The sequence below is a fragment of the Lissotriton vulgaris genome, chromosome 8 (genome assembly GCF_964263255.1).
Source record: "Lissotriton vulgaris chromosome 8, aLisVul1.2, whole genome shotgun sequence".
Taxonomy (NCBI): Eukaryota; Metazoa; Chordata; class Amphibia; order Caudata; family Salamandridae; genus Lissotriton; species Lissotriton vulgaris.
Window position 1 is genome coordinate 1,377,675,038 of NC_141696.1, and position 72,089 is coordinate 1,377,747,126.

Genomic DNA, 72,089 nt, shown 5'->3' on the forward strand with positions numbered 1-72,089 from the left:
TCTGTACCACATGCCTTGCTCAGAATCCCATGACTAAAGCTTTGCACATGTTGTATTTACACCTCCATAACCACTGACAATATCCTCATGTGATTGAAGCACAGCCAGTCTCAAAGCTTCTTTTTTGACACACTTAAATGAAATCTAGATGTTAAAAAAACATTTCTACATACATAGAATTCCAATCCTGATTCACACTACCAGTACCTTTACAGGGTGCACATAGAAATGCACACTTTGAGCTGACTTACTGGAATTGACACATTGGCATTTTATGATTTTTATGTTTTGAGAGGTTGTGTCTTGATTAGGTTACCACCTGCAACCCACCTACAAACATGGAATTGTGGGTATTTACATTGTAAATACTTATTCACAAATGTGCTCATGTGAAAAGCATCAGAAATTTTTTTGCATCTTGGAAATGGGGGGAGAATGGCCCCATAGTTCGTGGAAATGTAGGGCTTTTACCATTGTAAAAAAAAAATCCATTTGGAGAAAAAAGTAATGTGGTGATAATTCAGTATTCATAAATGTTACATGTTTACAAACTTTTGAAATCTGTCAGTCTATCAATGACATAGGTTTCTTTGCCTGAACCGCAGTAATTTACTGAACCTCAATATTTTGATTTCCCCAAAATTTACCACTGGCAATTCAGCACCAGCACTCTTGTTCTAATGATGAGTCCCCACCTGTCCTGACATCAGACTAAACAAATTAGCAGAGTAAATCAAAATACTAACTTGGGCCATTTAAGAAATGTGTTTTGATCCATAAAGGTTGAAGAGTTTTATTACAAAATATTTAGAATAAGCAATATAGAGTAATTCAGGCCCATAATGAACACCCAACAGCATTTCTTTTTCATTTTTTATACACAACTTTATTGTTTTTCTTAGCAACAAAGTTATCCACCCCTCTCCCAGCTGTTGCTGGTCATCATCAAAAGAAATTATAGCATCACTGTTACAGACAAGGTAACAAGTCCACAATAAAACACATCGGCGGAGATAGCCCCCCCTACATTTACCATAACAACCTGTAACTTCGTACGCTGTTTTTTCTTGCTGGACTCACCAGCACACCCCATGATGCCACTGAGACATCAAGGGGGGGCTGAGAGACTTACAGCTACTTGCTATGTCTCTTTTTGCCCCTGTGGTGGCCAACTGCAGCATCGCCCGATCAGCCATCATGCCCTTCACTCCCTCAAAGATGCCTAGGAGGAGTTACCTAGGCGAGAGTTCCACCGCTCACCCAGCACATCTGACAACTCTTTAGACACCGTAGTACAGTAATTCATCATAACAGGGCAGGTACAAACTACACGATGGAAATCTGAAGGAGTATATGGACATCTGAGGTATGTCGGACTTGGAAGGATGTGTGCTTTGTGCTGGCAGCTGGGGGCGAGGTAGGCATTGCACTGGTAAAAAGTCTGGACCAGCCGCAGTCTAAAGGATATTGTGATAGTGCTGGGGCCATGAGAACCTCACACCAATCGTCATCCTGCAGCTGTCCAACCCACTCCTTCTATTGAGTCTATAGGTATGTCAATTTGGATAGCACATTAAGGACTAGTGAATGACAAATATGGGAGATACATCCCTCTGATAGTGCACTTATCAGGGTTTTTGCCTCTAGAGGACTCAATTATAGGAGCGGTATACCTGGGGAAATGTGTGCCCTCAGTGCATGCTGCAATTGAAGGTATTTATGAAATTGTGCAAGTGATATGGCATTTGTGGATTGAAGTTCTTGAAAAGAACACATCTGGGTGCCAGACCAAACATCCCCCAGCAGGGCAATGTCTATGTTTTTACTAAGAATAGAGATAACGAATCTAGCCATTAGAGATGGCGTTTTCCCTGCAGAGTGGAAGAAGGCGGTAGTGAAACCCCTGCTGAAAAAGGCCTCTTTGGATCCGGGGGTCCTAAAAAACTTCCGGACTATTTCCCTGCTCCCTGCTCCTGCTAAGATGCTTGAAACACATCTTAACAAGCATCTTGCTGCCTTTGTCGAAAGCTCGGGATGCTTAGACTCCTCCCAGCATGGATTCAGGAAAGAATTTAGCACCGAGTCAGCCCTCACCATCGTGCTTGACAAGAGCCGCACTTCAGTAGATGAGGGCCAGACCTCTCTCCTGGTCCTGCTAGATCTAACTGCGGCTTTCGACACCCTCTCCCCCTCAGTACTTACATCTCGGCTGAGGGAGGTGGGGGTGAAGAACGCAGCTCTGGATCTCTTGACCTCCTTCCTCACGGGGAGGGAACAAAGAGTCAAGCTTGGGGAGTTTCTATCTCCATCCCATCCTTTGCTATGTGGGGTTCCTCAAGGGTCGGCACTTAGCCCGACCCTCTTTAATATCTATGTTACCCCACTAGCCAAATTAATAAGATCATTCGGGATGGAGGTAGTCTCGTACGCAGACGACACTCAAATCCTCGTCTCTCTTCCCCATTCAGATGACCTAATCGCCTCCAAGTTTAGATCTTGCATGGAGGCGGTTGGTCAATGGATGATCCGGAACTCTCTGAAACTGAATGGGGAGAAGACAGAGGTGATGGTGTTTGGGGGGAAAGAAAACATCTGGTCAGCCAATTGGTGGCCTGACTCTCTTGGAACTTGCCCTTCCCCCACATCTTCTGCTAAAAATCTCGGGGTGTTAATAGATCCTGCCCTTGACTTAGGCAACCAGGTGAGCAGAACTGTTTCCACCTGTTGGGGCTTGATCCACACTCTGCGCAGGGTCAGGAAATATCTCTCTCTCCAGGCAAGAAAACAAATAGCTGTTGCTCTTATCGGCTCGCGTTTGGACTATTGTAATGCGCTGTACGCTGGACTTAATAAAGGACAGCTGCAGCGCTTACAGGTAGTCCAAAACGCCATAGCTAGATTTGTCCTGGACTTACCCAGATGCTCTTTGGCCACTGCAGCCAGGAAAACACTGCACTGGCTGCCGGTGGAATATCGAATCCGGTTCAAGGTCCTTTGAATGACCTATAGAGCCATCGCCAAAAAGAGTGACACTGGAATAGGATCCATCATCTCCCACTATGTCCTCCGAAGGAACTTGCGCTCCTCTGGTAAACTGCTTTTGACAGCCCCCCGTGTACGAAGAGCCAAGTGGGGAGGCAGAGCCTTCTCCACCCTTGCTCCTAAGTGGTGGAACGAACTCCCTTTGGACTTGAGATCTCTCCCGTCCCTTCAGAACTTCCGCACTGCCTTAAAAACCCTTCTCTTCAAGCAAGCCTATGTCTAGGGTCCTAAGTTTTCTTGATCATTCTCTGATCTTCTGTTAGGCGCCTTGATACCTGCGGGTTATTGTTCTGCGCAATATAAATTATTTTTCAATTCAATTCAATTAAGAAGAAATCTCTTGTAGCAAGCTGTTTTGTGCTACCATTTTCCCTTTCATGAGGGCGTTTGTTGAGTGCATTTGGAGTCCCAGCTGGAATGTTGGAGTGCAGCACACCAGCTAAGAAAGATCTTTCAGGTATCAACTGGAAGGTTCTTAGGGAGTCAGGCATTGTACAACATCTCTAGGACACCCTCAAACCCCAGTGAGGTTAGTTCCACCCTATCCACCCGGTCCGACCACCTCCGTAAGCCAATCATTAGAACCTTGTCTGAGATACTAAGGTCAGCCCAGCAACAGAAAAATCATTCAGGAACTTATAATCGCCCTGCACGAAATATCTCAGCCCCTGATTATAACCAAGTTGTTGATCCATCTAAGATAGTCTTGGATCTTCCTCCTGCTGTGACCCCATACACTGTCATCCTGGATAATGTACCGCGATTACCTGTCGGGGTTGTATAACATTAGGATACATTACAGAACAAATCAATATTTTGGTTAGGTTCCAAAACTGGCCCCACAGGCAATCTTTTCCATAACTTTAAAATGGCCAGAAGAGTTAGCTGGTTAGGGAAGGGCCAGAAGTCTCTGCTTGATATTGATTTTCAAGTCAAGTCAAGTCAAGTCAATAGCACTTTATTTCGATTAATAAAAATCATAAAAGCGATCACACAGTTATATTACACACAACAATATTAAAATGCAAAAAATGTAATCATACATAGTACACAATATTATACATGGTAAAAGACATAAAATCAGGTATAGGTGATGGGATCAACCAAAAAAGAAACTCACAATTCATTAGCTGGGGGGTATAATCTGTACATTGAGAAGGGATATAATCAAATCTCCAATTGCATAAGGGCAACCCTCCTATTCTTATTACGAACAGCAGCCACCAAGAAGCTAGCAACCCCGAACATCACCCTCGGTGTACTTAACATTTGTAAGAACATCAGTGCTGGTTTAACCTGGGTGAATCCCGCTTCTCTGAGTATAGGCAGTAGATGTCTCTTCCTGATATCCATAAAGTGCTGGCAAAACATGATAAAGTGCAAAAGGCTTTGAGGGGAGACACTGTCACAACTACAGGGAGATGTAAGGTCTGGTTTCCCCCACACACACAAAATACCCAAACTATATTGAACAATGCTCAATCTAAATCTGATCAAGAGATGTCGATGCTGTGGAATAGATACAATTCTGAGGTATGGTTCTATGTGTGGAGTAGTTTTCAGAACATAATTAGCTCTCACAAGGGGTTTATACATTTCCACCTGTTCTCGTTCTTGCTCTACCATCCTCATAAAGTTCTTCTTAATCCACTTCAGATCATTTTTATGCAGCAAATGCGGAGAATGAAAAAGCTCTGGTCGTCCCAGTTTGGCAAAGACATCTCTTATGTAGCATAGCCAGGGTATTTTATAAGCTTTATCATGTGCCATTACATCTTTTATGATAGCGTGGTTCAGTGAAATCTCCTTGTTGGTCCAAGTTTTAACCCAGCACGATATAGGGGCTAAGTGAATAAGGTCGGAAATATAGCTCAGTCCCAACTCGGTGTGAATAGTATACACAGGCGTTGATTGGGGGACAGCTAAGAGAGTCCGTAAAAACGTACTCTATTTTCTGCAGTTTTTCCTGTTGCAAATATCCCCATAATGAGGCCCCATACAGTGCGATAGATAAACATTTCGATTTATAAATGGTTAAAAGAGCCTCCATAGGCCTGGATCCTAACCGCTTAACAAAGTCCATTAAAGCAGATGACGATCTGGCGACCGCAAGGCATTTCGCATTAATTTGGGGGGTCCAGCTTCCCTTTAGATCAAAAATTACGCCAAGGTACGTAAATACAGGAACAATTGACAGGACAACACCATTACAGGAAAAAGTCTGTATTCTGTATGTTTTTGGGCGCTTTCCTACCACCATAACATGGGACTTCTTACTATTCACACTCAGATCTAACGATTCCATGAAGCCACCAAGTCAATAGAGCTGGTTCAACACATCTTGTCTAGGGCGAGATCGTTCCCTATTACCTTGCATGACATCAACGGGGTCCCTCTGGCTTCTTCTATCAACATCTTTATCCTACATGTTCATACCCATACGATAGGAAATACCCAATGAGGCACACATTAAATAATATCCCAGTTCAAAATTGTTATGAACTCTTCTCCCACTTGGAGCAGGTGGATCGACGCCTTAAGAACAGAGAAGGACTGAACTCGCCGAGCAGGCTTGCCACCATAGATATATGAGACCATTAGCACAGGGAGCAAATTATTTGGGCCCCATAAATGTCATGGCAAGTACATCTTATGCTCAGAGAAGACCATAAATTAGGATTATAGGAACGATATTCACCGGTCCCTAACCAGCATAGCCGTCGAGCCTGCAGGTAAAAGTCCAATCCCAGTTGCCCCTTCCGTGCTTAGCGTAGATAGCGGTATAATAGCGTCCCCAAAGCCGCCGTCGTTACAGCATTAGGATCAAGCGCAAAGGATGCAAAGGAAAATGTTAAAGACTGTACTTGTAACGCTCTGATTTGGAACATTGCAGGTTTAAAATCCAAGATTGTGAACCCACAGTGGACAGTTTGTACTCATGTTCGATATTTTATGTCTGCAGGAAATATGGGCGGAAGATGTGATCCACATTAATGGGTTTAAGACCTTTCACTCGCCTGCAGATGCATCAACTTATGGGAGAGCAATGGGGAGGCTTTGCACCTATGTAACATATCATACAAACCTGTTGAACATCGTAACTTTGGTCGTTGATTGCTACTTTCAAATAATAGGGGAGTACCTGGACAGACAACTGGTCTTCTGATAGTGAATTTTTACAACAATGCTCCACGTGAAGACCAGGCAGAAGTGTTGAGGGCTATATCACTACATGTCATTAAGAACCAGGAGGCCTCCCCCAAAGATCTTCTTATAATATGGGGTGGAGGTTTTAATATCAGTCTCTGTCAGCACTGGGACACTGGTGTCTTTGGTCTTGAATATAACAGTGAGATTAGTCTCCCTCACTTTAACCACTCTGGCCCAGGTGAGATTTTAAATGATATAATGCATAACTTATGTAGTTTATCGGTTCCATTCAGCCCAACGTTTAATGGACGTGGACTTTCCTCCACTATTGATTTCATTTTAACTTCATCGAGACACGCCTCTAGACTCACAAGTTTTCAAACGTATGACGTCTCCCTTAAGGATCACTTCCCGCAAAGCATTGGAGTGAAGCTGAATCGCAAACCAGTCAAAGGGAAGGACCCCTCTACTTATTGTGTTAATGACGTCACTCTGACGAGACAAAATGAGCTGGAAAAAAATAGAACCAGACTCATTAATGAATAATGATACATCTAACTGCAGCGAAACACTCAATAAATGCACAGGAGAAGGCTATTCCGTGTCATAAATAGTGGAGGGGTTTTCCGTCCTATCTGAATTCATAGGTAATTCTCTACACGTAAATTTAAACAAGTAACCCATACAAAAGAAAAGGTGGTTTGATCGTAGTTGCACCAGAGCCCACTCCAACCTTAAATCTGCACTTCATAGTAAGCCTAAAAATAATAATGAAATAAAAGAAGCGAGAAGGGCATATCGACGCGCTTTGAAAGCGAGGAAAAACAGGCTAAGTGAGGAGGCATGGAACACTCTCCGAGCGGCATCTGTATTGAAAGACTCCTCAGTGTTCTGGAAAGTGGTCAGTGTTCCATTTCTAGTTGACGCAGGGAGAGCAAGCATAGAGATAGCGGTCTCCAGGGAGGATTGGGCAGACCACTATTCCAAATTAGATTCTATCCCTTCCCCTGAACCAAGTATTAGCAACTTTGCGGGGGACAGGATAGAACCCCAGATTGGTAATCACCTCTTGCATCTTCAACTGGATGTTAATGAGATTGAGGAGGCAATTAGATCGAGCAAAGTGGTAAAGCTCCAGGGCCAGATGGCATCTCTGTGGACCTTTTTAAATACAACAAAGCCTTCTGAGGTCCTATTTTGAGTCATCAATGCATGCATATCGACTAGCCTTATTTCTACCTGGAGCGAATCGATCTTGGTCCCTTCTGGGGTCCTATTTAGAGGCATCAATGCATGCATATTGACTAGCCTTCTTTCTACCTGGAGCGAATCAATCTTTGTCCCAATTTTTAAAAAGGGGGATAGGCTTAATCCAGCATGCTATCGCCCCATCTCGCTCCTAGACTCCACGGTTAAAATAATCGGAAGAGTAATCTGATCTAGATTACAGGCTTGGGCAGATGACCATTCCATTATCAGCAATAACCAATATGGCTTCCAAAAGGGCCTGGGAACGATAGTCCAGTGCTTACATTTAGAACCAATTGTTACCAAATATACTAAGGCCAAAAGAGGCCCTCTTTACCTAGCATTTGTGGTTTTGTCCTCGGCTTTTGACTGCGTCATCCACAACAAACTCTGGCCGATTTTAGAGAAGCTGGGAGTAGAACCATCTTTAATCTCCTTAATGCGAGAATTTTATATCAAGGCCAGAGCTAGGGTGCGATTTGGCATGGGGGGTCGAGTGTACCGACCATTTTACTGTAGGAAGAGGAGTAAGGCAGGGTGGTGTCTTGTTACCCTTCCTATTTACTTTGTATATTAACAACGTAGATCCAACCTTGGGAGAGGAGTGCCAGGATGCCAGGGGGGTAGGGAACCGTCCTCTCCCTGTGTTAATGTATGCTGACGACACAGTGCTTATGGCCCGCACCCCAAATAGCCTCCAGAGGGTTTTATCTAGTTTTAGCAATTTTATGTCCAATTTGGGTCTCACAGTTAATGCATCTAAAACCTTTCTATTAAAATGTGGCCATGGAGCAATAAGTGCAGCCCTTTCTTCCTAGAGAAGAATTGCCTAACCTTTGCTAATACTTTTTCATATATTGGGGTTCTTTTTGACCGTACTGGCTCATGGTCACTGGCCGTAAATCTAAGGAGATTGTTGTTTTCCAAGGCCCTGGCAGCCATGAACAATTTTGGCAGAAAACTAGGCAAAAGCCACCCCACAGAACAGCTCCACATCTACAAAGCGAAATGCGTCTCAATAGCGACCTATGGAGCGGGTTTATGGGGATATCTAGTTGTGACTTCTTTGCAGAAGGTCGAAAATAGATTCCTTAGATATCTGCTTGCTATTCTGGCTAGTGTTTCTACTTTTAATTGTCATTCGGAACTAGGTCTATCGCACATAGAAGATGTCATCGGCATCCAACCAATCCTCCTCTGGCATCATATCTGGACCACAGAACAGACTACTCTATATCGCCAAGTGATCAGAGACTGCTGTGCGTTAGATGGGGCCTCTCACATAGGATTGCTCAAGTATATTAAAGAATTTTTGTGTAAATTGGGCCATCCAGAATGTTATGTTATGATATGTTAATTTATTTCTTCTATAGCGCTCGGCTACTCCGAGGAGCATCCCGGCGCTTTGGCGGAGAATATCAGCAGGTAGAACAACAACATAACAGCTAAAACACAGACAAAGGAAGAAAAAAATTATTTAGTAAAAAGCCATGTTTTTAGGCCCTTCCTAAAAACAAGAAGACTAGTAGCCTGTCTCAGGGACAGTGGTAGTTCATTCCAAGCCTTGGAGGCCAGGTAACGAAACGACCGACCTCCCATTCTTACGCGCCTAATGGCAGGGACTGTCATCTTGGACAAGCAGGATGACATCAGGGTCCTGCTTGGTTGATACAAGGAGAGGCGTTTCCCAATATACTTAGGGCCTATACCATGAAGAGCTTTGAAAGCCAGTGTCAGGCTTTTAAAGAGGATCCTCTTTGAAATAGGTACCTAGGCTGTGGGGTTTTAGGTTTAAACCTATAATAACTGATAAAACCCCACTGAAAGAAAAATAGCCCTCACCGGTGAAAACATATAAACACTGAAAAAACACCTGCACAACCAAAAACTAAATGCCATTCAAAGAAAGGAAAAAGAAGGCGAGTCATTTTGTTCTTACTGAAGGGGTCAATAAAATGTAACTTTGTTATACAAGCTAGTAGTAAGAAAGACTGGATAACATTATTCTGCTTGAGTTTTGTTCTTTAGGGATGCCACTAAAATATTGTTTCTGCTTCCTTTTACTCTTTTCAGTTTTATGGCCTTTGGTCTAAAGATGCAGGGTTTAGTTTCACGTTTTAGGTTTAGTTTAATTGTTTTATAAACTGTAGAGAATCAGGACATATCAAACTCACATTTGATATTTTGGCTGCATTTGATTCTTTCACTGATAGGTAAAACGGCTAGTTTCATAAAAATCTTTCCTAATATGTGTCATCACATTTACTCGCAGAGAATGGGTAAAACCCCTTAATACATCAAACCATAGTTTCTAGTGGGACAGTATTGATAGTAAGTGAATTGCCAATACCGCAGGCTTTAAACATTAAATGCAAGGTATAGTGACAAGTATATATATCACCAAGCATCTGGGATAGTGGTGAAGACGTGACACCAGACTTTTGGAAAACATGGAACTCAGTGTCACTTGTTATGCTCTGCAAAAAAGGTTCTTTCCAAGTTCAACAAAGATTGGCGTGATATTGTTTGTATTTGTAGTGATTCAGCTACATATATAAAAAATTTATGTGATGACCTGTCCAAATTGATAACCGAGCTGAAGTGATTCCCTGTAGGAGATCCTTGCCACTTGTTAAATGGTATGCTGAAAGCATCTTTATAATCTTTAGAGTTAATGAGGGATGCTATTGACTTTTTAGTCAATTCTGGTGCACTGTTTTCTTATGCCCAGGAACTAAAACGCAAATATTTATAAATTTGTGCTTTATGTGGCATCAAAGAAAGAGTCATCCCAACTGTGTCCCTTAGCTGACGGTTCTCAGCCCAAGGAGCTATGAATGCCGAGAGGGCCTTTTCACAGAAGTTTACATGGGAAGAAAAGCACGAGCGCACATGACCGAAGACTCACTGAAGAAGTATTCTATGGTGTACTACAATAAGATTAATTTGCAAAAATCTCTTTGGACCTCATATACTCTATACGTACACTGTCTATATACCATGTTTTTTCAGTGCAGAAAGCAAGCAATGATAAAAGCAAAACGTTCCATAAACACCGGAAAAACACTTTTTCAGTTTTTTTTTGTGGCGTGAAAATGTGTAACTACTGATAACAACCGTTTTTTAAGATATTGAAAACAATGAAAAAACCCCACCATAATTTACCAAAAATAGAAACTGAAAACAGGACAGCCTATAGGTAACCAATGTAAGGTATTCAGTAATACAGTGGCACCTGCTCTTCTCGGGAGTCCATAGATGGCTCGGGCTGCCGAGTTCTGTACTACTTGCAAACGAGTCAAAAGGTACTTCGGTAGACCCAATAAAAGAGTGTTTGCGTAGTCCAGTCGTGATCCAATCAAGGCCGGAACAATTATTTTCCTATGATGAAGTGACACTAAAGGAAGAAATGTTCTCAGCATCCGAAGAATGCCGAAACACTTCCCTGAAAGGCATGAAATATGTGGCCCAAAGGACAGTTCACTGTCAACTATCACTCCAAGGTTCTTGGCCTTAAAAGACACACTGTCAGGAGGAAACATATCTTGTGGCCACCAAGATTTCCAATTTGGCTCAGGAGCGCATCCAAAGAAGAGCAGTTCCGACTTGTCGGAATTGCACTTTAGGCCATGACACCTAAACCACTCAAAAAACGCGCCAAGACAATCCCTAATCTGTATGCCATCAAAGGACCCGCCCCTGTCACATGTGAACAGGAGCTGGGTGTCATCGGCGTAGGATATGATCTTATGATATGATATGAAAGGACTCCGCCACCACCGCCAGAGGGGCCATGAAGATGTTAAAAAGCATGGGGCTAAGAATGGAACCCTGTGGGACCCCAACCTCTAGCGGGGTCATATCAGCCGAGAAAGGGGGCGCCCAGATCGTTTGCCGGCGGTCGGCCAGGAAGGATTTGAACCAGTTCCACACCGTTCCGCGAATGCCACATTCCCAGAGTCTTAAAAGGAGGCCATCGTGAGGAACGGTGTCGAAAGCCGCCGACAAATCAAGCATAACTAACATGGCCTTTCCCCCAGAATCGAGCACCTCCCTGATGGCATCAGTGACCTCGAGTAGGGCCGTCTCCGTGATAAAGTTAGCACGGAAACCAGATTGCGATGCGTGCAAAAGGTTGTTTCCTTCGATGAAACTGGAAATCGTCCTATGCACGTATCTCTCAGTCACTTTCGCCAATGCAGGGAGGAGGGAGATTGGCCTGTAGTTGGCATGAATGAGGGGGTCTAAGGTAGGTTTCTTGAGCAGTGGTAGGATCATGGCGCGCTTCCATGCCTGCGGAACCACACCTGTAGACAGGGAGGAGTTCAAAAGAGGGTTCAGCAAGGCATTTAAAGCAGGTGCCACTTTTCCCAGATATTTAGCCGGGCACAGGTCGAGTGGTGAGCCAGATTTCAGACCTGACAGAAGATCCAAAGATGTATTAAGACACATAGGGGGAAATTCAGAAAGGAGAGGGCCCTGATCCTCCGAAAGGGATGACAAGGGTAGCAGACTCATATCCAGCTGTGGGCAGGAGTAAGAAAGAGAGGCTTGAATAGTTGTAATTTTACTGACAAAAAAGGTGGCTAGTTGTTCAGAGTGTGTATGAGTAGGGGTGCACAAAGCAGGAGATGTAAAATCCTAAACCACTTTAAATATTTCTTTGTAGGTGTTCTCAGCCTCATCAATTCGGCGCTCAAGATAGGCCTTTTTTTCTTCCCAGATCGATTTGTGGTAAACTCTGGTTGCCGCTCTAAATTTCAGTATTTCAGAAGGGTCGTAAGCCCGCCTCCAGGCTCGCTCAGCCTTCTTACAAACCTGCCGTAGCGTCCTCAACTGGGGAGTGAACCACGGGGCCCGATGCTCTTCGCTCACCTAATTTAGGCTTCTTCTCGGGGATTAAGGTCTCAAATCTGGCCATAAGCCATTTTTGGAAGAGAGCAAGATTCTCCTCTAGGTTGCCCAAAAGAGGGCATGGAAAAGTGATGAGAGCCTCGGATAGCATATCCACCGAGAGCAAATGAAAGGGCCGCGAAGTCTGCGTGGTCTCTGTTATAGGTCTCACCCGAGTAGGGGCAGTAGCAAGCAAAGAGAAGGGGATTAAAAGGTGATCAGACCATAATACTGGCTGTAAGGAGGATACATTAATAGGTTTCGTTGAGAAAACCTGGTCCAAGGTATGGCCTTTGTTGTGTGTCGGTCCTTGTATGAATGGAAACAGCCCTAGCGGGGCCGTAATATCAGTGAGTTTCATGGCATCAGGGTCAAATTCATTGTCCATGTGGACATTGAGATCCCCGAGTAGGATACAGTGATCAGATCTGAGACATGGAACTGAGAGAGCTACTTGTAGTTCATCGAAAAAAGACCCAGTGGGTGCCGGCGTTCTATACAAGAGAATCCCGGTACAAGCCTGAAGGGGGGAGAGATGAAGGGTGAATCCCAAGGCTTCGCATCCCTGAATATTGTCTACCGGAAAGGTAGAGCTGGGAATGTTTTTATTCACAATAAGCGCTACTCCTCCTCCTCTGCCCAATACTCTGTCCCTCCTGAAGATGTTGTAATCAGGAGGGATGGCATTGGCCAGGTCAGGGGCAGAACAATCGCCCAGCCAGGTCTCTGTAAGGAATAAGCATGATATATTGGAATTCTGCAGCAAGTTCCAGATATTAAGGGAATGGCAGTTCAGAGACCTAGTATTCAGAAGAAGGCACTGAAAGTGAGCAGACATATTAGCCTGCGAAGGACCATTGGGGTCCGAAAGACGCCAACCGCACTCCGAGCAACCTTTCCTTAGGGCCCGACCGCCAGGGAAAATATGATGGCAAAGGCCTCGAGGGAGGCGTAGAGTAAGAAGATCTACCGAAGTATAGGTGATCATACTTACAACGCAGCACAAGAGTGCGACCAAATGAGAAGCCAGCCATCCTGCCCCGTCCGCCACCGAGACGCTGACGAGCGCAGACAGGCAGGACTCTGGCACGGCTCAGGCGCAGGGAAGGCGCATCACCTGCGCGTCACCGCTGCGTGTTGAGAAGAGTGGAGCTTTAAGTAGGCCAGCGCTGTCTGTCGTTCCAAGCGCCGAGACCCGCACCAAGATGGCGGCGTCTGGCTTCAGAGAGCTATCACAATCTGGCGCACCTACACCTACCCTAGATCGAACCCGCAAAGTAGCGGTGGGTATGGTTGTCTTTTAAAGTGCAAGTAAGGGGCCCCCCGGCACTGTTTTAAAAACCGGGTAGAAGCAACTAACATACAAAGTAAATACAGAACAGGAGATTTAAAAATAAAGCAGAAGCGCTAGGAAACGCGCAACTAACCTGCAGCAGCAGCGCTATGCAGCCACTCTGCCTGAGGACACCTTTTCCAGGCTGCCCCCGCTTCTAATTCCGCCTTAAGTAGGCCGGCGCTGCCTGTCGTTCCAAGCGCCGAGACCCGCACCAAGATGGCCGCTCCTGGCTTCAGAGAGCTATTACAATATGGCGCACCTACACCTACCCTAGATCAAACCCGCAAAGTAGCGGTGGGTATGGTGGTCTTTTAAAGTGCAAGTAAGGGGCCGCTGCGGCACTGTTTTAAAAACCGGGTAGAAGCAACTAACATACAAAGTAAATACAGAACAGGAGATTTAAAAATAAAGCAGAAGCGCTAGCGAAACGCGCGACTAATCTGCAGCAGCAGCGCTATGCAGCCACTCTGCCTGAGGACACCTTTTCCAGAATACTTTGGTAACCCCCTCACTCTGACTAAATTAAATAGGAAAGTGTTTTAACTTAGTTGCTTACATTATCTCGAAAACAAAAGATTAAAGAGAGATTCAAAAAACCTCAGTCTTGGCACACCAAAACATTCTGACCACTTTTAAGATGCAGCCGTACTCTACAAATGTAACCCTTGATTTTGAAAGATTTCTATTACCACGTTTTAGTATGTGCATTATTCATAGATTATTTAGTTTTCCAATAATTATTAACTGGTCCAGGGAGTTGTCTAATTGTCCTTGTGATGACCTGTCTGCACAATCTACTATGCAAATTGTATTCCTTTGTTAATTTTATACATTCCAGAGGAAAAGGTGGATACTCCCGGTGCTCAGAACATTAGGCCTGGAACAATGTCGCCCTGCTTTCCTAGGTATGCAATCTTTGGGGGAAGACCTTATGACCTTATTCGTTACTTTGTTTTTAAAGTCTGTTTTTAATTATAGAAAGACTATTCTTATGTAAGAATTTGTACTGTAAAATGTATTTTTTAATTCTGTGGTTTCTTTTTTATCCACTAGTAACATGTGCCTCTGCCCCTGACTGTTCTGTATTTGCTCATGTGCTTTTATGATTATCTTTTTAATCGAATAAAGTTTGATTTGATTTGAGATGCTAATTAGTAGAGATACAAATTAGCCATGCCCAACTTGCCATCATAAGGTGCCCGTTGACACCTTGCAAGAGACAGCCCCAGCCTGGACTTGTGCGAGAGAAAGGACGTTGCCAGGTTGTCCATCTCCCTGAACCACTGTTGATGTATCAACTGAGGGAAGTTCTGGAAAAGATATAAAAACATTGGTAGGACCATCATTTATTTATAGAAATCCATCCCATCACATTGAGTGGGAGGGGTTGCCCTTTTTTCAGGTCCACCTTTACCTTTCGGATCAGTGGGGTAAAACTAAGAGTCAATGCCATCTCAGGAAAGCGAGCAACTTGGATGAAGCTCAAACTCCACACTGGGATGGTGGCCTGCCACTCTGCTCACTCTCCAGAGGGATGAAGAGGAATCAGCACCAACTTTGCATGGTTAACCTGCAGACCAGAGGCCTCTGTGCAAAGCTGAAGGAGGCAAATACAACGTGGGCCAGTCTCTACCGGTTTGGAAAGGAATAAGAAGACATTATCAGGATACAGTGCAACACGGTCATCATTTCCTGTATTCCACTCCCACCCCCATACCTACCCATCATTACGAATGAGCCAAGCCAGCAGCTCGATGACAAGGGCAAAAAGGAGAGGGGAAAAGGGGAATCCCACAGAAATGAGGCTCCAAACCTGCTTTCGGGAGATCCTGACCAGGTAAGTCCAATCCACAGTGTCAAAGGCTTTTTCAAAGTCTAATAACAACAGGACCACAGAAGGTGTCAGAAGATGCAGGCAGGCCAAGAAAACATGGCGGTGTCAAAGTCAGTGCCTCTTGCCCCTTGCAGGCATGAAGCCACACTGATTTAGATGTATGAGAGTATTGAGGGTCATTTTTAGGTGTGTGTCTAATATTGTGTCATATATCATAAATGAAGACCACTTCTAGAATGTGACCAAGTTAATGTGAGGTGCCGATTAATTACAAGGGCATCTCACAAAAAGTGATGGACTGGCATCACACACCACCAGGTGTCATGCTTCATCATCTGCCAGTCCTCGCCCTCCAGAAACCCTGTTTGGTGGAGGACGGGCATACACCTGACGACAGGGATGCACTTAATTAAAGTGAGTGGGGGCCCAAAAGGAATGGGGAGTTTAAAAAGCCATCAAATGTTCCCCAATATAACTTTATTTAGTGAGGGAACCATGTGGGATTTAAAAACAAAGGCGCTGTGAATAAGAAAACAATCATCCAATCACTGCTATGTGAATATTAGAGAGTAGGTCAACATGTTTCAGCCAAACTGTCCAAAGGGTACATGGCTTTTATCAGGACCGAATTGAGGGGCTCCACTCATACCATACTATACTGGTAGTGCCACTCTGTGGATATGACATATAGTCTCAATCCACTCAGGGGGTCCATTGACCTATAAAAGTCAAAAGACAGGAGTAAATCATTATAGTTTACATGTGAATAATAATAGTAGTCATACTTGGTCTAATCTATGTGATTCTATACTCTGAATAGAGTTTAAATCTTAAAAAATCTTTTTTGTTAACAGTGGTATTCTGAAAACAAAAACCAAAAAAGAGCAAACATTAATCTTACCCTTTAAGGGGGGCGAGGTGCCCCATGGGAGGCGAGGGCAAGGGAGTACCCAGTGATCACACTCGCTGGAGAGAGAAAAAAAGGAGATGTAAACCATGTTCTGAGTCATCAGAGTCATGGTGCAGAAGAGTAACGGCTTAGAAGGAACAAAACAGCAACTTACTGAGTGTTAGGTAATTCCCGGTAGGATCACCTATGATGTACGTCTCTCTATTCCTCCCCGACGACAATGGGGATTCTGGGATGGAGGTTTATATAGTACGGCATATTTCAAACTAATAGTACACAGGTGAAATGGTTGCCGTAGGCGTGGGCGCGCTAATCAAACGTGATGTTTCCTGTGTCCAGGACGGACTTGCTATAACCCGAGCCTGATAGGATCATATGCCTGGAGGGGGGTGTTTACAAGATCTAATCTGAACCTGCTGATGTGGCGCTTAATTAAAAGACGTAGGATATCCGGTGCCCCAGGGGGCATGTATCAAGTGCAATACGGTCATCATTTCCTGTATTCCACTCCCACCCCCATACCTACCCATCATTACGAATGAGCCAAGCCAGGGGCTCGATGACAAGGGCAAAAAGGAGAGGGGAAAAGGGGAATCCCACAGAAATGAGGCTCCAAACCGGCTTTCGGGAGATCCTGACCAGGTAAGTCCAATCCACAGTGTCAGAGGCTTTTTCAAAGTCTAATAACAACAGGACCACAGAAGGTGTCAGAAGATGCAGGCAGACCAAGGAAACATGGCGGTGTCAAAGTCAATGCCTCTTGCCCCTTGCAGGCATGAAGCCACACTAATTTAGATGTATGAGAGTATTGAGGGTCATTTTTAGGTGTGTGACTAATATTGTGTCAAAAATGTTTATGTCTCTATCAATGAGTGAGATGGGCCGGTATGCCACTTAGTCATTGGATGCGGCGAGTGCAAGGTAAGTGGTTTTATTTAATAATTTAATTTTCGTTCCCTATCCCGTTGTTTTTCATTTTCACCCCTCCAACCCTGCCCCACCCCACCGTGCCTACCTGCACAGGCTGCACTTGGGGGTTGAATGAGCAGGAGTAGAATGAGCAAACACTAGAAGCTGCATCCATTTTAATAAAATGGTGTCTTCAAGAGCATGTGCCATAACTAAACTACATTAACAATCACACTTCTAAACATTTCTATTAACACGTTTGGAAATTGTGCATGATGAATTCATCAGTTACCACTATATTCATCATTAAAGATTATTGATTTGCACACACTAATAATTATTCAAAATTGCACATGTAAAAAACTTCAACGTGAATACTTCTAGCATTGGCTCCAGGTCGCTGTTTTTTGCAACTTTTAGCATTGAATTAACCTAATTGCTGAGCACAACTGTGCTTCATTTAGCATTATAAATGAGCCATATGTCCCTGATGCCCCCAACGGGCTTTGATCAACATCACAGTCTGTCAAATCGGTCAGAAACACAACCCAAAATCTTCCTCTTTGAAAAGAACTAACACCTCATTTTTGGTATCTTCCGCTTGGGAATTGTCTTATTATTTAAGCCACATTTCTGTCAAATTTCTTTCCTTCATATCTTGTCATCTCTCTCCTGTTTCTCTCATCCAATCCTGTTCATCCTCGTAGTACAGTCTCACCTGTCCTTTCCATTTCTCTTTGTTTTTTACTGATATTTTTTAATGTCAGTAACCACAAGACCAACCCTCTAATTATCTTTTGCTGGTCGCAACGTTCAGAGATTGTTTACTCACCTTAAAGTGCACAGGATAATTATATTATTTTATTTATTTACATGTGACGGCGCTCCAATTCCGCTGCGTTCTGGCGCGCACTGAATAAGTTAATTGATCACATTTAAACTCACCCACAGTTCAATGTCTTGTTTTGAAAACCTGAAACCATATAACTGCTTGGATTTAAACCTCAATCGCCCTTTAAATTATGCCAAAAGTTCCACTCACACGTAATCCTGTAGGTAAGGACTAATAACAAGCATTAAGTGAGATGTTGCATTGCACAACAGAACATTGTACATCTATGAAGAGAATAAGGGGACGCAAAGGCAGCTTTATAAACTACCAGTCAAATCCGCCTTAAGCCAGCCTGTTTATCTACAGGCTTCCAAACTTGTCAAGCAGCTTAGAGCGTGAGCAGCATGACCTGGTCCCACTTACTGAGTCGCGGGCTTCAAGAGTCTCCTTCCTTATGCCCTAGAGGTGGGCCCTCTCACAGACAGCAGACCTCTGTCCCTGTATTCGCATTCCCCACTGGAAAACCTTTAGTTTATTAAGCTGGCTATGTCCCTGAAAGAGATAGGTGCTGCTTTAAAAAAATTGTTTTACACTTCTGAAAATATCGAGGGGAGTATAGAGTTTTCCACTGGACCACTTTACCACATGCAGATAAAGAGAGATAAAGGTAGAAAAGGGATATAAAGGAGAAAGGAAAAGATGGTAAAACAGTGACAAAGAGAAAAAAGTATGGCTGACGAAAAACATGGAAGAGATATGAAGTGTAGGGTTAGGGAAAAAAGAGTTGTGAGCGGGAATTGAGAATACGCATTCTTGGAATTTGGCAACCCTGGAACGTAGGTTCTCAATGAGCAAAATGCTGAACTTCTGCACCTTTTTTTTCTTTACAAATCAAGCACTGGTGGTAGCTTATTGCCTGACTTGTCCTTTTGTACCCTTGCTCTGCACAAGCTACTCCTGGTCCCAGGAGAAATGAAGGATGTGGCAAGAGCAAAAAGTAAATCAATCAATCAGGGAATTGTAAGCGTGCTGCTCACCCGTGAGGGTCAAGGCGCTGGGGTGGCGGGGGTCTGCAGATCTGTTTAACCAAAGAGCAAGGTCTTGATGGTCTTCCTGAAGGTGTTTAGGGAGGGGGCGCGTCTGATGTCTGCCGGTAGTTCGTTCCAGGTCTTGGCTGCAATGTGAGAGAAGGATCTTCCACCTGCTCTGGCTCTGTGGATGCTGAGGGTTTCGGCAAGTGCAAGGCTGGAAGATTGGAGGTTTCTTTTGGGTACGTGGAAGTTGAATCTGTCGTTGAGGTATTTGGGTCCGTTGTTGTGTAGGCATTTGTAGGCGTAAGCGAGGATTTTTAAAGTGACTCTTTTCTCCAAGGGGAGCCAGTGGAGACTTTGTAGACCTCTGGGAGCTCTGTGTTTTTTCTGTATGTTACATTCACTGCCCTACCCCAGTTTAGTATCCTAGTATCCTGTCCATGTTAATAATATTCCATTTTCACCACTTACTCAGCCAGTGGAATGTTGCAGTGACGATGTGCTTAGGAATGTTGGGAGCCTGTGAGGAGAAGTCACAGTTGAGAGTGCGCTGAGCAGCATACTGGCTGCCCCTGGTGGGTCTAATCTTCATATCCTGTAACTTACTACAATAAAATATCTTCAACTACATCTGCCGGTGTAGACCTCGTTACTACAATTATTTAGTTATTACACCCAGCCCCTCAGCAGCAAAAAGGAGGCTGGTGAGGGGCTGAGGATAAGAGCTTTGCTCTGATATCTTCAAGGTGCAAAACGTACACAATGCCATTTTTTCCACTCCTGGCATTTTGGTGAATTCACAACCACGATGACCACAAATGCTCACATTCACTATGACGTCACAGTAGTACGGCGGGGGCAGAGAATGCAGATACACAGCAAGTCTCTTCTCTAGGCACACAACTCCGGATTCGGTCTCAAGTTTGAAACCTCAAAACCAAGTCTGCAGATCTACAAAAGTTAATCTTAAATAAAGCTGAGTAAATATTTGCATGGAGATAAAAGGCCTGGGCACTGCCAAATGCTCATTCATCCACCAAGATGGGTTTAGGATGATAAAAGTGAAGACAGTCTTTAGGGAGGAACAGTAATCCCATGAAAACTATCAGGCTAATGGTCTTTAGCAGTTATGACAGAGAATGTCCACAAAAATATATTATGGAACCATTTTCCTCCTATTATAAAACGAAATACCTGCAGCTTCGGATGGGCTCTTTTTCATCATTAGATCTATCTCCTCCATGGGTAGTTAAAACTGGAGTCGAAAACATGACTCCATTTGGTCTTATCCAGGAATCAATAGCTAACTTGCTCTGCATATGACCTATACTCCTGGAAGATCGCAGAACATTGCTTCCGGATCTGTGAACTAAGGAGGGGTCACGGGCATTACCAGCTGCCATTAGCTTCCTACTGAACAATGTGCAGCCGCAAGCGATTACTAAGCTGGTAACATTCCTGGAGAGTATAGACAAGCAACTAAGAAATAACCTAGAAGTACAAATCGAAGATAGGGAGGAACCTTGAATTCCAGCTGCCGCAAAAACGATCTTCAAATAGAAATATATAATTGCTTCTTAGAGTATTGGCTTATATCCAAGCAGACCGGACAGTAACAGCAAGCTTTACATGGCGAAATTTTAACTAAAGAATATTTTACCAATTTACTAGTTGCTTATTGAATTGCATGTTAAATTATTAACAGTACCACCAACGATGGAACTTGCTTGAAGATCTCTGGTTTATCTGTCGAAATCATCGGCACGTTTGAAAAAATTATAGCACTGTCTAGTATTTTAATTCTACTTGGTAATAACACACTTTGATAGAATTGTCTAAATAAAGTATGTTGAATTTATCAGGCTAATGGCGACAGCAGCAAATCATTCTTCTCTGACATAGAACAGACGGAGTCATTCCAAAGGGGGCATGGCCTTCAATCTTTGAATTACCACCTCAGTCAAAAGTGGCATTGGCTCGAACATGCCACCTTTTGCACAAAGGGTGTAGAACCCCCAAACTAACAGCTGATGCTCCACCATTCAGGTCCTCCCTGCAAGTGGAAAGCAGAGACTGCACTCATTTACATCCAGTATTCACTGTGCTCCTCCCACACCCATCCTAAGGGCCAACCATTATTCAACAGCGGCAATGATGCCATGGTAGCAAAGCACAATCCAATAGGCCAGGCTTCAATGTGATAAACACTGTTTGTACAGGGAATTCATCTAAGCATCATTGGTAAATTCCTGTGTTTACATGTGTTGCCATATTGAAGTCGGAGTTATTGGCTTTACCAGTACTTGTACATTGCTGGTACTACCCATTTCAACAAATACGAAGGCAGAATTAGCAACGGTCACTTGGAAGGAAAATGATAGCACTATCTAGTATTTTATTCTACTTGGGACTAACACACTTTGATAGAATTGTCTAAAGAAGGTATTTTGAATTTAGCAGGCTAATGGTGATAGCAGCACATCATTCCTCTCTGACATAGAACAGATGGATTGAGAACAATTTGATGGATTAGGTGCACAGCGTGATTTGTCTAATATCAAAAATGTTTTGTAATACGTTCATAAATCTTAGTAGGTGCTCTGCAGGTGGCGTCCTTCGTCCATGTACGTTTGAAATGTACATGAAATACGTGCTCCTAATGATACATTAGTTGCATCCCTGTAGGCACTCTTATGTTCCTCTTTATGAAATGAGGATTCCACAATAGTTCATATTGAAAAGTACTTCATTTAATGTATTTCACATTCATTTCTTCGAATTTTCCTTCTTCATTCAAGAATTGTAAACAAATTCAGAACAGCATTACTGAAGCAAACTCCAATTCCAATGCATTTCGGGCATGTTAAAGCCCTTCCTCAGGGAATAGTACTGAGAAATAAAGCAAAAAGCAATGAATATAATGTGTTCTGATGTTGTATAGTATAAACAATATGCTACGTGTGACCACATAATTCCAATTGTTAACCCGCTCTAAAAAAGTGGTATGGTGTGAGTTGTCAATCCAGTGTATGTAAGGTATCACCTTATAACCTTAATGCCCGCTAATAGTGAGAATAGGGTAAAAAAACGTGTGCATAGTACAACTTACATGCCAGCTGTTGGTGGCACTCTAACAATCTATAAAAGAAAAATCGACTCGTAAAACCCAAGATCGCCAACAACGATGTTTTCGTGTTATTAAAGCATCACGTCTCTGGTTCATAATCAAGAAACTAACCTGTAGGGGGGTGTGGCTAGCGGCCGACGATGGCGGCAGCAAACTAGAGAGGCTCTCGTAGCAAGGCGGCTTCCCACATCAATCCACATGCCTATCCGCACAAAAACGAACCCAGAAGGGGTGCCCCGGGTCCGGTGACCGAACGGCACTTGGAGGAAAAGTTCGGGAGCATTGATGCCCCGGGAACGGGAAGAAACAACCACCTCTGTGTGCGGCCTGGTGGAGTGAGTGCAACCGCGGTGGCTGGGTTGGGACCTGCCCGGGCGGAAGTGGAGCCTCGTCGCCGCTGTCCACCGGAAGTGCCCGCAGCGAGCATAGACCCACGACAACGGCGTTGATAGCCTGTAGATCCTTGCAGATCGAATAAGGGTTTGACATATCGCTCCAACGTCAAGACTCTACAATGGACGACGGCGGCGCTAATCGCTACTGAAGTCGGTAAAGTAAGTGCGTAGTCGCCGCCATTTTACGTCCCGTCCGCCATTGTGGGCACAAACTTTCTCACCGGAGGGACCAATTTTGGAACTAGATCCTGAGCAACTAGTGCATCTGGTGTATAGAGTGCGGACCCGACGGTGGCAAGCCTAGCAACTAAGAAGACTGGGGGCCGCTGAAACTCGGGCGGCCCAACAGACCAACCGCTACGAACAATCCTCCAACAGAGAGCCATAGCTGGCAGAAAGCACCAGCGTGCCACTATGGCAGGCAGAGGGCCTAGAAATACCTCCACTCAAGCTAAGCTCGATACATTCGCTTATGATAAACAATCATCATCAACACCATCCTCCAGGTGGCCAGAGTGGCACCAGCCATTCAAATTCAAAACTCACGAATATCCTTTTTCCCGGACTATACAGCGGAGGTAACAAGACGGAGAAGGACCTTTTTGGAAGTGAAAAAGACATTGCGTGAACAGGAATTGCCATACTCTATGCTGTTTCCAGCCCGGTTACGGGTAGTCGCTGATAAGAAAGTTTGGTTTTTTGACTCCCCCGAGGCAGCGAGAGACTGGCTTGAAGGATGGCGCACAGTGGAACGTAAATCCGACAGACTGCGCCACAGACAACGGAACGATAGCCAGCCTGGCTCACAGACTTCAGTTGGAAGAAGCGCGAGTAAATCACTGACGCCGGAACTGTCTGGAGCTGCCGGGGGAAAATAATGTCATCAGACCGTGAATTACTTAGTCACTGACTCCCTGACACACTGTTCGCTCATACAGGTCGTTAATGGACGCCGGCCTGGGTACTCCGAGGGCAGCAAGGGAGCCGCCTGCTCGGGGAGACACTCTCCCCCAACGTGCAAGTACTCTGTTTGAGGGATGGGTTAAGCGCTCTGCTCTGTTGGGGAGGCGGGCAGTTGAAGGTCCGTTAGGCAGGGAGGCAGGGAGGGAAGGGGGGGGATTGTTGTTTCTTTGTTGGAAATTCACTAAGTCGGTCAGGAATTGGTGCTTGTAATGTGTGTGGTGTAAATGGAAAGATATACCTACAGGTACGATTGATCCTTTTTGGACTGTGTGTATGTGGCTGCATGATTGAAAATGGCGGATGAACAGCTAGTTGACGCGGGGAACGATGAGTCACGATCGAGTGGTTCCTCCCTTAGAATACTTTCATGGAATGTGCGGGGACTAGGAGATAAGGTGAAACGCGGCCTGGTACCAAATGCGCTGAAGAGGCACAAACCCCAATTAGCGCTCCTACAGGAGACACACTTGACGGGAGGGGCCACTAAGGCCTTAGATAGGAGAGGGAACAAGATGGTGGTGCACTCAGAGTTCTCATCGGGCTCCCGTGGAACTGGTATTTTGATTAAAAAATCCTTGCACTTCATTCCACTGAGCACGAAAACTGATAGTCAGGGTTGCTTTGCAGCTCTGCAGGGACAATGGGACGGTCGCCCACTAACTGTGATCTCAGTGTATATCCCGCAATCCCTTCATTCAATAATGCTTCCAGCCCTTAGTGACTTTCTGTTGTCTCTCCCCGAGAGTGATGTAATTTTTGGGTGGGGATTTTAATGCAGCGGTAGATTTACAGCTTGATAGGTTTCCAGCGACAACTGCACCTGGGGGGGGCCCTCTCGGTTTCAGCGATTCTTGACGGCAATGGGGTTAGTAGATATATGGCGTCACGTCCATCCCCAGGACAAACAATACACGTTCCACTCCACAGTCCATAACAGTCTTTCCCGAATAGACTACTTCCTGGCTTTAGGCGAAGGATTACAGCGCGTAGATACTGCAGACATACACCCTCGAGGCATCTCAGACCATTTTCCGATCACTCTAACCATTTCCACCCAGACAAAATCGCGTAGCCGCATATACCCCATTCAAGCATCGAACCTCAAAATCCCGAACATTAGGAAAACCCTCCAGAAGGCTACAACACAATATTTTGATGAAAATGTGGCTACGGTGGCATCCTCCGAGGTGTTATGGGAGGCCTACAAGACAGTACTAAGGGGCAAGCTATAAGCTCTATCGCGGTCCACAAAAAGGAACAGGCAGCTGAACAATCTAAGCTTGAGCTCACACTACGTGAAGTAACAACTCTACATGAGGCTAACCCTACAGATGACACGGCACATACCCTTGCACTCCATCAGCGATTATACACAGACCATGCTCGCCTTACAGTGAAGGGGCACATTACTGATACACAGAATCGGATATATGATGTAGGCAATAAGGCGGGAAAGATGTTGGCCTGGCTCGACAAAAGGGAGGGTAGCTCCAGAGGGATTCAACAGGTGAAAGATAGAAATGGCATGACGCAAACCAACCCTGAACAGATAGTAGAAGCACTGGCGGCACATTTTGAGCAGGTGTATTCTCCAGAGAGGGAAGTGACCGCGGTCATGGCACGGGATGCACTGAGTGGAATGGAAATCCCAGTATTACAACCAGAGGCAATAGCCGACCTAGATGTGGCCATAACCAGCGATGAAATACAGCTGGCCACACGAGCGCTCAAACCTGGTAAAGCTCTTGGACCAAACGGCATTCCAGTGGAATGGTACCAGTCCCAATCCGAGGACCTTAGTCCATATTTGCTCAATATGTATGAGGAGTGCCGAGAGAAGGGTGCACTTTCACTAGATCAGAGAACGGCCACTATAGTAGCAATACCCAAGCCCGGGAAACCACAGGAAGAGTGTTCCTCATATCGCCCCATCTCCTTATTAAACGCAGAAGGTAAAATCCTGGCTAAACTCCTGGCTAACCGGTTGATGGCTCATCTGCCTGATCTTATCCATCCAGACCAATCAGGATTTATGCCACATAGGAACACGGCACTAAATCTCCGCAGGGTCCATGGGGTGCTGGCGAGGGCGGACTTGATTCACGACAGCACAGTTATACTGGCCCTGGACGCGAAAATGGCTTTTGACCTGGTGGAATGGAACTACCTTTTTGAGGTATTGTCCTGTATGGGCTTCGGCCCGAACTTTGTATCGTGGATTAGGCTGTTATATACGGAGCCGATGGCACACGTGGTGGCGAATGGCCACATTTCACGCACATTTTCGCTGGGGAGAGGCACTCGACAAGGCTGCCCCCTATCTCCTTTTCTTTTCGCGCTAACCCTAGAGCCACTGGCTAACCTAATAAGGCAGACACCCTTACTTAAAGGGATACAATGGAAGGAGGGTTGGGAAGACCGGCTGTCCCTCTATGCAGACGACAAGCTGGTGTACTTAACAGATCCAGAACAAGGCGTGCCGGCTCTTTTGAATCTGTGTGACGAGCACGGCAAAATTTCAGGTTACACAATTAATTGGAACAAATTGGAGCTATATGTACTGAAGGGCCAGGTCCCGACGCTCGGATCGGACTGTCTCCTAAGATTAGCTGGTTCCTCTTTCAGGTATTTAGGGATCCATGTCACACGGGACCCACTGGAATATATGCAGCTAAATCTGGCACCACCGTTGGAACGACTTAAGCAAGACGTCAAATTCTGGGCGGGGTTACCATTGACAATGTTGGGAAAAGCAGCGTTGTATAAAATGATGTCCTTGCCCCGCTTTTCTGTATATCCTAGACAACATGCCTTTTTCGGTGGCGCCGGGGTACTTTAAAAAGGTAGCGGCAGTTGTTTCTGGGCTGCTGCGGAGCAATGGTCCGGCACGCATAGCGCAGGCCAAACTACACAGAGGATGGTACGATGGAGGCATTGCATTGCCGAATCTGCACTTATATTACTGGGCGGCACAGCTCAAGCCCATTAATCAATGGATACATGCCTCACAATCTGATCCAGCTTTTCAAACAGATAGGGCGCAACTGGGCACCAACAACATGCTTGCCCCACTCTATGACCGACGTAGAGTAAGACCCTTAACGGGGCCTACCAAACTTACTGTGGAACTGTTGCATGTGGCGACGGCCGCGCTGGGCTGGAAGGGGAAAATTACCAGACTCACCCCGCCCTGGGACACACGTGCCTTGGGAAACCTGAGATCCAGTAAGGGCTTCTCTCACTGGGATTCAATTGGAATATCCACGGTGGGCGACATGTGGGAGCGGGGCGAAGTCATTCCATTTACCCGCCTGAGGGAACTGTACGACCTGGGGCCACACGAGTCATACCGCTACGTTCAAATACACCATGCTCTGCTGGCAGCCATCTCCTCCGGGTTGACTCTACCAGAGTCCTCCCCGCTGGAGGATCGCCTCCTAACTGACTTTATGATAGAAAGAGCGACTTCACTTACTTATCGTAAACTCCTGAACAACTTGCCTGACCCGGTGGCTCCCTTGAAGGAAAGATGGGAAAGGGAAGTACGCGCCCTAGACGAGCACGAATGGAATGAGGCGTTGGCGTCACCAAAAGAGGTAGGCATCTCAGCTAGGCTGAGACTCGTACAGCTTTAAGGTCCTACATAGAGTATACTATACAAGAACACTCTTACATCGCATCCACAGAATACAACATCCTTTCTGTCTACGTGGCTGTGGGGAGGAGGGTTCCTTTTTCCACACACTCTGGGACTGCCCACGCATACAAGATTACTGGCGGCAAATATTGCGCACTGTATCTCAGACTCTAGAGACCTCGCTCCTCCCAGAACCAAGGCGATGTCTCTTAAACGTGTGGGGACCAACCGACCTGTCCAGACATGGCCAACTCTGGGTGACATTAGGCATGATTGTGGCAAAGAGAGATATCGCTCAGCGTTGGGGGGCGGCAGAACTACCAACGAAGTCGCAGTGGTGCATGAATATGGACAAGATAATGGTAACTGAGAGGGTGGTATACTTAAGCCGTGCGTGCCCAGGTAAATGGAATAAGGTGTGGTCCCCATGGAATGTGTACCGTGGTGAAATTTGTGACCCTCTGCCAGAGGATGACCAGTTAGAGTCAGATGATGAGGGGGGGGTAGACTGAGGGGGGAGAGGGGGATAGGGAATACCATACGGATGCGAATTGATGTGGGGATAACGTCCTCCTTCGCCTCGGTTTGGGACTCCAGACAACAGATAACAACACATACTGCCATATGAATCTTTCATACATCTAAACTGCACTACTACCTTTATGTGACCGCATTGTGATTTCCTGAATGTTCTTTTTGTTATTTTCGTAAAAACATAAAAAAACAAAACCTTACTTAACCTGCAATGTGATATTGACTATATACCTTTCACTCGAGTTGGTGATGTGCCTTTTTACAGTAGCAGCGTGACTACTGTGTGGACTTCTTTTATGCATGGCTATCACTGCTCTTTTATTAGTGGCCGGCCCCTCGGGGTTATAGGCAAACTGCTGTGTAACTGTGTGAAGGTATAATAAAGGTTTTAAAAAAAAAAAAAAGAAAGAAACTAACCTGTAGGTACCAATGTACAGCTAAAATGCTCAGTGACTCTTCTTCTCGATGGTAGTTTGAAAAACGGCACGCCAAATGAGTTTCCGTATATTTAAAGACGTGCATGCTGATTGGATGTAACCCCAATCACGTGATCAGAGGAGACAAGAAACAGACTGCCCGATCTAAAAGGTGTCCGATCTCGTTTATGGTCAGAAATTCAAAAATTGAAAAATAATATGGGTTAATAAAATAAGCTAATACAATAATATTAAAGTACCGGATTACAGAAGTCCGAAAAACGTGTACTAAAATAATGTCCGGAGCTAAGATTAAAAAAAGAAATTTGCGGGACTTGAACCTATCCCCGGGTGAAGGTGAAACAAACACTGTTCTATGTGAAAGAGATATGTGTAACATGGTGTGCTATCAGGTTGCCATAAAAATGCAGTGAATCATAGTAGCATACATCTCAGAACAAATGTAAATAAAGTGAACATAAATATAAGCAAGCAACAGGGGCCATACTTGGTGACCAAGGAACACTTGTATCATTATACAATAATTTAAAGGTAGCAAGATAGTTCAATATGATCATTGAGACCGTTCGGTTTGTGTGACAACAATTTTTGTATCCATGCATTCTCACGTTGTAAGAGATACTTTGTGTTATCCCTTCCTTCTTTCTTCTCCACACATTCCAAAATCAAGAATTTGAGTTGAGATATACTGTGATGTTCTTCATCGAAATGTACAGCAATGGCGGACTTCGTGTTCTTCATACGGATGTTAGATTTGTGCTCTGTGAGTCTTACTTTCATTCTTCTCTCAGTCTTTCCAGCATATACCTTCCCACATGGACATTTGAGAAGATATATGACATTTGCTGTGTCGCATGTGTCTGTTACCTTAAGTTTGATTTCATGACCCTTCATAGGGTGATTGATCTTATTTCCTTTGATTATGCTATTGCAACTACCGCAATTTAAACAGGGTCTTGTACCTTTGCATACTCCAATCTTAGGTGTTTAATGTTTCAATATTTCTCCTATATTTTTAGCTCGTGTATAGGCAAACAAAGGAGGTTTTGCAAAAGCTGTGTTGAAATCAGATTCTAGATTGAGTATTTCCCAATGCTTCAAAATGATTTTTCTGAATTTATGACTCAAGGTTTATTATTTTAATACTGTCACGATTCTTGTCTCTTCCTTAGCTTTTTTAGTCTTTAAAAGATCATCACTTGCAATTTTCTTCACTCGTTTCTTTGAATCTTCAATTATTTTTTCCGGGTATCCTGTATTGACAAATCTTATTCCCATCTCTTTGATTCTATTTTCAACTTGTGATTCATGTGAAGTGATTCTTTTTCTCTGGTCATTTGCGAAAAAGGAAGGTGTTCTTTTAAACTAATTTGATGGAAACTTGAGAAGTGCAGCATATTGTTCCTATCCGTAGGTTTTCTGTAGATGTCAGTCTCAATTTTAGTTTGTGTTAATAAAACTTTCACATCCAAAAATGTTACTTGTTTATCAGAGATGTCCCAGGTCAGTTGTATACGCTCATCCACATTATTGAGTTCAACTAGTGCTGTTTCCAATTTTTCTCTTGTGTTTTTCCAGATGATAAAGATATCATCAATATATCTGACAATAAGTTTTAAATTATTACGCCATTCGGTCTTTGATAAGATGTTCACTTCCTCATATTCTTTCATGAATGTATTCGCATACGTTGGCGCCGCCGAATTTCCCATGGCAGTTCCTACCAATTGTTGATACCATTCGTCCTTGTAACGAAAATAACTCTGGTATAAGGTATATATCATGAGTTCCATAAGAAATATTTGAAATGGAAGTTGTAAGTTCGTATTTAAAAGAGCTTTTTCAACCGACTCTATTCCTAATGAGTGAGGAATTGATGTGTATAATGATCGAATATCAGCTGTACATAAGATTACATTCTCTCCTGGTTTAATAGTTATAGTTTTGAGTTTCAACAAGAAGTCGGTTGTATCTTTTATGTAGGTTGTCATGCCAAAGGGGGTATGTCCCTCAATCTTTGAATTACCTCCTCAGTCAAAAGTGGCATTGGCTCGAACATGCCACCTTTTGCACAAAGGGTGTAGAACCCCCAAACTAACAGCTGATGCTCCACCATTCAGGTCCTCCCTGCAAGTGGAAAGCAGAGACTGCACTCATTTACATCCAGTATTCACTGTGCTCCTCCCACACCCATCCTAAGGGCCAACCATTACCCACCAGCAGCAATGATGCCATGGTAGCACAGCACAATCCAATAGGCTAGGCTTCAATGTGATAAACACTGTTTGTACAGGGAATTCATCTAAGCATTATTGGTAAATTCCTGTGTTTACATGTGTTGCCACATTGAAGTCGGAGTTATTGGCTTTACCAGTACTTGTACATTGCTGGTACTACCCATTTCAACAAATACGAAGGCAGAATTATCAAAGGTCACTTGGAAGGAAAATGATAGCACTGTCTAGTATTTTAATTCTACTTGGGACTAACACACTTTGATAGAATTGTCTAAAGAAAATATTTTGAATTTATCAGGCTAATGGTGATAGCAGCACATCATTCCTCTCTGACATAGAACAGATGGATTGAGAACAATTTGATGGATTAGGTGCACAGCGTGATTTGTCTAATATCAAAAATGTTTTGCAATACGTTCATAAATCTTAGTAGGTGCTCTGCAGGTGGCGTCCTTCGTCCATGGACGTCTGAAATCTACATGAAATACGTGCTCCTATTGATACATTAGTTGCATCCCTGTAGGCACTCTTATGTTCCTCTTCATGAAATGAGGATTCCACAATAGTTCATATTGGAAAGTACTTCATTTAATGTATTTCACATTAATTTCTTTGAATTTTCCTTCTTCATTCCAGAATTGTAAACAAATTCAGAACAGCATTACTGAAGCAAACTCCAATTCCAATGCATTTCAGGCATGTTAAAGCCCTTCATCAGGGATTAGTACTGAGAAATAAAGCAAAAAGCAATGAATATAAAGTGTTCTGATGTTGTATAGTATAAACAATATGCTACGTGTGACCACATAATTCCAATCGTTAACCCGCTCTAAAAAAGTGGTATGGCTTGAGTTGTCAATCCAGTGTATGTAAGGTATCACCTTATAACCTTAATGCCCGCTAATAGTGAGAATAGGGTCAAAAAACGTGTACATAGTACAACTTACATGCCGGCTGTTGGCAGAAGGCAGAATTAGCAAAGGTCACTTGGAAGGAAAATAATACCACTGTCTAGTATTTTAATTCTACTTGGGACTAACACACTTTGATAGAATTGTCTAAAGAAAGTATTTTGAATTTATCAGGCTAATGGTGATAGCAGCACATCATTACTCTCTGACATAGAAGAGATGGATTGAGAACAATTTGATGGATTAGGTGCACAGCGTGATTTGTCTAATATCAAAAATGTTTTGTAATATGCTCATAAATCTTAGTAGGTGCTTTACCAGTACTTGTACATTGCTGGTACTACCCATTTCAACAAATACGAAGGCAGAATTAGCTAAGGTCACTTGGAAGGAAGTTGCAGTATTTGTTCAGTTTCCTATCAGGACTCAGCCTGTGCCCAGCAGCCATTGGCACGAAATGCTGCACAGTAGTGGGCGCTCCTTTCTTCCAATTAAAAGTTAAACGCATTGTGAAGACAACTTTTTTATAATTGTAGCTCTATTAATCATAATAAGGCTTCCAATTCTCCATTATTATCGTATTTTGCAGGTAAATACAGTCAGAAAACATCTATTTCTCTGCCTGGATTTATTTTAAAATTTGGAAAAACAGTAAGATACCTAAAATCGGAGTTCTTTTGAAGTGATCTCTGATGCTATCAATCCTTTTTCTTTGATTATTCATTTTCGGAAGGTATAATTTAACCTTTCTTTAATTGGAGATTTTCTTCATTAAAGAACGAAAGCAACCGCAAACGAGACACAATGCAACACATGTACCATCATGTTTATGCCACTCTCAAAGATTGTGGTTCGGCCATGTCTTCCACGTCCGCCCTCCCACCCCACAGTTAGCCAAACATTTTCCCCTGCACACCACCCCCTTGCCGGATGCTGTCCTTCTTGAATGCTGTGCAGACTGACCCGTAGGGGAGTAGAAAAAAAGATCAGTTTCTGAGGGTACTGTTGCATACGTAAAAATACTAACGTCATACACGTGTATTTCATATGAGTGTACATTGCTTCTTCTAGCACTGAATCCCATCAGGCATCCAATTGCAAATGTACATTTTGATAACATGAATGTGAATCTATACTATTTTCAGGCTCATTTTATCACAAAACCAAAAAAAAAAGATTAAAAATAGATAAAAAGAGCAAAAACTAAAGATGGATAATTACACACAGAAATGTTTGAAAACATAAATAACATAAAACCTGGAAGCCTAAATATAATGCACGAGAAACGATCGGGCAATTCAAGACGCACATGAACAAAATAATGCAATAATAGCAAGGTTTAAAATAACAATTATGTTCATAAAAGTGCATAAAATCCTCACGTCAAAACAAGTTAATTAACGACATTAAACATAAGATTGTATGTAGAAAGTAACAAATACTCTGTTACAGGCCAGTTCAGTCGGAGCAGCTAAAATCTATCTTACCCTGTCTACAGAGAGGTGCTGGTGGTTCCTGGCACTCTAAGGTTTGCTCTGGTTCAGGGATTCCGCCCTTTCCGACTGTGTCTGCAGCACAGGTTGTTATTTATTTTAAGAGGAAGCAGATCACAGTGTAGTCTCTAGCCATTTGCATAAGCTACTGGGTGGAATTTAATTAACTTTGTGCTCTTTTTTTATGGGTGTTTAAAGATATACATATCATGATACATTTTTAACAAAAATACATTCCATTTTGTTATAACATAGACATGCTTTGGGAAAGCCTCAGCCATACATTTATGGAAGAGGCATTGCAGGATTAAGTAATGATAGAGTCAGCATCATTAAATACAAGAGTAATGTTTCCAAACTAACAGGGAAGCATTATAATAGAAGGTGGACAAATAAGGTCAAACCAAACAGCTACAGCTCTGGTGACAGCAGTGTGTGTGAGTGAGAAGTGTCGCTTAAGGGCAGGAGGCAAAAACGCCTAGGGAAGGCTGGAAGTAGGAGAGTGGTGCGAGCAATCACCTCTGTGTTTCTAGAGGAAGGGGAGAAGGCCAATGGCATGAGTGACGGCAGTTTGTGCTTGGTGCACCAGTAAGAGATAGATATGACCGGGGCGTGGCTTGGCGCCCGACGTGAATGGTGTCGTTCGAGTAACGCACTCTGGGACGAGCCAAGATATCCACATAATGTGGTTCAAATTTTACTTTTGGTGAGCTGTTTCAGACATAGGAAGATGCCCTTACCTGCATTGCTGCCCATATATTCAGATATTCAATGCGCCGCGTTCGCCATTTTTGAGGCGCTGGGCGCGACCGCTATCTTGACTGCGACATTCTGTTTTATAAAGCGGCACTCCAGTGAAGAGGATTAAAGCGTGCTTGTGTTTAAGACATTTATTTTTCCTTATGGCATTTTGGGCACCCAGCAACATGCTGCTATAATACCTACAAAGCCTTTTTTGCAAACTTTCTTTGCCTGTGAAAGTTTCTTCATGGCTAGTTATCGCTCTTTCCGGCTTTGTTCCTAACGGAATTTGTTCTGGAAGTCAATTTTTGGTGCTACACCAATATCTTAATTCCTTTGGATTTGAACAGATTATTATGTGTAACGCATTTTTGTTGGACTCTGTTCTTTTGTTCTTTTTACTCTGTCCTTCTTGTTGCCCCTAAAGGTAGCTTTGACTCAGGGGATTGTCTGTTGTGAAGTATATTCAGCTTCTGTGTTTTCAGACCCCATCAAGGCTTTTACGGAGGGCAATCCGGCTTTGTAATTCTGCAGCAATGAAAAAAGACTGCCTGTGCTGAACATTGCAGCGAATCACGCATTAATATCTTTTCACAGGATGTAGTTTTGTTTTCACCAGGTTGCAGTATTAATAGGTCTTAGCGTATCATCCTTGTGCCTTTTTTTGGGAAAATTGAGGAAGCTGGGATCCTCAACGGCACGTATCACACATACGTCCATTAAGAATTCTAGAATTTTCTCAGAATTTTCTAAGATGGAAAACTCACTTACTTCTGCTTCAGAGGCTTCCCCTACTCTGAACGCAAATGCTTCTACAAATGATAAGGTCACCACCAAAAGACTCAAGAAATATCCACCTTCTTCAACAAATACTTGCTCGCCTGTTTCCCTAGAAGTACTGTTAGAAGAGACAAGGGCACTTCGCCCCTTCATGGAAGATACTTCCACCAAACTGCAGTTCTTAATGGAGAACTGGTCTCAGATGAACAAGCGTCCCTTACTACATTTGAGCAGAGTGTCTCCTCCTTTTCTCACACGCATGAGAAAGTCAATACTCTTCAGACTCAGATTGCATTGTTGCAGCAACAGGTTGAAGATTTGGAAAACAGAAATAAAAGAAATAACCTTTGCATTTATTGTTTGCCTCAAGGTTTGGAGGGGTCAGACCCTTAGTCTTTTCTTCCTAAATTGCTGCATTTGCCTGAAGTATCTTCACTCAATATTCAGCGAACCTCACAGACTTGGTCATCAACACGCTGACACCTCCTCTTCTCAGAGACCGAGAGGGGTCATAATGTACTTTCTCGAGTATACAGATCTACTCAAGGCACTTTCAGTAGCCAAGACTATCCAATGTATTTCTTGGTCCGGCTCTACATTATTTTTCACTCAAGATTATACAGATCTACAGCTAACAGGCGCAACACATTTTTAAATATGAGACCTGCTCTATGTGCTATGGGTGCCAGATATGGCTTCTTCCACCCCAGCCTTTTCAAGGTGACCTAAAACAATAAGACGATGACCTATGAAGACCCTGTCAAGCTGCAGAGTTTCATCAATTTCAGCAAAACTGACTCTATGGAGGTTTCTGGTGCCTCCTTTTTCCAAGTTGTTTAACTGGTTCTCATGTCTAATATATTGCATTCTCTTCTTGGTTTTTATTGCTACAAGATACTAGCGTTTAATGTTTCTCTTTATAATATTTGTCTTTTCTTAGCCGTTTGTTCTGTTGGGTCTTGTTTTTTGTACTGTGTTTATATTATACTTGTTCTATTTTCCTGCAATGATAAATACAATTATCATTTTTTTCCTTTCTTCCTTACAGGTCCCTGGATATGTGCATCCACTATGTACCTTCACCTTATTTGATTTGTTGTGGTTTATTCTCGTCCACATTCCGTTGAGTCTGGACGCGCCATTCGTTCCTCATGGCTTCACCTACCCCCACTCCTCTGTGATGTCTTTTGAATTAGGTATGCTGTTTCTTTTTCACTGTCATTCTTGTTTTCCCTCCTTTATCTTTTCTTCTAGTTTCCTATTCTTGTATTACAACTTCTTCTCCCACTTCCTTCTTTCCTTTCCTCCTCTTATGGTTCATTGTCTTTTCTCACTTGCTTATTTACTTTCCTTAGTTATCTGTCTCTATTGTCTCTCCTTTTTTCATGATCTTTATCCTTCTTTTTTCTCTTCTCCTTTTTTGTTCTTGTTGTATTTTACCTTTCTAGCGACATTTCTTACTTCCTGTTTTTCGTTGTTTCTTTTCTTTAGTTCACTTTTATATCTATTGTTCTTAATTTTCTTCGTTTATATATTTTATGTTCTTATAGTTGGAATGTTACAAATCGTATCTTTTGTTCTCCGAAGGTCCTTGTGGGCCTTCCTTTCCTTGTCTATTTTGTCTATCTTGTTTATTGTTGTTTTCATGTCCTTGAAAATTATATCATGGAGGTCTGATTTCTCCCATCAAATGAAAACGTGTATTAACGCATTTATCCAAGTTAGGGGCAGATATTGTATGCTTACAGGAATCTCATTTAAATGCTTTAGAATCTGTAAAGCTGAAGAAGGGATGGGTTGGGAATGTCTTTTTTTTTGATGTGATGGTAAACGCAATGGAGTTTTTACTCTTTGTCACAAATCGTTAAATATTAATCTGCTTTCTAAACAGTCTGATGACGAAGGTAGATGGTTATATACTAAAATACTAGTGGGGGTGTTCCATGAACTTTGTTTAATGTTTATTCACCCACCAATGGAGATCCCCTATTTTGGTCTTCTTTATCTCAGCAAATTTCCTCATGTATTGATGATAACTTTATTATCGTTGGTGATTGCAACCAAGTGATGAACCTCTTTACAGATCGAAATTCACTGGTCTCTTTTAAACCTCATAAAGCTCCTAAACCTCATAAACCTTTCATTCAAACCATTCAACAATATAAACGTATTGATGCCTGGAGAATTTGTAATCCCACCACTAGAGAATTTATGTTTTTCTCCCCAGCCCATCAAACTCAATCCAGATTAGATTATTTTTTTGTTTCACATATTATATCCCAAACTTTAAGAAGTGCTGATATTGGCTTTATTCTGATTTCACATCATGCCCCTATTTCCCTTTAATGGATCTAGTTTTAAAAACTAATTTATCTAGAAAATGGAGTTTTAATAACGTACTCCTTGTTTTATTTTTTAATGAATATTTTTCTTTTAACCAAACTGATAATCTTCATTTTTCCGTTGTCTGGGATGCACTTAAAGCTGCAGCTAGGTTTTGTTTCCAGAATGCCTGTAAGGTTGCCAATGACCTTTTGGCTGAAATAAAGAGACTAGAACATTCAGATTATTCCTCAAAATTCAAGAATTGTCTATCACAACTCATTAAGGCGAAACTTCAATTTAATAAGGAATCAACTGAGAACACCTCAATATATCTGTTGAAATCAAGTGCAAAGTTTTATGGGGGTCAGAATAAGGCTGGCAAAGTCCTGGCGAATTACTTAAAAACTAAACATAACAAGTCTGACATTGAGGCCATTTTTGATGAACACAGCACATTACAAACTAAAGAAACGGATATATTAAACAGGTTTCTTCTTTTCTATAAATCAATATACTCTCCTGAGACTACACCCTCAGATTCCGATATTACACAATTTCTTTCAGGTATCCATAAATCTTTTTACACTCAAATTGATTCCCCCCCGAGAAGCTGATTTATCACAACAAGAACTTCTTTGTGCTTAACAATCACTTAAGAAAGACAAAGCCCCAGGACCTGATAGATTTACAGTTGTATTTTTTACTCACTTCGCTCCTATCCTTCTTCCTTAACTACTTAATCTTTTAACCCCTTTAGCGCTAAGGTACAATTGCTCTTGTGCTGCAATTTCCATTGAAATCAATGGAAAGTCCATGACGAGTTACCCTTGTCATTAGCGGCGAAGAGGTTAAATCTTTTTACACAGTCCGGGAAATCTTCAGGTTCGTTTTAGAAGCTCTTCTATGTGTAATAGCCAAAGATGGGAAAGACTTGAAATATTGCATGAACTATAGACCCATTTCTCTTGTAAATTTTGAGTATAAATGTTTTTCCAAAGCCTTTGGCTATTCGTCTTGAATCATTCCTCCCCAAATTATTAGGTGCCGAACAGTCTGGTTTTGTTAAAGGAAGTCTCCTCTCTGATAATACCCAATTATTCGTTGATATTTTATCAAAAGCCCCACACTTACCTCATTCATTGGCTGCAATAGCATTGGATGCAGAGAAGGCGCTTGATCAAGTAAATTGGTCGTACCCCTTTCATACAATGAAATGGTTTGGTTTTGGCTCCAGAATTATCTCTTTGATTTCTGTTCTATATTCTAAACCAATAGCAGCTGTATTTGTTAATGGTACTTCATCACCTTATTTCGAGTTAAAAAGAGGGGTACTTCAGGGTTGCCCATTATCACCGTCCCTTTTTAGTCAAGTTTGGAACCTTTTTATTCCAGGATTCTTCAGAATGTTGACATAAAGGGATTTGAAACTAAAGACGCCCAATTTAAGTTAGCAGCTTATGCTGGCGACATCTTATTGTTTCTCTCTGATCCTCATTCTTCTGTCCCTGCCTTCTTACAAGTAGTGGAGATGTTTGCCTCTGTATCTGGTTATAAACTTAATCGTGATGAATGTGAAATACTGCCTCTAACTAAATACACATTCAAAGACGACTTTAGCTCTTCTAACTTTGCTTGGAACTCACATCATATTAAATATTTGTGTCTTTACTTTACTCCTTTGATTTCGACAACGCTATCTCTCTGAATGGAGAAATGTTTACAAAAATTTCCTCTCTAACCACTAAATGGCACCTGGTATATCTCTCTTGGTGGGGTCGTTTGGATACCATCAAGATGATGTTGGCTCCATTCATTTATTCACCACTTCTTATATCCCTGTCCCTTTAAATTGTTTTACAAAAATTAACTCTTTATTATCATCTTTTTTGTGGAACAAAAAATCGGCTTGCATGTCCCTAACTAAAGCAGAAGGTGGTGTTAACTATCCTGATTTCCCCACTTATCATGGATATTTCCTACTTCGCCAAGCTTCGAGATGGCTCTCTGACTCCTCATTGGACTTTCCTTCGTGGGTAGCACTCAAACAATCCTTTCTTTCCCCTTTGTCTTTTAAGGAATTTCTCTCTTTTACTCATAGACCACCACCTTTACTAATATTCTCAGATATAGTGCAAAATGCACAGAGAGGCAACATAAATGTTTCAGAGCACAAATGCACAAAACATGAATCAATCCGGACTCTTCAGTGATTTCAAAGGTGATCCTTTAATAACTTCTTGGACCACTTGCGGCGTAAAATGATGGAATAATACAGCCAACATGTTTCGCCCCAGATGGGGCTTCCTCGGGGTAAACTCCCCAATGCACGAACCTTTATACCGGTTACTGCGGTCCCAGGATAATTATATCATAATACTTCAATAATCTGGAAGGCATCAATCCATTTAGTATAGATGTCTGCAAGGAAACACTTTCAATTATTATCCCACTTTTGATAGAGAGTTGACAGTCCCTTAAACCACGACGCAAGTTGTTTAATATGTATAGTACATTCCTAATTTCAAAATTTCTTCTGATCACTATGATAGGTGACAACCTTCACAGATGTATCACACACTGCGTTACTGCTGTCTTTTCAGTCATGTTCTGTGAACGCTGTGCCAAACAAACTCCAGCATTCAGTTGTTTAAAGCTGGTGCATTCAGTGGAAAGCGTAGGGAACATATGTTGTATGGGCTGAGGCGATAACTATGTGTGGTGCACATAGCTGAATTGATTGAAGCTGAACCTAGGATTGCGGAAGATCTCCTTTGCCAATTGAAGGGCCCGAGTCCATGTCCCCTCTGTCAAAGGGTGCTGGAGTGCAGCTGCCCATTTCGTGCATGCTCTGGTTGTATAAGCAGGTGGGGGAGTGTTGGAATTAGGTAGCCTGGCCTAGGGCAAGACTAACATTCAGAGGCACAGTGTAGAGGTTGCAGACCACCCAAAAGTAACTCCACGCAATAGCACTCAAAAAGAAAACACTACACCAAAATTATATGAAAATAAGTACTGTTTTATAAAAATAATATACTCTGTTCTCTTATACGTTTAGCATTTACAGTTCAGTACTTTACAATAAATCAAGTAAAGAGCAATCCACTAGAGTTTTGGGAGAGAAAACTATCATACAATATAAGCACAAGAAGATATTATTGAATTAATAATAAATTAATCAGCAGTAACTTTCATTACATTTGGATATCATGAACATCAGTAGTGCCACCTTCAGGAATGTGAACCTGCTTCAAGAGCTATGGTCAAAAGAACATGGCATCAGACAGCAACCTTAATTAACTTTGGCTTCTATCACTACTGTTATCTAGTTTCTTCACTTGTCCCCCTCTGTAATAAAAACAAACATCATAACCAGCAATATTACTCAGTTCATCAATCTGGCAATTTTATCTTGCCTCAGTAACCAGAGAGGCTTTCTTGTAAAGGTTAAGTACTTTGGGAGTTTTCCCTCCAGTCTCAAGACCACAGTATCGTTAAACCTGTCCCTGAACTCACACTAGGGACTTGTTCACAGTAATTTTAGTTGTAGGACCTTCCTTTCTTGTGGTCCAGTCTCTACTAACCCAGATCCCCCACCTTACTTGTGATGCAGCGTTGGAAGCTGGAGCTCACCGCTGATGGTCTCTTTTTTTCAGCGCCGCCTCCTCACCAGTCCGGCCACACAGGGTTACACAGGCGCTGGGAAGGGGTCGCACTGCTCCGCTCCCGCTAATACTCTTCAGAAGGAAGGGGGCCGATGGGGGTTTCAGGCTGATTTCAGAAAGGGGGCCGATGGGGGTTTCAGAGATCTCCCTACCCGCTCGCGCTCACTTCACCGCAGGGCGCTCGAGCCGGGGGGAGAGAAACTCCTCTGTGTAGTAACCGCCGAGGGACTCTCAGCGTCTCTCCTCACACTGGAAGGGGTCGCGCTGCTCCTCCAGTCATGCGCAACGCTCTCCTCGCTCTGGAAGGGGTCGTGCTGATCCTCCAGACATGCGCGACGCTTCCCTCACTCCCGCCTGCACTAATCCAACTCCGCCTCACGGAGCCTGACAGCGCCAATGGGCATGCGCGAAAGAGAAGTGTCTCACCTCCTGAGACCGCGCTGATTGTCTGACGCTGCTCTTCCACTGGGCACTTGACAAGGGCTTTTCCCGGTCTGCTTCTCACCACAGGGCACACAAACTCGGCTCCACAACGGCGCCGCTCGTCCAGTACCAACTTGGGGGTTCAGAAGGGCGGAACAGCCCGTTTTCTCCTGGCTTCTGCTCTCCTCAGTGGCGCTCCACCACAGCAGGTGAGAGGTGACGCTCCAGGGAATCAGGGACCAGGGGACAGTCCAACTCAATTACCAGTCTCTGGCCAGAGGACTGCGCTCCGCAGCGCTGCAGTCTCCTTCTCCTATGGGCTTCCCCACTATTAGTTAGAAAGGGGGGCAAGCTAGGCGCCCAGGGTCTCCAGCAACTTCCCACAGCGGGGCCAGGACAAGTAACCAACAGGGGAATAGTGGGTTAAACCAGTAAAGCAGCCTCCCAGTTCAGGAGGTCAACCCTGAGTCCAACCTCTTCCCACCCTCAGCTACCACCTGTCCTCCAGCTGACTTCCACAGGTAGACAAAATGGCTGCCCCGTATTCCGCCTTATATAGGCTGCCCTTCAGTGGTCCAGAATGGACCAGAAGGTTCTGGAATGCCCTATGTTAGGCTATGGCCAAGTTCTGTTGGTGACAGTTGGGGCAGTTGGTGGCCACCATTTTAGGTGGTGCCAACTTTCCTGTCAGAACAGGCCTCTGGGCCTGAGGTAAAAGTTTATGAGGGGGAGAGGGAACACCTATCCCCCTGGCCAACACCTACAAAAAGTCAGTAGACACAAAAATTAATAAGGGTTTGAGGGGCAAAAAGGGGACAAAATAAATAAAAATTAGGAGGGACTTCGCCAAAAAGCCAGACAGGTCTAACACGCGTCCCCCCCAGCTGAAAATGGGGAGAACTACCCAACCCCTTGGGAGTCCTCATCACTAAGGCGGAAATACCTGGAGAGACCGTCTGCATTGGCGTGGTCCACTCCAGGCCGATGTTCCACCCGGAAGTCCATTCCCTGTAGGGAGATGGACCACCTCAACAACTTGGGATTTTCCCCCTTCATCTGCATCAGCCAACGAAGGGGTCGGTGGTCAGTCTGAACCAGGAAGTGCGAGCCAAAGAGGTATGGCCGCAGCTTCTTCAGAGCCCACACCACCGCAAAAGCTTCCCTCTCAATGGCACTCCACTTCTGTTCCCGGGGAAGCAGTCTCCTGGATAAGAAGACTACAGGTTGATCCAGGCCCTCTTCATTGAGTTGCGATAACACTGCCCCAATGCCATGTTCTGATGCATCTGTTTGGACAATGAACTCCTTGGAGAAGTCTGGGGCCCTCAGGACCGGTGCCGCACACATTGCCTGTTTCAACTTTTCAAAGGCTTGCTGACAAGCCTTTGTCCAAACTACCCGTCGAGGTTGTTTCTTGGAGGTGAGCTCTGTGAGGGGCGCTACAATAGTGCCATACCCCTTCACAAAGCGACGGTAGTATCCTGTGAGGCCCAGGAAAGCTCGGACCTCAGTCTGTGTCTTGGGGGGTTCCCAGGCCATGATCGCCTCAATCTTCGCCTGCAGGGGCTGCACAGTCCCCCTACCCACCAAGTGTCCAAGGTACACAACCGACCCCTGCCCAATCTGGCATTTGCTGGCTTTGATGGTCAATCCAGCTTGTCTCAGGGCCTGGAGAACGGCCTGCAAATGCTGCAGATGGTCCTCCCAACTGCTACTGAAGACAGCAATGTCATCCAAGTAAGCAGCAGAGAAACTCTCCATTCCAGAGAGGACCTGGTTCACCAGCCGCTGAAATGTGGCAGGGGCGTTCTTGAGCCCAAAGGGCATCACACAGAACTGGTAGTGTCCCTCAGGCGTGGAGAAGGCTGACCTTTCCCTTGCTCCATCTGTCAAGGAGATCTGCCAGTACCCTGAAGTGAGGTCAAAGGTACTCAGATATTGGGCAGCTCCTAGCCGGTCAATCAATTCATCCGCCCTAGGGATCGGATGAGCATCAGTCCTTGTCACTGAATTCAGTCCTCGGTAATCCACACAGAACCTCAGTTCAGGTGTGGTGCCTGGGGGTGCGGCTTTTGGCACGAGCACCACCGGACTGGACCAAGGGCTGTTGGAAGGTTCAATTACTCCCAGCTCTAGCATCTTGGCAACTTCTCCATGGATGCTAGCCTTCACCTTGTCAGACAGCCGGTAGGTCTTGGACTTCACTGGTGGGCTGTCTCCTGTGTCCACATCATGGGTACACAGGTGGGTCCTTCCCGGGACAAGGGAGAACAACGAAGAGTACTGCTCCAGGATCTGGCGACAGTCCTCCCGTTGCTCAGGAGTTAGAGTAGGAGAGAGAATCACTCCCTCCACTGGCCCATCCTTCTCTTGGGACGAAAAGAGATCTGGGAGAGGTTCGCTTTCCGCTTCCTCTTCCCCGTCAGTCACCATCATCAGCATGACTTCGGGCCTCTCATGGTGGGGCTTGAGCCGGTTGGCATGCAGCACCCGTAGGGGCTGTCGAGGGGTCTTAAGGTCCACCAGGTATGTGGCCTTACCCTTCTTCTCCAACACCTCAAAGGGGCCTGTCCAGCGATCCTGGAGGGCGCTAAGCTCTCCAGGCTCCATCACCCACACTTTCTGTCCAGGCTCCAATTCCACCTGGTGAGCATTGTGGTCATACCACTCCTTCATGACTGCCTGGCTGGCCTCCAAGTTGTCAGAAGCTTGCTTCCACAACTTCGCCATTTGGCTCCTGAAGGCCAGCATGTAGCTCACCACATCCTGGGGGGGTTTCCTGGGAGATTTCTCCCAACCATCCTTCACCAGGCTGAGAGGACCGCGTACAGGGTGCCCATACAGAAGCTCAAAGGGGCTGAAGCCCACTCCCTTCTGGGGCACTTCCCTGTAGGAAAAGAGTAAACAGGGTAGGAGGACATCCCATTTCCTCCGCAGGCTCTCGGGCAGACTTCTGATCATGCCCTTCAAGGTCTTATTAAACCTCTCAACCAGTCCATTCGACTGGGGGTGATAAGGAGTGGAGAACCGGTAGGTCCCTCCACACTCCTTCCACATTGCCCGCATGTAAGCTGACAGGAAGTTGGTCCCCCTGTCAGACACAACTTCCTTGGGAAATCCCACTCGGGTAAAGATTCCCATTAGGGCTCTTGCCACTACAGGTGCAGTGACTGTCCTCAGAGGTATGGCCTCTGGGTACCGTGTGGCATGATCCACCAGTACCAGGATAAACCTGTGACCAGCTGCTGTTGGTGGATCCAAAGGCCCTACAACGTCGATGCCCACCCTCTCAAAGGGGGTGCTAACGACTGGAAGTGGTTCCAGGGGAGCTTTTAGCTTCACCCCTGTTTTCCCACTGGCCTGGCAGGTTACACATGTCCTACAGTATGTGTTGGACGCCACTTTCATCTGAGGCCAGTAAAAGTGGAGGACAAGCCGTGCAAAGGTCTTATCCTGACCTAAGTGTCCTGCCAGGGGTATGGCATGAGCCAATTCCAAAAGAAAGGCTCGGTACTGTTGCGGGACTACCAAGGCCCTCGATGAACCAGGCGAGGGTACCTTGGGTTCACTGTAGAGGAGTCCATCCTCCCAGTAAATATGGTAATGTCCCGTAACATCACCTGCTGCTTGGGCTTCAGCCTGGCGCCTCAGTCCCTCAAGGGTGGGGCACTCCCTCTGCCCCTTACAGAATTCCTCTCTGGGAGGACCTCCCTCCACATGCCACTCCGCAGGGATGGGTAAATCCTCCAGAGAGTCTACTTCCCCCTCCACGGACTCCTGGTCCACCACCGCAGGTGGCCGATCTGTCTCATGGGGTGTGGAAGCCGGAGCAGGCTTTCTCTGTCTCCGGGTCTGTCCCTTCTTAGCAGCGGGTTGGGCCATTGTTCCAGGCTCCAACCCAGGCGAACTCCCTCTCCGGGCAGTCGCAGACCGTGTGCTGACACAGGCCCAGTCAGGTGTACCCAGCATCGCAGAATGCGTCCGGTATTCCACCTCTCTCCAAGTGTTGTGTTCCATGTCATTCCCCAACAGACAATCGACTGGCACGGCAGGGCTTACGGCAACTCGAAGTGAACCTGCAACCCCCTCCCACTCAAAGGGAACCTCAGCCACTGGATAGTGGCCCATTCTGCCGTCAGCCATCGCGGCGGGGTGGAGTACATTAGGAACAACCTGCTCTGGGGACACCAGCTGACTTCTCACCATAGTCATGCTGGCTCCTGTATCCCTCAGAGCCTCCCCTCTCTGGCCATTGATGGTAACCCATTGCCCATACTTTGTTGTATTTGGGGGCACCTGGATCTTTGGCACCATCTCCCGCTCTCCCAGGGACACTAAGGTGACACCCGCCCACTCACCCCCCTTATCTAAGGGCAACTCCTCCCCGAGCGCTACACTAGCTACTCCCAGTGACTTTCCTCCGGTGGGAGGGGGTGGTCTCTTTGGGCATCTGACATCTCCCTTATAATGTCCAACGCCACCGCATTCAAAACAGTGGAGAACCCTGGGCTGCTGGCTTTGGCCAGGATGAGGGTTCCGGGGCGGGTTTGCCCTAGGGGTGAAACCTGCTCCCTTCCCTTGGAAGTTATTTTGGGGACCTTTAGAGAACTCTTTCTTTTTCTGCCCCCCCTCCTTCTTCTGGGGGGCGCCCTGTCCGGCTTTTTGAGATTCCCCTCCAGTCCCCTTGGAGGACACCCGGGTACTTGTCCAGATGTCCGCCTCCTCTGCAAGCTTCCGGGGATTGGTCAGCTTGCTGTCTACCAGGTGTTGGCGCAGCTCGGGAAAACATTTCTCGAGGAGGTGTTCTCTCAAAAACAGATCATACAGCCCCTCATAATCTTTTACCTCACTGCCCTTGACCCAACCCTCTAAGGCCTTTCTGGCGTAATCAAGGAAGTCCACCCAGTTCTGAGTGCCCATCTTGTGGCTCCCCCTGAACTTCTGTCGGTACCTTTCTGGGGTGAGCCCGAACTTCCTCAATAACGCCAGCTTCATGGCGGGGTAGTTTGTCTGTTCCTCTGGATCCAGGGCCAGCAAGGTGTCCCGACCAGCAGGAGGCATGTACTTGTACAAACTACCCCCCCAGTGCTTCTCCTGCACTCCATGAACCTTCAGAGAAACCTCATAAGCGGCCAGCCACTTAGCTACATCATCCCCCTGACTAAAGCTCGCTATCAGGTCCTTTGGGATATAGGGTTTGGTCTCCCTGGCTGACTCCTTTGGTTCGCTGCCACCATTTCTAGCAGGAGAGGACCCCCGTCGCAGACTTTGGAGCTCCAGTTCCTTCAGTCTAAACTCGTGGACCATCCTCCTCTCCTCTTTCTCCTGCTCCATCTTAGCCAACTCCCACTTTAGCTGTCTTTTCTCCCTCCTATCGGTGAGCTCGGCTTCCGTTAGGCTTCTCCCAGAGATGCTACTGCCCTTTCTGGAATAGGACACTGGTCCGGTGAGTAAGTTTTCCCCCTCATGGCGGAATAACTCTTCTACCTCCCCCACCGTGTCCTGGTCAACCTCTTCATCCTCCTCCTTTGTCTCTTGGTGTGCCTCCACCCAGGCCCTAAGGCTAGTCTGGAGCTCCCCCTTCCTGGCACCATGTTTGAAAAAGACCCCCATTTGTTGGCAGAACATTTTCAATTGGGGCACGGAATAGACTTCCAGGTTTTCCACAGCAAACTCCATTATGAGTCTGGCAAACCTAGGTACACACCCGAAATTTTAGAGTGGCAAAGGCAACCTAAAGCCAACTCCACCCACCACCAGGAATAAATTTAGAAAAAACAAAAAGACTAATTGGGAGGGCCGCAAGGAGAAAACTCCTGGTGTAGGTTGGGTGTATTACGTCAAATTACTAGTAAGTAGCTGCAACCAAGTCCGCAATCCCACCGCTAGGCACCAATATGTTGGAATTAGGTAGCCTGGCCTAGGGCAAGACTAACATTCAGAGGCACAGTGTAGAGGTTGCAGACCACCCAAAAGTAACTCCACGCAATAGCACTCAAAAAGAAAACACTACACCAAAATTATATGAAAATAAGTACTGTTTTATAAAAATAATATACTCTGTTCTCTTATACGTTTAGCATTTACAGTTCAGTACTTTACAATAAATCAAGTAAAGAGCAATCCACTAGAGTTTTGGGAGAGAAAACTATCATACAATATAAGCACAAGAAGATATTATTGAATTAATAATAAATTAATCAGCAGTAACTTTCATTACATTTGGATATCATGAACATCAATAGTGCCACCTTCAGGAATGTGAACCTGCTTCAAGAGCTATGGTCAAAAGAACATGGCATCAGACAGCAACCTTAATTAACTTTGGCTTCTATCACTACTGTTATCTAGTTTCTTCACGTGTCCCCCTCTGTAATAAAAACAAACATCATAACCAGCAATATTACTCAGTTCATCAATCTGGCAATTTTATCTTGCCTCAGTAACCAGAGAGGCTTTCTTGTAAAGGTTAAGTACTTTGGGAGTTTTCCCTCCAGTCTCAAGACCACAGTATCGTTAAACCTGTCCCTGAACTCACACTAGGGACTTGTTCACAGTAATTTTAGTTGTAGGACCTTCCTTTCTTGTGGTCCAGTCTCTACTAACCCAGATCCCCCACCTTACTTGTGATGCAGCGTTGGAAGCTGGAGCTCACCGATGATGGTCTCTTTTTTTCAGCGCCGCCTCCTCACCAGTCCGGCCACACAGGGTTACACAGGCGCCGGGAAGGGGTCGCACTGCTCCGCTCCCGCTAATACTCTTCAGAAGGAAGGGGGCCGATGGGGGTTTCAGGCTGATTTCAGAAAGGGGGCCGATGGGGGTTTCAGAGATCTCCCTACCCGCTCGCGCTCACTTCACCGCAGGGCGCTCGAGCCGGGGGGAGAGAAACTCCTCTGTGTAGTAACCGCCGAGGGACTCTCAGCGTCTCTCCTCACACTGGAAGGGGTCGCGCTGCTCCTCCAGTCATGCGCGACGCTCTCCTCGCTCTGGAAGGGGTCGCGCTGATCCTCCAGACATGCGCGACGCTTCCCTCACTCCCGCCTGCACTAATCCAACTCCGCCTCACGGAGCCTGACAGCGCCACTGGGCATGCGCGAAAGAGAAGTGTCTCACCTCCTGAGACCGCGCTAATTGTCTGACGCTGCTCTTCCACTGGGCACTTGACAAGGGCTTTTCCCGGTCTGCTTCTCACCACAGGGCACACAAACTCGGCTCCACAACGGCGCCGCTCGTCCAGTACCAACTTGGGGGTTCAGAAGGGCGGAACTGCCCGTTTTCTCCTGGCTTCTGCTCTCCTCAGTGGCGCTCCACCACAGCAGGTGAGAGGTGACGCTCCAGGGAATCAGGGACCAGGGGACAGTCCAACTCAATTACCAGTCTCTGGGCAGAGGACTGCGCTCCGCAGCGCTGCAGTCTCCTTCTCCTATGGGCTTCCCCACTATTAGTTAGAAAGGGGGGCAAGCTAGGCGCCCAGGGTCTCCAGCAACTTCCCACAGCGGGGCCAGGACAAGTAACCAACAGGGGAATAGTGGGTTAAACCAGTAAAGCAGCCTCCCAGTTCAGGAGGTCAACCCTGAGTCCAACCTCTTCCCACCCTCAGCTACCACCTGTCCTCCAGCTGACTTCCACAGGTAGACAAAATGGCTGCCCCGCATTCCGCCTTATATAGGCTGCCCTTCAGTGGTCCAGAATGGACCAGAAGGTTCTGGAATGCCCTATGTTAGGCTATGGCCAAGTTCTGTTGGTGACAGTTGGGGCAGTTGGTGGCCACCATTTTAGGTGGTGCCAACTTTCCTGTCAGAACAGGCCTCTGGGCCTGAGGTAAAAGTTTATGAGGGGGAGAGGGAACACCTATCCCCCTGGCCAACACCTACAAAAAGTCAGTAGACACAAAAATTAATAAGGGTTTGAGGGGCAAAAAGGGGACAAAATAAATAAAAATTAGGAGGGACTTCGCCAAAAAGCCAGACAGGTCTAACAGGGAGTATTAAGAGAAGAGTAAAGGACGGAATGGCAAGCTGTGCACCTCCACTGTGGACAGCATCACATGCAATATCGTTGATGTGTTTGGTTCCTCATCCATGGCGTTCCAGGTTTCCCGCAGCACATGCTGTATAGCATGATACTTCTAGAGCTGAACAGCTCCCAGATCATATGTGTCCACCGTGGCCTCGAAGGGCATGACAGTTCCCTTATTATAAAAGTCACCTGCATTTTTAATCTCTGTGCTCCTGCAAGGGGCAATGTCAAGAATCCAAAAAACATCTTGCATGCACAGCAATACTCATATAGCAATTAGTAGGGAAGTAAGGAAAGTGGGGGCCTCTAAAATGTACATATCTATGCCAACAGGCAGAGGCTACTGTCATCTGTCGATTCTCTCCTTGAGGGTGGAAGGCAATTTCAGAAAGCCAAATGTAAGTACTAACACATTTAGGACATTGCAAATAAGTGGTGATTCAGGGCTACTCAGTGTATGTAGCCATGCCAGCGGCCATTGCAGCTGTGCTGCAAGGTAGTAAAGTTCAAAATTGGGTGCCCCTAGACCACTCTCCTCCAATGGAAGGTGGAGCGTAGTAAGCACAACCTGGCGCCTGCTGGCACTCCATAGTAGCTAAGTAATGATTCATTTAATGTGTGGAATAAGGGCTTTGGGAGCACAAGTGGAAAGGTGGCAAAGAAATAGAGCAGTCGGGGTAGTGCTAACATTTTGGAGATGGCCACCGTCCCAACGGAGATAGGGGGAATGAGCGCCAGAAGGGAAGGGATTGACGGTTTGAGCTAATAACTCTGGCAATGTTGCTCTCGATGTGGTAGATCCCTACTACTAGGTATTTGAAGGAGTCAGAACACCATTTCGGACCCAACCGAGGAATCCTAGGCCAAACCTCATATGGGTGAGTGTCAAGAGAAGGAAATCCCAGCTCAGGGTGTCAAACGCCTTCTCTATGTCCAGTGAGTCCGCCACATGTGAGAGGGAATCTGCCGAAGTGTTATATAGTATACGCAGAAGCCAGCGGATGTTCAGAAATGTACTGCGACCCGGTATAAACATGGACGGATTGGTGTGAATCAATGAATCAATCAATCAGAGCAAGCGGTAGGCCAGCATTCTGCCCACGATCTTGCAATCAAGATTAAGCAGGAGTGAATGTCCAGGGGTTCTCTGCCGGGTTTGGGAAGAACCACAAACAACGCCTCATGGAATGAATGTGGAAGGCCACCTCATGCTTGCTTTGGCCTCATCAAACACATTTAGCATCCTTTACATAGTCAGAGTGGTAAGGCCATCAGTGCCCAGGGTCTTATTACAGGCTATCTGAGATATCGCCATCCTGGGTTCCTCCTCTTGGAGGGGTTCATCCAGTTCATTGCATTGCAGCTGGTTCAGCTGTGTCATCTGCAGCTCATGAATAAAAATGCCTGTGTCTGTTCAGGAGATGGGGCTGGAGGTGCTGTGTACAGAACTTGATAGTATTCCGGAAGGGCAGTGTTGATGCCCACCTGCGAGGTGGCTAGCTCCCCATCAGCTCGCCAGAATGCAATATAGTGGCGCACAGTTGGTTTTCATGGGTGAGCCACGTTAGGAGCCTACCCAAAGATCACCCTCAGTATGTTGTAGAACTATGCATCTTCTGCAGTTGTGTCCGCTCAATAAAGCTTCCACTTCACCACGTTGCTTGCGCAGTCACTGGAGTTTGGCAGCCTTGGCCCCACGATCTGCAACCCACACCTCCTTCACGCAAAGATCATGCTCAATGTTGCAGATCTCTTCGAGCAAGCACCGGCATATCCCCCAAATGTCCTCCAGGGGATGCCCTTGCACCACCACTATGTGCACATTCTATTCAAGCGTCCGAAGCAACATAGAGTCTGCATTGTTCTTGAGTACTGCTCAATGCACCAGGTCCATGAAGAACGGAGGGTCAGTGTGCACCTCCACTTGCAGCTGCTAAGTAGGCAGAAATGGGACGGGCTCGGTCCCAGTGCAACTTCAGCAGCAGTGGGCAGTGACCCATGCTAAATATTCCATCCGTGTGAGCTGGGTGCCAAGGTGGTCAGTGCAGAGGAAAAGATAAATCCTCCTGTGCACATCATGCACTGGGAAGTGTTAGGAGTATTTACTCCCAATTGGGTGCACCATCCTCCATGCGTTGTGCAGTCACAATTGTGTTAACCATCTACCAAAATGTTGAGAAATGTGGACACTGAGAACCGAGAGCAAAGGAGGGGGTAGAGTGATCCAGATTTACATCCGGAACGCAGTTGAAATTGCCAACCCACAAGCTGGGGGACGATGGGCCCTGAAACAACGGCAGCGTAATGGTATCCGGGAATACCATCTAATTAGTGTTTGGTGCATATATTGCTATCAATGTGAGGGGATGACCATCAAAGTGGCCTAAGATCACATAGTGTCTGTCAGCATCCACTGTTTGCGTGCCCGCAACAAAGGTGACCCCAGGGGCAATCCAGATAAGAACCCCTCACAAGAAACTTGTAGTGAACGTGCAGTACACTTGTCCCCTCCTCTTCATGTGGATCTTGCATAGTTCCAAGATGGTGACATGCGTTTCCTGGAATAGTGTGAAATGTACATGATAGCTCTTACTGTAAGCATGTACACAGTGTCTCTTGATCGGGGGACCATGCATTGTACATTTTATGTAGTGACATGGTAGTGCGGGGCATGTGCATCAAGTGGCACACCTGCCTTGAAGGGCATTGGTCAGGACAGAAAAAGGGGTGAAAAAGGCCCACAGGCATCCGCACAGCAACAGTGAATCCCTTCAGAAGCCCGCCCCACATGCACCCACACATTCAGAAGCCAAGTGTGCAGGAAACTATCCAAAATATGGGTGGCACAGAGCGTTTCCCCAATTACAAACAAACATTAGCAACCCTGAGAACTGGGTTCCCAACAGGACAGATTCTCCAACAGAGCCCATCCAAAAATCATTAACTAAGTAACGAAAACAATGTGAGAAAGCAAAACAGCCATTGCATAGGTCAATTTCATAACTCAGTTGGAATGTGTCATTGTGGTGAGAGTCCTATCTCACCATCACCAGAGAAGTGACAATTGTTAGTGCGTTCGTGGTGTAGGCCCTGAGAAATAGTGGATCAACCAACTCTCCAGGCCAATCCGCCTACCTGCATAGGCGGAAAGATTTCCAAGCTAGATCCTACCATGTCAGGTCTGTCCACCAAGAGACTGAAGAACCAGTTTTGCAGATCATCTGCCAAACTTGGGGTAATCTTGGGGTCACAAAGGACTGCAACAGAAAATGAACCACCGAGTCTGATCCCTACTCCGACAGGTGCTCTGAGCATGGAGGAGCGAAGAAGTTCAAGCTGTGGAGGGAAAATTCCATCACCTCCCAGTCCTTTGAGGACTTCCTCTTGGGGGATCTGCATTTGCTTCATTTTGACTTAGGCACCAGCAAGTCTCCCACACCCGATTCCTCAACTGAGGGGAGCCCTAAGTTCTTAGCATGGAACCAGGTCCACACATCCTCTGGAAAGTAGAATATGTGGGTGGTGTCCCCGTAAATCACTCTGAGTATCACTGGAAACAACAGATCATACATAAGTTCCAGTTCACAGAGACATTGCTTAACTTTAGTGTAAGAACTCTGGTGGCGCTTCACCTCCATGGTGAAGTCAGGATATGCCATGATCATCGCATTTTCATAGCCCCATGGGCCTTTATTGCAAAATAATTTCAGCAGCAGGTTATGGTCTCGATACCTGAGGAGATGGGCAATGATGGGTCACAGTGAGGCACTAGGGAGGGGCGGCTGACCTAGGGCGACCAACTGGCATTGGTGCAAATTCAGGACGGTGAGTGTAAAAATTCAGGACAAAGGGTCAAAATTCAGGACACAAATTCAGCACAGGAGGTCAAAATTCAGGACAAAACTTCAGGACAATTGGATACGTTTTACAGACACATCAGAGGTCGCGCAATTGTATTTAAGTAAGCCGAGCCGTATCTTGACACATTCAGCCATTTGCAAACCTATCCATCATGTATCCTTCCATCTTTCATTTCACTCATCCATCCCTTCATCCATCCTTTCACTCATCCATCCATTATCCATCCATCCGCCCTTTCACCCTATCCATCTGTACACTCAGCCATTCACTCTTCTACCCATCCATCCATCCATTCATTCATCCATCCAGCGATTTACCCTTTCACATTTCCAGCCATCCTTTCACCTACTCATCCATCCACCCAGTCACTGATCCTTCCACCCATCCACCCTTTCAGTCATCCATCATCCTCCCTTTCTCTCTCCATCGACTCTTTCACTTAGCAATCCTTCCATCCATCCATCCACCCACCCTTCCTTCCTTCCTTCCATCCATCCATCCACCCACCCACCCACCCATCCATCCATCTACTCATCCGCTCATGAATCCATCCATTGACCCTATCACTCATTCATCCTTTCTCTCATCCATTTATCCTTTCACTTCTTCACTGGTCTATTCATCATTTTGTCCATCTACCTTCCCTTTCACTCACTCATCCATCCTTACATCCACCCTTTCACTCATCCGCCCATCCATTCGCCCTTGCACCTATCAATTCATCAATCCATCCATCATTTCACTCATCCATCCACCCACTCACTCATCATCCACCTTTTCATTCATCCATCCACCCTTTTACCCATCCAGCTACCCTTCCACCCATACATCCAGCTATTTCCGTTTTCTCTCTTCCATCCTTCCACTCGCCCATCAATCCATCCATCCCCTCCCATTATCCATCTATTCAATCTTTCATTCATCCATTCCCCCTTTCACTAATTCATCCAGCCATCCCTTCACTTACTCACTCGCCCACCTTTTCATATTAATTTTGAGCTGAGCCTTTTTGAGAAGAGGCCCATCAAGAACTTCACCCTCGCTGCAGGAGATATTCCAGGACTGGGACAGAAGCCACCTAGGGCAGAGACAGGATCCACTACAGGAGAGGGGACAAGAGCCATCACAGGCGGGGGTGGGGCAGGAGCCACCACATGGGGGGACAAGAGCCATCATTGGAGGGGGAACAGGACCCACCAGGGTGGACACAGGGGTGGGTATGCAGTATTCTAGTATCATCTTGGTCTCTTCCAGGGTGGGGGAGGGCTCCTTACCCCCTCCTGGATAAGACAACGAGAAGATAGGCTCTGTTTCCAAAATGTTAGTTTTGCCCCCTTCCGCCCACACTGATGTACAGTACTGAAAGGAGATACTCCAAGAGAACTGATTTAACTGATTGTCCTCCATACTTTGTTAATAAGTGTGAGTGTGATTGTGCCATTTCTCTATTTTATTACAATATAGACTGCATGTTTGAAGAATCGAGGTTTGTTTACAATTTAGTGACAGTAATTAAGCTCTGTGAAGTGAACCCAGTGCTGCCTTGGTGTAATCAGGGCCGGTTCTAGGATATTTGGAACCCTGGGCCAAAAGGGAATGTCTCACACCAATTGAAAATACAAGACGCATTCAGTGCTGTTTGCATCTGAATAGATGTCCCTGCTCTGAAGCTGCCGCCCCTCCCTCTGTCACCTTCAAGCACCTCTTAACAGCTCATCAAGAGCTGAAGGTGTGAGGGTTGCCATCCCGCTGTGCCTCACCAATGCTGATGGGTATCTGAGCTTTTGTACTGCCTCGGAGTCTGTTACACCCGACCTCAGCAGCATCGCAGTCAAGAAGGGAGGTAGGGGCCAGCTGTGTCGGTTGTGCGACCAGTTAAAATTACGGACAAATGGTGTCCGTTAAACAATCCTTCACGGACACCGGATAGACGGCCGAAATTACGGACTGTCCGTGAAATTTACGGACGGTTGGTCACCCTAGGCTGACCTGGTGTGCGGTGTGTCCGTTCTATAGAGAAGATTTTTAGTGGCTTGTCCTCAAGCACCAACTTCACTAGCCAGTTTTCCAATAAGAGTTCCACACTATGGCCCTCTGAGTCCTCTGGGAAGCCCATCAGACAAATAATATTGTGTCTCGACCTGACCTCGGTGTCCTCCGCCCTACGATGTAAATTGGCAACCTCCACTTCCACATGTTTGAGCTGCTCTTGTAAGTATTGTACTGATGGACGCACTGTGATCAAGGTAGACTCGGCATCTTCCGATCTGTCTGCCAAACTTGCAGTGATCCACCCTCGACAGAACAACATCCTGGGAGACAGTAGCAATACTGGTCTCCAGAGACCTTTTAGGGTCCATGATGGCTTGGAGCACCCTGTTGAACTGGGGGGACTGAGTTTGAAGTTTAGCTACCAATTGACTCAGGCTGTCAAGGGTGTTGTCTGTAGATGGCAGGATAGTTGTCAGCTCCCCAGTGCCAGTTGATGCTGGTTTAATAGGTTTGGGTTTCAGCAACATTGTGTGGTGGTCCAGACGATCACAGGAGTGATCAAGGAGTGACAAGTGCTCCAGGCATACGCCCACAACACCAGAGACGTACACACCCCAGGCGAGGGGCGCTGAGGCACGACAACAGAAAAGATTAATGTGACTCTATTTTGTAAGACAGATTGCAAGGCAGGCCAGATAGTCTATCCAACAGAAAAGATTCTAGCAGAGCCGGGAGTCAGGTGTTAGGTTCATAAAATTCAGCTTGGAAGTCACTCAGCAGTTGGGGCGAATCAGGGGTATCAGTCACTCACCAAGCCCCCAGGAGAGGGCAGGGCCCCAGTTATCAGAGCGTGAAAGTAACTAGCAGGAAGGTGCGCTGTCCATAGAACCGAGGGGCCACCGTACTGAAGTTTCACAACACATATGCACCCTTTCTGGGCCCATAGGGCCAACCCTGTCCTGTGGCCCTCCAATCACTGGGGTACAGAGAAACTGTGCATTCAATGTTGCAGTGTAAGTTGAGTGCCTATCTATTTGTGGCAGAGGGAGGACGCCAGCAGCACAAGCACATAGCGCAGTTTGGGCTCCTGAGGGCTAGACTTGCAGCACACAATAGCAATGGACACATCCAGGGCATAGATTTTAAAGTTCGGTGTTACAGGAGATGCAATTAAGTTAAGGACGGAGGGCTACCCAGCAATGATGGGGACACTCATCGGATAGGGCCAGTAATATGTGGTGTAGTTTCCTTGCAGGCCTATCCATGCACGACCCTTATCGCCACAGCAGGCATCAAGGCGTCGCTGGCAAGGAGAGACCCAGATGTCATATAGTCGATGCAAGGCTCCTCTCGCCGTCAGAGCGCCGCAGGGGCCTACAGCAAGGTCTCTTTGCCACTTCTCCTGGGAAACGCTGGGGGAATTCGGGGGGGATTACTGCACTTCGCCACGTCTGAGTGAGCTGCTCGGTTCTCTGGTGGGATTGTGGTGGGAGAGCAACACAAGGTCCACGGTCCATGGACCCAGGTCTAGCGATCCAGGCACCAGGTATGGCAAACCCATACATGCCAATAGACCCGATTCAGGCAGGAAACCCTCGATTTTTCAAGCCAAAATGTGCTTTTTTAGCTGACTCCCACCTGAAATTGCCTTTTCTTCAATAGAAGTAAATCGGGATATTACATTCTCCTGATTTCTGTTTCAAAATCCCCCACTTCATTGCCTTAAAATGTTGGCACGTATAGGAAAACTGAGTGCTCCTCTCTCAGTAGTGTACCGCAGCCACCATCTTCAGTCCAAAGCAGCGGCTCCTCTCTCCGTGCGATTTGTGGTCAATGGGGCCAGATCCAAATTCCTTCCACATGCAGGGTGCCAACTGGGTCCAAGTTACTCATGGTGCCACTCCCCTGTGGGGTCAAGAGGCTTCAGATGCACTCTACGCCGCTAGGGGTTCCGTTGCTGGCCGCTAGGCAGCAAAGACGTGATCACACCCCACACGCAGGGCCTCGCGTTGGACCCACTGCGGCAGATGATGCCCCTCATCAATAGCCTCCGCCCCCAATGAGAATGGCAGCAGACTGTTTCCCCTCAATTAGAAGAAGGCAGAAACATTATTGGATTTATTCTTTGGGTTGGCTGAGGAGGATAAACGCAGGATAATATGCAGGCCAGGCACGGTCCTGGCTAAAGTATGTCCGCTACGACACCCATCTTGGTCACGCCACTAATTAGCTTTGTCCCTTGTTACATGCTGAATCGCTTTGTCCTCCATCATTAAGATGCACCTGGGACATCACTGTTCTGTCCTTGGGTGACGTTGATGCAGAGTACTGGGTGTCCATGTAGGGTTGGTCGTAACCCATGGAATGTAATACCCTCATGTTAGAATTTGGGTTTCTTGTTAGAAGAGGTATGCATCTTGTCAAGGAAGACCCCAATCCTAGTCAGGGTAAGTCTGATATACCCCATAAATTATCCTGTGCTCATTCTCTTGTAGCTTAGCACAGAGCAGGCAGGCTTAACTTAAGGGTCAATATATAAAGTATTTGTGCAACACTTTAACTAGTAACACAGTGACAACACCATAAAAAGACTCCACACCAATTCAGTAAAATATATTGTAATTTTATAAATAAAACAAGACCAAAATGATAAAAATCCAATAAGTAGAAGTCGAGATATACATTTTTAAAGATTACATGTAAAAATAACGTTTAGTAGCAATAAGTGCATGAAGAGTTAATTGGTCATCCTGGATTGGGAAAAAGTCAAGAGCTCAGGCCGACTGCGATGGAGTGCAGGCTGAACACCGGAATCACGCAGGCCCCGCTGAGCAAAAGAGCCTTAATCCTGGTCTTAGACAACGAAATGCAGGGTGCAGCCCAGCAATGCATCAGTGTTGATCCTGCAGTCGAGAGGATGCATTGGTTTTCTCCTCGCAACGTTGATGATGCGCCGGTTCTGAAGATGAAGTGATGGCTCTGAGATGTGCTGATTCCGAAGCACCGGGTTTCTCTACACAACGGAAGGGATGCATTGATCATACATACTTCTGCAGTGGTGGAGATGCAGTGGTTCTGGTGAGGCAGCTCTGATGTGCTGATCCTGAGTGCGATGTGCCGGTTCTTTTTCCGCAATAGTGGAGATCTGTTGATCCTACTTTCACAGCAGAGGATGTGTCAGTTCCGCTGCTGCAAGCACCTGGGTCCACTTCCATTAAACCAGTCACAGGAGCAGGATGGGAAACTTTGTTTTCCCTGAGTCTTCTAAGAACAGGAGGCTAGTTAGATAGCTCTTGGAACCACTCTGGGTCAAGTGATGAATGTACGGTGTGTATCACTTACAACGCAACTTTTATGTCGCATTCCGTTACAACGCAGATTTTACAACGCAGGATCCATTACATCGGATGCCATTACAACGCATGGCATTACATAGCAGATGCTATTACAACGCATACCATTACATCGTAAGTATTGGTAAGTATATAATTTTTTTAAATATTATATAGGAGCTCCTTAGGAAGGAGGCTTGGCAGGAATTACTTGATCCCTCCACCCTGAAGAGCAGCAACAAGTTCTGGGCACTGGTAAAAAAAACCTTTTTTAACCGATGACCCCTGTAATGAACTTGCTTGCTGCATAACTAAAGCAGAATGGGAAAGCCACTTCAAAAGCCTGTACTTTCTAGAGGGTGCTGGTACTAGTGCTCCTGCCCCACTTGTGGGGAGCAGTAACATAACATTTGAAATAAGCGAGGTTCGGGTTGCCATCTTGGGTCTTACAGCCAATAAAGCACCAGGTCCTGATGGAATTCCGCCGGACCTTTATAAATATGATCCAGCTTTCTGGGCTCCAATTCTGGCTGCTGTATTTAATGCTGCGGCCAGGGTAGGCTGTCCGGAAACGTGGGGATTATCAACTATAGTCCCTATCATCAAGAAAGGCGACAGGGGAAGTCCTCTTAGTTATCGACCAATATCCCTTATCGATTCACTGGTTAAAATTATGGGGAGAGTTTTACTTCAACGTCTAGTAAGCTGGGCGACTGATAATAACATTATGTCAACTTGCCAATATGGTTTCTGTGAAGGCCGCTCTACCATAACTCAGTGCCTTAATTTGTTTCTTATTTTGAATAAATACACTGTTGTTCAAAAAGGAGTAATCCACTTAGCCTTCATGGATCTGTCGTCAGCCTTCGACTGTGTCAACAGGGGGAGGCTATGGCAGACCATGAGGGACAAAGGCGTTGACAGGGGGATTGTGGATTTCCTTGCGGACCTACATAATGATACAAAAGCCAATGTGAGGTTCTCAGTGAATGGGGCAACCACAGGCAAGTTTAGCACCAACAAAGGAGTACGGCAGGGGTGTATTCTGGCCCCATTTCTTTTTAATTTTTATATAAACGACCTAGAGTCTGCATTGCAAGAGATAAAATCGGATTGTCCAAGAGCAGGAGAGAGGGGCATTCCCTTGCTTCTATACGCGGATGACGCGGTTTTAATATCACGAACAGAGAAGGGTCTTCAAGCATTGCTGAATGCTTTTAATAATTTTATGTCTGACAGGGATCTCATGGTCAATAACTCGAAATCCTACATTATGCATGTTGGCCGTCAACCAAAAAAGAAGTTTGTTTTTAAATTAAATGATGTTGTGATCCCTGTTACTAATACATTTTCATATTTGGGTGTTTTATTTGATACTAAGCTCAACTGGGCTCCACATCTGGCCAGAAAGAAGGGTGAAATGACCAGAGTGAATGCCTCGATTTTTAATTTTGCCAGTAAATTGGGGAAAAAGCCGATGGTTGCCATGATGCAACTATATAGTGCTAAATCCATATCCACCGCAGTATACGGCAGTGAGATATGGGGCTATACAAATGGTGAACAAATACAAATAGCCGAAAATAACTTCTTAAAGCGCTTGCTGTGTGTCCCAGGTAGTACACCGAACTTAGCTGTACATGAAGAGCTTGGCTGTCAGTATGTCTCAGACATTGTCGGTTTGAAACCACTGTTATGCTGGATTAAATTATGGTTAAGCCAGGATATACCCTTAACCCACCAGATACTGGAAGATCTTGTTTCAATGGATTATGCCATGTGTGTACCCTGGCTCAAATATCTGAAGTCCCAATTTTTGAAGCTTGGGCGCCCAAATTTGTTTGAAAATCCGGGGGATATAGTCAAGGGTGATGTTGCAGTAATTAAGAGGGCTTTTTTTATGAATCGCAGTGCCCTAAGAGATGAAGTGGAGCTCATTAAACCAAATGTTAGAAAGTACATTATGTTGAGAACATGTGACACTATGGAAATGTACCTAACAGGCTCCTTCACCTCCCATGACAAGTTTCTGCTGACCCGATTTAGATTCAACATCTTCCACCACATTTTAATTAGACCAAAGTTGGACATTTTTAAAAAATCGGCAGCACCCTGTGGCTGCGACGGGAAGTCTCCACAGGACATGCTGCATTTTATATTTTTATGCACATTTTATGAATATCCCCGCAGGCGGTATCTTGTTACTCTTTTAAGAAAATTAAATTTTAAACAAATCAGACCCGCTCTTGTATATTTACAGCTATTGCATTCTGACTGTGTTCTCCAGGTGTTAGAATATTTAAAATTATCTGTGAGAATAAGAAAATGCTTAGATGAATAACTGTGATTTTCTGCCTGAAGTACCTTTTTGCACTATTGCATATGGGCTCGACTTGCACTTGCACTTTGTCTGTACCGATCTTGTTTACTCACTCTGTCAAGAAATTCATATGTCTTATGTACTTATTTTATATTGTCTTTGTAACTTTGTGATGTTTTTTAAATGAAATGTATAATGTTTCGTACTTTTATGGATTGCAATATATCCGAAATAAAGTCATTTTTTTTGATTTGATTTATATAATTAATTTAATTATTATTAATTATAAAAAAATTATTTATTTATGTTTTTAAATATTATAAATTAAATATATTAATTTAAGTAATTTTTTAAATAAGTATGAGAATAGGAGTATATGTTTTGGGGTACTGAGGTATATGTTTTGGGGTGTTTGGGTATTTTTAGGTTTTAGGGCAGAGTTTGGGTTTTGGGGTACAGGGGTGTTTTTAGGTTTTAGGGCAGGGTTTGGGTTTTGGGGTACAGGGGTGTTTTTAGGTTTTAGGGCAGGGTTTGGGTTTTGGGGTACAGGGGTGTTTTTAGGTTTTAGGGCAGGGTTTGGGTTTTGGGGTACAGGGGTGTTTTTAGGTTTTAGGGCAGGGTTTGGGTTTTGGGGTACAGGGGTGTTTTTAGGTTTTAGGGCAGGGTTTGGGTTTTGGGGTACAGGGGTGTTTTTAGGTTTTAGGGTAGGGTTTGGGTTTTGGGGTACAGGGGTGTTTTTAGGTTTTAGGGCAGGGTTTGGGTTTTGGGGTACAGGGGTACAGGGGTGTTTTTAGGTTTTAGGGCAGGGTTTGGGTTTTGGGGTACAGGGGTGTTTTTAGGTTTTAGGGCAGGGTTTGGGTTTTGGGGTACAGGGGTGTTTTTAGGTTTTAGGGCAGGGTTTGGGTTTTGGGGTATAGGGGTGTTTTAGGGTTCAGGGGTAGGTTTGTGTTTAGGGATAATTAAATTATATTGACCATTTTTAAATTAATTAAAATATATTTAATAAATTAAATTAATTAAAATATATTTAATAAATCAAATTAATTATTTTACATTAATTACATTTTTAAATTAAATTAATTAAATTAAATAAATTATTAATATTCATTTAATTTAATTACAATTTTAAAAATATGTACATTAAACTAATTTCATTATTTTAATTTATTTAAATTAATTACAATTTTTATTAAAATTACATTTATTAAATAGATATTATTTTATTAAATTAAATTAATGACTATTTTAAAATGTATTTTAATTAAATTGTTTAAATAAAATTAATTAAATTTACTTAATAACATTTTTAAAAAAAGGTATACTTACCTATACTTACGATGTAATGCCATGCGTTGTAATACCATCTGCTATGTAATGCCATGCGTTGTAATGGCATCCGATGTAATGGATCCTGCGTTGTAAAATCTGCGTTGTAACGGAATGCGACGTAAAATAACGCGTTGTACTGACACCAATCCGAATGTACCATCAGGGAGAGCAGCAGGACAGCAAAGCAGGGCAGCAGTCTTCCAGAGAAGAAGCCTAGCAGAGTGGCAACCCTAAGCACAGCAGTTCTTCTTCTTTGCAAGTTGGTTTCAGGTCCAGAAGTGTACTGAAGTGGTAGGGTCAGGGGTATAGTACATTTACCCAGTTCTGGCTTTGAGATGGGGGAGACTTCAAAGAAGAGTTTTTGAAGTGCACTGAGCCTCTGCCCTTTCTGCCCTGGCTCCAGACACCCTACAGGGGGGAATGCAGCCCTTTGTGTGTGAACAGGACACAGCTTATTCAGGTGTAAATGAGGCAGTGCTCTGCTCTGCCAGCCTAATAAAAGCCAGCTAATGGCCTATTAAGGGACATCAAGTTGCACCTAAGCTTTCACTGTGTGTGGCTGTCTGGCGGGAATGTATCACCAACTCCAGACATGTCTGCAGAGACAAGCAGCAGGCACCAAATGGCTAAAGTAAGAAAAGGTAAACTTTCCAAAAGTGGCCTTTTCAGAATTACAATTTAAAATCTGACTTCATCATAAGTAGAGATTTTAAATTGTTATTCCAAAGACACCATGCTTGAGGGTCCGATCTCTTCCCAATTGGAAATTACACCTATACAATTTTATAAGATAATCCCAATATTATCCTATGCCAGAGCTAGGTCTTGCAGTAGTGAAAAAAAATGTTTTCACTATCAGGACATGTAAAATTTAAAAGTGCTTTTCTTATGTTTTAAATACACTGCACCATGCACTTGGGCTGTTCAGTGCCTACCTTAGGAAAGACTTATATATATTAGAAAACAGAATTTAAGCCTGGTAAGAGGTTTAACTTGCCGGGTCAACTTGGCAGTTTAAAAAACTGCACACACAGGCTCTTCAATGGCAGGCCTGGGGCATGGTTAAGGGGCTACTTAAGCGGGTGGAACAATTAGTGCTGCAGGCACCATAGGAGTATTTCATTTCCAGGCCCTGGCACATGTAGTTCACTTTACTAGGGATTTATAAGTAAACTAAATATGCCAATCGGGTGGGAGCCAATGTTACCATATTTAGAGGAGAAAGTTCATATACTTTAGCACTGGTGAGCAGTGGTAAAGTGCTCAGTTTGGGGTGACCGTTATGACAGGTCTATTTTCCAACACCTCGGTAAAAGACTAAGGTGTATGCCACACCATCACCTATTACAGTCATTGCTGATTTTCAGAAAAAATAATACATCCACAAACTGAGGTTTATAACCTGCATAGGTATAAATTCGCTCATGTTTGGAACTGACAATGGTTTGCCAGGTTATGCTTAAAACCTCTGACAGTCACAGGTTAGACGATGTACTACTGCAAACTTTTTGTGCATTTAATTTTTGCATGAGGAAATGTACACAAGTGCAAACACACTTCCTTTCTTTCTGTTTTATCTCTAAATTGAAGAAACCCATTCCACTACTCTCCAAACAATTTTAGGGTTGTGCCTTTCCCCTTTTAACCAGCAAAGCCATCTCACCTTGAACAGTAATTTAATTCTGCAGTTGTTAGGTGTACATTTCAGGATTTTTCTACAATAGAAAGAGGTCAGATGGAAATTTGTGAACACCTACAATGGTATACATACAAACTCACAGGGTATGTCTACTCACCATTATTCAGGTGAGTATTAATAAATAATTTTCCTAGGATAAAAACTCACTTTTGTTAATATTAATATTGAAGGTGTTAAAAAGGGGAAACAGTCTTTACACACACACACACACACATATAAATATATGCAGTATATGCAGTTTGTCCAGCCCTTGATGAAGAGGTCGGTGTACCTTGAAATGCTTGCATTTTGGACTCCATGTCCCATCAAGCAATCGAACAGTGAATACACGGAACCACACCCACTGGGGGCAGATACCAAATATGCTAATAAAAGCCAACAATTAAAATGCGAGGTCTCAAATGCAGTTTGTCCAGCCCATGATGAAGAGGTCGGTGTACCTGGAAACGCGTCGGCTGCCTTAATGAAATGATGTCCCAGATTTGCAGGCTGCACGTTTAAGCTGTATGGCAGGATGATGTTGAGTGTGTTTCCAATGCTACTGGGCACTTTGGATTATATATATATATATATATATATATATATATATATATATATATATATATATATATATATATATATATATATATATATATTGTATCCAATCCCGACCAAACAATAATCATCAGGCGCTGACTCCGTGGGGTCAAAATCAGGAACAAATATTTATTTTCTCAGTGCACAAAGGATTGACGCGTTTCGACGGTCACAGCCGCCTTGCTCACAACACAATATATTTATTCCAACTCGAGCACACCATTCCAATTCCAGGAAAAAGAACGAGTGTGGACCCAATGTTTTTGCGCAATAGTTATTTTATTTTACCTTGTCTGCCAATACGCGTTTCAGGCGCTCCCCGCCCTTGATATATACCAATCATGTGATCACCCACCAGCTAGTAGACACTACAGCTCCCAGAGTCCACCATAACTGGGCAGGTGTTGCGTGGGGAAACGTTGGTAGCAAAGAGTCCATTCGGGCTGGTATCATGCAGAATGAGGCGCGTTGTGTCTGATTTGCTGAGAGTCTCGAAGCCTCATTGAGTCCCAGCATACGTTTCAACCTCATAATATTGCGGGAGTCCACCAGGCCGTGAGTTTCCTTGCAATGAGTAGGGAACCCCTCGTGCAGTCACAAGCTGCTTTGGCAGCAGCCCTTGCTTAGCCCGCAATTAGAGGTGGGCTGGTGCAGTTCCGATACTTCGGAGAACCAAAGAAAGCTGCAGGAGCCAGTAATGCAGCCAGCCAACTTGTGAAACAGGTCTCTTTAACGCGTCTCGGGCCGACACGGTAATATCCAGGTAAACCCCTCCGTTATACGCAAGGAAGAGGCCACGCAGGGAATCCCAGTTGAAGCTCTTTAATGATCAGCGTATTAGGCATAATGCATTTCGGCCATCGGGCCTTCCTCAGATGCCGCTGTAAACCAGATTTGGTGCCACAGTCCCACCTTTAAACCTTCCTGCAGTACCTACAGCTCCCAGAGTCGACCATTACTGGGCAGGTGTTGCATGGGGAAACCTCGGTAGCAAAGAGTCCATTCAGGCTGGTATCATGCAGGATGTGGCGCGTTTTGTCTGATTTGCTGAGAGTCTCGAAGCCTCATTGAGTCCCCGCATACGTTTCAACCTCATAATATTGCGGGAGTCCACTAGGACTCCAACTCGAGCACACCATTCCAATTCCAGGAAAAAGAAAGAGCGTGGACCCAATGTTTTTGGGCAATAGTTATTTTATTTTGCCTTGTCTGCCATTACCCATTTTGGGCGCTCCCCGCCCTATATATATATATATATATATATATATATATATATATATATATACACACACACACACACACACACACACACACACAGGTTGCCCTACTGAGGAAGTCGCTCCTGAAGGGGTGATGCACACAACCACCGGCAGCAGAACCACCAGCTTACTTAATTCATATTCATAGTGCGCCCACATGCTTTCTGCCTCTAACCGCTTACCTTGTTTGTGGGAAGAGAGCCAGTGAACAAGAGCAGCATTTGCTTGAAACACGTTTGGCAGTCACACTACGAGCTGGGGAAGGCTGCCGTGGTGGTTCTGCTGCCGGTGGTTCTGTGTATCACCCGTTCAGGAGCAACTTCCTCAGTAGGGCAACCTGTGTGTTTTTTTGTATAGCCGCAAGCCAAGCCATGAGGAGGTCCCGCCACTGCTTTGTGGATCCAGGCCGCTTGAAACCTCAAACGCCATCAGGAGTGAAGGGGGCCTAACTACCGGGTCTTTATTGGCAGGATCACCAGGGGCCTTTTAATTTCTCGTGCCCACTGGGGTTGATATTGAATGTGAACTTTTCAAATTGGCCAGCGGTACCCAACCGGGTTTTGGATGGAACTTTCTCTTTGCAATTATGGGGCATTACTGCAAAGACCAGCATGCCTTGCTTTGCTGTTGCCCATGTGGGCGGGACTATGAATTTGAATAAAGTATGCTTTCCACCTCAAACCGCTTACCTCGTTTGTTTGAAGAGAGCCAGTGAGCGTTTGGCAGTCTACGAGCTGGGGAAGGCTGCCGTGTTTGTTCCGCTGCCGGTGGTTGTGTGCATCACCCCTTCAGGAGCGACTTCCTTAGTAGGGCAACTTGTTTTTTTATATATATACATGCCTCCTGGTCATCCAATTATTTCTGCCATAAATAGCTCCACTGAAAACATTTCAAAATACATAGACTATTATTTTCAGGATTGGGTCAAGGGCCTATGGTCATATGTACAAGACACCTCGAATTTTATTCGCAAATTGAGTAATGTTGTTTGGAATTCTGAATGTTTACTAATGACATTAGATGTGTCTTCACTATACACCTCTATGAAACACTGTGATGGGATAAAAGCAGTACAGCATTATTTAAACAAGAGAGCAATGAATTTTTCGTTGCACAACAAATTGCTAATCTCCATGATACAGATTTGTTTAGAAAAAATTATTTTTTGTTCAGAAATCAGGTGTATCAGTAAATTAGGGGGGTGGCGATGGGGGCCTGTTTTCCCCCAGTTTCGCATGTCTACACATGGGACTGTGGGAGGAGCAGGTCCTCATGACACAACACCTGGCCACCATGCTAGAACATGTACCCATCTACCTGAGATACATAGATGATTTATTTACGGTCTGGCAGGGATCCAAGGTAGCGGCACAACAATTTGTGGAAGAGTAAAAAATATCTTAAATTTACCTCCACAATTGATGAGAAATCAGTCTGTTTCTTGGACACTGAGGTGTATGTGGAGGACACTGGTTTTGCCACCCGATTACATAGAAAGCCGACTGCAGGCAACACTGTCCTGCATGCGGCAAGCCAACATCCACACCACCTAATAAGCAGCATCCTCTTCAGGGAAATGCTGCGATTAGGAGGGTATGTAGTTTGGATCTGGAGTGTCAAATTGCCCAAGAAGAGAGTAGAAAACGGATTAGAGCCAGTGGATACTCGGAGGAGGTTCTTATAAGAGCAATAAACAGGTCTTGATCATTAACAAGAGATCAAGCTCTTACTCCAAAATCAAAACCAACAGGTGGTTTGGAAAATAAGTCTGAAATCCAACCCAGGGCAATAGTTACATTTAACAGACAACACAATGAGATTAGGAAGATTTTCTACAAAAATTGGAATTTAGTAAAAGGGGATCCTGTCATAGGAGGGTTAGTCTCAAAGAAATCTGAGCTAACATTTAGAAAATCTCCATCGATGGCAGAAAAACTAGTCAGCAACTGACCCGAGGTGTCTATATCTAGTACATGGATGGCATTGAGTAAGGGTTTTAAAAAATGTTTTGTTTGCAAGGCTTGTCGATATGGCTGCAACAAACCCCATTACTTGGTTCCATACAAAGATATTACAGTACAAATAAAGAAGAGACTAACCTGCAAAACAGACTATGCAGTCTATGTGCTGCAATGTCCGTGTGGGTTGCAGCACATCAGGGCCATTACTGGTAGGGATCAAGCCTATCTATCCGGTTACCCGTCACTTTGAAAATGTACATGGTAGCGACCCAAACATCTGCAATATTTCGTAATAGATTGTGTACTGCCTTTGAAACGATGTCACTGACCATGTCATGAATGATGTAATATGTGACATCATCAGCAGTGGATTGCGGGTGCGCGATATATAGTTATTGCATTTAACTATATATGCGAATTTCTATGGTTTTGTGCGAGTAAATTAAGGTTTTGTAAATGCTAATTCCTAACTATATATGGTCTATAACCTATGGTTTTTTCAGTGAATTTCAATGGTTTTTTAATAGCAAATATCAAAAGCTGTCAAATGTCAAGTATGTGATAGGTAAAAACATTTTCGTGTTTATGCACGCTGATGTGCTTTGAACGCTGCCCCCCCTCCCTCCCCCTCTTTTCTCTTAGGAGTACTCTCTCTTTGCAGATAGTGAAGGGTAGTTAACGCAGGTCTTTGCCCCGTTGTAATCCTTCGTGCCTGCTTCTCTCTCTATTTGATTGATTGTTATCCAAGCATTTACTGTTTTAGAATTGGTTCTCTTTGGTTCATTCTCTATTTACAAACAAGCACAGAGTCGCAATACTCTGTTTAGTCTTTGCAGATAGTGAAAAATCGTTTAAAAAAACAAAAGGAATCGAGCAAAATCAGTAGGCCACTAATGGGATCTCTTTTTGACCTCGCTAAAATAGAAACATTAAGAACCACCCCTCATGAGAAATACGAAACTAGTGAGATGAACTGAGCACCACACCATGATGGCTGCAAGACAGCTCGGCTCCGCCACCCACCCCACCCAAAATAACGACAAACCCTATGCAAATATTATAAATATATACAACACAGCAGCAAAGTAACAGGGTAAAACATTTTATTAAATAACTATTTACATAACTATTTTATACTTTTTGTTGCCCGATCCGGCTAGCTCAATCGATCGAGCAGGAGACTCATGCACTCTGATCTCCTTGGCCTCAGTCAAGCATTAATAGTAAGATTTTCAGACATGAGTGTACTTTTTGCCTTTTGGTGACTCTTCCATTCTGAACATTTTTCCACAATCCGTTTGACCTGAAACGATTACACAAATAAAACATTTGTGAGTTTTAAATTTCCGGAGAAGTATAATTCACCAATAGCTTTCTCTGTAGATCTTTTTCCATTAACAATAGGAACATTCTGTCTCCCTTTGCAGATAGTGAAGGATAGGTAATGCGGACTTTTGTCCCCCGTTGTAATCCGTCATGCCTGTTTTTCTCCCCACTGATTGATTGTTTGGCTGGACATTTATTGTTCAAGGAATAGTTCTTTCGAGGTATTCTCTGTTTGCAAATAACGTGGAATAGAAATATTCTGTCTAGTCTTTGCAAGTAGTGAAGGGTGGGTAATGCGGACCTTTGTCCCCCGTTGTAATCTCTCATGCCCATCTACTCCCCACTGATTGAGAAACTAGTTCCACCCGGACCATTTATTAGAGGTACATCATCTGGCTCAACCGGAGAGTACCCCTAATAAAGAAGACATATGTAAAATACGAAGTAATCATTGTATCCCGTTAAACAGAAACTTTAGCATGAAACACACTTGAAAAGGAAGGGAAAGAAATCGAACAAAATCAGTAGGCCACTGATGAGTTTTTGACTTCGCTAGAAATAAGAAACATGAAAGTGGTGAGAGAAGCCAAGCTTGACGTTACGGCAGCCACGAGGTAGCTAACCTCCGCCACCCCCCCCACTGCTCCAAGCATGTCTGTCCCACCGCCCACCACGCCCACCACGCCCACCACGCCCAATAACGGTAACATGAAATAGATACAAATCAGCAGATACCTACCCCCATTCCGGAAACTCCCGAAGCGCAACAGGTCCACGGTTACGCCCATCCGGAAGACGAGGCCTCGACACGTGCAGGGCGGGGCCCGACTAGCCGCCATCAGCCGTAGAAGTCGTGGGATGGTCGGCCCGGAATGTACTGGTCTTCCCTTTCTCTTCTGGCGCCCTGCAGGCCACGGGGGGATGTCTTGCCTCTGCCTCCGACCCCCCCCCCTCTTATCGCCTGGTCCGGACATCACGGATATCAACGCCAGGTGTCGGCGTGGGGTGCGCTGGGAGGGAGAGGCGGCGCGAACAAGCCTCTCCCACCCCCCCAGGTGGGGGCCCCTCAGCTGCTCCCCCAACGCTCCACTCACCCAACAAAAGGGTCGTCGCGTAAGGTGCACCAGGAGAGGAGCCGAGGCCGACGGGATCTTCTTCTTTCTTCAATAATGGCTGCGACAACACTGGGGGGGATGTCTTGCACATGCCACCGACCCCCCCCTCCCCTCCTCCCCTCGTATCTCCGGCTTGGTATGAGCTCCCCGTTCGGTCCTGAAGCGGCGCCCTGCAGGCCACGGGGGGGGATGTCTTGCCTCTGCCTCCGACCCCCCCCTCTTATCGCCTGGTCCGGACATCACGGATATCAACGCCAGGTGTCGGCATGGGGTGCGCTGGGAGGGAGAGGCGGCGCGAACGAGCTTCTCCCACCCCCCCAGGTGGGGGCCCCTCAGCTGCACCCCTAACGCTCCACTCACCCGACAAGGGTTCCTCCACTCTTGCGATGCAGCGGCGCTCCACTGACCCAACAAAAGGTCTCGTCCACTATTGCGAGGCAATGATGCTCCGCTCACCCAGCGGGGGTCTCGTTTACTTTTGCGGTACAACGACGCTTTTGAGTTCAGCTAGAAAATGAGTCCTGCATCCAGAAACGTTCTCCTCAACTTTGAAGATTCTATAAGAGCCACGGGGGCCCCCGACCCCCGATGGGGAATGACTGCCATGATCACCCACGGAACGACCACGACGTAGCCGAGGGACGTCGGCGCGCTCATGCCGGCGCCGGCCTCAGTCTTGAAATGATCAAAATCCTGCAAGACTACCAACTTGATCAAATCCGGTGGAACACCAGTATGACCCGGTAGGAGAGATTGTTGCCTCCCACCCCACTTTGACTGATGGTTCATGTCGCCAGTCCCCTCTGCTACCCTTCAACAAAAACTTTTGGACTGCCGAAAGAGGTCCCGGTCCAACCACGAGTTGGTGGAGACATTTTGACTATACTTGGACCTTCCTGACCTCACCCAAAATGGCGCCGGTACAAATGAAACTCAACTCCTTGTTGTGCCCCGATTGCTCAGCCTTGATATCATGAGATATGTATGCAGTTTTTAGCACATGAATTGATATGGGATAAGACTGATTATATGTTCGGACAATGAATTGATCCGGGATGGGTATTGATTATACGTTCGAACAATGAATTGACATGGGACGGGTACTGATTACACGTTCGAACAATGAATTGATATTAAGTTCTAATGCATCATTGATTACTGTATTTATTATTGAAGGTTCGAATTGTCGACACTTTTGGTACTTGCTCACAATGAATTATCGATATGATTTTGTTGCACTTGTCGCACTTTTTACTATGACCACTGACTGTTATGTTTTCCACAAATAAATACCCCCCCCTCCCCAATTTACAGTTCCAGCCTGCTCCGTGGCCGGCCCACGGGGTTGTAGGCCCGAACTTGGGCACCAACATTTTTATTAAAGGTTTTTGAAAAAGCAAACGTAGTTGTAACACGTAGATTGGTAAGTTTCGAATAAATGGGCACTGTTTCCGATTTTTTTTTTTTTTTTTTAAAAAGCAGGTGAAATGAAGCAGCTCAATTAGTTAAGGGTTAAAAAGTATAGTACGCAGAAACATTGAAAATATGAATGGTCCAGGTTTGTTGTATGTGTTTTTCATTTTTGTACAGCATAAAGCAATCGATAAAGATCCTGGTATTTAGCCTCTACTTTATATGCTACCTGTATCAGGGAAGTTGTTTTAAATGCCCCTAAGCTACCCCGAAGGAATGTCACCTGGCCCCCCTAGTACGAACGAAAACGACCCCGTACCACTGTAGGTTATCTCTCTTCCTCAAAAATGACAAAAATTACTTTCTAGGACGTTTTGGACATTGATGATTTTCATATGATCTATTTATTAAAGTAATACTCATTTCTCCGCATGAAATTAATTTTCCACATGCTACACAAGTCAATCTCATCTGCCCAAAGTTCTTTTGCAGATTTGGGACCGTTTCCCTTGCCTCTGACTCACTTATTGCTAAGTCATTGGTGGATGTTTTTGCCGGTCGGGGGTTATCCACCAAATCTCGAAGTTGTGCGTTAGAATAATTAAGAGGGTGCCACCTCTCCATGTGCCGATGCATGGTATGATTACCATAGCTATATTTTTTTCGGTCCCTCTCGAGAGTTTTTTTTTTTGCAGATGAGGCAGGTAACGAACCTGGCATTAACTTTCTTTTCATGAGAAGGAAAAGAAAAAAATTGCCATATAAAATTCACTTTCACATGGGACGTTCTTGGCATTTCTTTCAGAAACTTTTACATCACTGTGTCATTTCTTTGTCTATCCTGGTTAAAGCAATGTCATGTAAATAGTTGTTTAAAAGTTTTTTTTAACGTGTTTACTTTGTTGGAGCGTTGTGTCAGACTCCACGCTGCAGGATCCGGCTGATGTACATAAAACTCCACCTCCTGACCTCACCAACACACTGGTAAAAAAACCACAGTGGGTTCGAGCGATAGGGCGAGGGAAAAACAAGAGACC